This window comes from Cololabis saira, chromosome 10 (assembly GCF_033807715.1).
Source record: "Cololabis saira isolate AMF1-May2022 chromosome 10, fColSai1.1, whole genome shotgun sequence".
NCBI lineage: Eukaryota > Metazoa > Chordata > Actinopteri > Beloniformes > Belonidae > Cololabis > Cololabis saira.
In genome coordinates, this window is record NC_084596.1 from 32807326 (window position 1) to 32879414 (window position 72089).

General features: G+C 41.2%; 2 protein-coding genes across 4 annotated transcripts in view; both read left to right on the plus strand.

Moving 5' to 3' along the window:
- The first annotated feature begins 446 nt into the window (after window positions 1-446).
- On the plus strand, window positions 447-34434 carry hs2st1a (heparan sulfate 2-O-sulfotransferase 1a). Its single transcript, XM_061732611.1, has 8 exons — window positions 447-638; window positions 740-910; window positions 27426-27676; window positions 27991-28076; window positions 28361-28499; window positions 28835-28932; window positions 31997-32154; window positions 34172-34434. The coding sequence occupies exons 2-8, from the start codon at window positions 787-789 to the stop codon at window positions 34393-34395; spliced, it is 1080 nt and encodes a 359-aa protein (XP_061588595.1). The 5' UTR covers window positions 447-638; window positions 740-786; the 3' UTR covers window positions 34396-34434.
- A 12908-nt stretch (window positions 34435-47342) lies between these two features.
- Window positions 47343-72089, plus strand: part of pkn2a (protein kinase N2a) — a 48402-nt gene continuing 23655 nt past the window's right edge. For 2 of the 3 annotated variants that reach the window (XM_061732612.1, XM_061732613.1), the window contains exons 1-3: window positions 47343-47696; window positions 69321-69485; window positions 71163-71298. In XM_061732612.1, the coding sequence (XP_061588596.1) occupies window positions 47484-47696; window positions 69321-69485; window positions 71163-71298 (514 nt within the window). In that variant the 5' untranslated portion in view covers window positions 47343-47483. Of the gene's footprint in view, window positions 47697-61599; window positions 61801-69320; window positions 69486-71162; window positions 71299-72089 lie in introns of those variants that run through there. The other variant, XM_061732614.1, reaches the window with a different exon arrangement.

Here is a 72089-nt window from a genome sequence, read left to right on the forward strand (position 1 = left end):
GTTGTTTAAACTAACTGATCATGTTTTAACACAGTTATGGTGGTAAACAGTTCTAAAAAAAATAAATAAATCTGTACACCTCAAAACGCACCGTGGATGTATTATTTTTTTAGAAATATATTTTTAATAAATATCCTACATATTCAACCTTTAAGTCTGAAACTACATTTGTTCAATTTTGAATAATTTAGGGTATTTTTATTGGGGGGGACAATTCATGTTTTTCATAAATTGGGGGGGACATGTGCCCCCTGTCCCCCCCGGGATCTGCACCCATGTCTGAATTTCTCCTTCACTCAGCGTTTTTCAAGCGCTGCAAAAGCAAGTGCGACCCCTGCCGGCGGGGCGGGGAACTGTCCAATCCGGAGCGAGCATGCGGACCAATGACGCGGCTCCGCGGTGCAGCCGCTGCTGCGGCGACCAATGGTGAGGGCGGTGAGAGCAGCGGTGAGTCCGGCGGGGAGACGGGGTCCGCGGTGCGTCGCTCGGAACCGGAGAGGATAATAAGAGGGCAGCGCTAGCGAGGGTCCCACTTCCCGGAGGGGTAAAGCCGGATCTGGAGTCACCTCCCGGGCCACAGAGACCCCCTTCCGTCCTGAGCAGATGATCGATCCGAGCATGACCACACCGTCTCTGAGGTAAAGGATGATGAGGAGGATGTTGTGCACGGAGCCGGGGGTGATGAGGGCCATGCGTGCGCATCCACCGGGCGCTTTGTAACCTCCGTGTTGTGTTGCAGCTTCTCCTCCGGGCGTGGACCGAGCACATCCCGCTCCGGGTGATTTCATGGGGCTGCTCAGAGTCATGATGCCGCCCAAGTTGCAGCTGCTGGCGCTGCTGGCGTTCGCAGTGGCCATGTTCTTCCTGGAGAACCAGATCCAGAAGCTGGAGGAGTCCAGGGGGAAGCTGGGTGAGTGGACCGGGCTGCTGCTGCTCCGCTCCGGCCATCACACCCCCGTCACATGGGTGATATGATCCACAGATCTGGGAGAGGAAATATAGTTGAACTATTCAGATTGAGGTTTTGGTTAAAATCGTAGTTTCAGGTCAACTTTTTCCTAATTTGTGCAAAAATGAGCCTGGGGAGAGGCTTTAGTCCTGAACTTGATGCTTTGTGGCAGATGAGGTATGCAGCATTGTGTAAGATCATTGTTATTTCTTTGTTAATTGCAGGAAATAGTGTGTATGTGTATGTGTATAACATTATTTTAAGAAAAAACATGAGTAAATCTGGTTTTGTAGGTGTTGGAGACAGAGGCTCTGAAAATATCTGACTGCTGGTCAGAGGTGGACATTCTTGATTCAATCTGAATGATGAGCTTTTTTTTTTTTTTTTTTTTTTTTTTAACAGAAAACAGTATTTACAGGGTTCCTACGGGGGCTTGAAATCCTTGAAAGTGCTTGAATTTCAATGTTGTGTTTTCAAGGCCTGAAAAGTGCTTGAATTTTAGTCTTAAGTGTTTGAAATTATAACTCTGTGTCTTTCACAAAATTGGGATCAGGCTGTATAGTTTAGTTATTACAAGGAGAAATAAAATCAGTAAGATGAAACATAACTAGATGTTTACAGCATGATACAATGTACATAATTGTGATTAAAAAAGCGGAAAAAATAATCAGTATATATATTCCTGTAGATATTTTACCCCAGCGATAAGGTGCTTGAAGATTTTGAAAATGACCCTTGAAAGTGCTTGAAAAGTGCTTAAATTTTAGTCTTAAGTGCTTGAAATTATAACTCTGTGTCTCACAAAATTGGGATCAGACTGTATAGTTTAGTTATTACAAGGAGAAATAAAATCAGTAAGATGAAACATAAATAGATGTTTACAGCATGATACAATGTACATAATTGTGATAAAAAAGCGGAAAAAATAATCAGTATATATATTCCTGTAGATATTTTACCCCAGCGATAAGGTGCTTGAAGATTTTGAAAATGACCCTTGAAAGTGCTTGAAAAGTGCTTGAATTTGACCTTGAAAAATGTGTAGGAACCCTGTATTTACTTCCTCACCGTATTTCTCAGTACCATTTGTGCATTTGTGGGAGCTCTGTCCTGCCATAACCCTTGACCGACGTCTCCGGCTGAAGCATGGGTGCTGCTGCGCTCCACGCTCTCATTGGTGGCTCCCACAAGGGGCTCAGTCCCCAGGAAGATCTGGGACACTGCAGGATTATCTCCCCAGTGCCTCCACTCTGGGGATATTTTATTTAGTTTTCTTTTAAGGAGCAGCCGAGCTGATGCAGCCAGTGCACCTCCAGGGGTCACACCTCACATCTAGGGTGTTTCTGATGAGAGTACGAGGCTGACGATGAAGAGAAAAGCAGCCACACATTTTATTTATTTTTTTGCATTACAGAAGAAGAAGCACAGGTGTGATTAATGGGTTTCATTCAGGTAGTTTCAGGGTCCTAGTGTCGCACGAACTCGCTCATTCACCTACGTAATGGAACAATACGTTATTAATAACGCCCACGCTGTCCTTGCTGAAACATGGGGAAGTGGGAAGTGATTCCATGTAGATCTGAAATCGCCTGCTCTCCCACACAGGTGTTGTTTTAGTGCCACGTTAGGATGAAGCCTGGTTGGGACGGTGTACGAGGACACACGAGGCCGTGCTCATCACAATGATGAAGATGTTGGCCGGGCTGAGAGAGATGTCAATCAAGCGCCGTGGAAACAGACAGATGTTTAATCAGCCTAAATGAGTGACAACACGAGGGCCGGTGCTGCTCAGCTACAGGGAAGAGCTGCCGCTGCCGTTTCCAGGGCGGGCAGCTCCTCTGATTAGTTGCCCACCGCTAACTCTGTAAAATTTAAGAGCCATTCTATGATTGAACATTGGCACAGTTGTCTAGGGTCTTGATTAAATGTGTCGGGTCTTTTTTCTTTTTCCTTTCGGCTGTTCCCTTCAGGGATTGCTACAGTGAATCATCCATCTCCATCTGACCCTATCCTCTGCATATGCTTTAACTGAAATAACGGGGATAGAGGGAGTTTAAAAGCTCTCTTTTTAACCGAGTCATGAAAGAATCTCTTCAAAGCAGCAAGTAGAAGTAGTAGTGAGACATCCCACTTGAAGCCCCTCTGTCTTTTGCTCTTTTGAAATCAGTGTTACAGCTTTACAGTTCACAGGTACAGAAAATGTTGCTTTGTGTGTAGAGAAACGTATGCAAGCTTGATTTTTATTTATTTTCTTCTCTGATCTGGGTCTGTTGTGGCGTGTGATTCTTTTAGATTTGAACGGCTCACTTGTGAAAACGAACATCTTTTCAGTGTCAGACGTGGCGACGGGATTATGCTACATCGTTTTTCTAACTTTACGTTATGTTTTCCTTTTTTTTAAAGCTGCAAACATTTGTTTACGAATCATTAAGTTAATTGACAGAAAGTGAAAGTATGCCTCTCTGATTAACAGAAAGGTCATTCCCGCTGCTCAGCTGTCGGGAAGAAAATCCTTCCAAAGTCTGGCGTCTGGTTTCACACTGGTGCACGTTGCTGAACTGCGTCGCCTGCGTGTTTTTACATCACACATTAACTTTATTTAATGTTTTCAGTTTAGCATTTGCTTTAGCTCACGGCCAACAGTCAACAATCGGACTGAAATGGCTGGGAAAGTGATAAAATGAAAGTACCCGGTCGCATTTGATAGTTATAACTCTATTAGAGACTAATTTCTGCGGAGATGAGGTCAGTGTGATGACCGCCGCGTGGTTGTGTATCGCTGGGAAATGCTGCCCTGACGCTGACCTCATGCATGAAAATAGGCTCCACGCTGAAACTCTAGACCTTTCTTTCCGCTGAGTCGGTTCCAGCGCCGGTTTGGAGTAGGTGTCTAATTCAGAGCCGGTCTGTTCTGTTCTGGCCTTCCAAGCACTGGATTTCAGTGCTAAAAAGTCGAGCTTTTGATAAACAGACTCTGGGGTTGAACCGGCCCAGCACCGGCACTGGGGACACGCTGAGGGAGAGAGGTTTAAACGGCACCAAGACGTGGAGGCTCTAATGGGTTAACACGGGAGCCCAGATAAAAATCACCACGCCATGCACTTGCCACGTCGATGAAGTGAACTTGTTTTTCTAAAGTGGCCTTGAGATGGAAAACGCAGCGGCGTCCTTGCTGCCTGCATGTTGGAGGAGTCAGGAGTTGTGCATTGACAGATGGCCCTGCTGCTCTGTGACGGGGGTGAGCTCTGCCCAAAGGCCTGTACCTCATCCACAGTGGAAAATCATGCTCTCTCTGCACACACGTGCCCCCCCCCTCATTGTCGGTGCTGAAACAGAACCTGAGAGCCCCTCCCCTCCCCGTGTGCCCACCACCACAAGAATCTGTTGACTTGGCAAAAAGCGCTGTGATGGATGAACGGAGCGAACGGACGTCTGCATACGGAAACTGAGAATGCTGCATCGCCATGTCGTGGTGACGAGGTCTCTCACAGACATACTGACAGATGGTTATGTTTAAGGTACGGCTGCCGGAGATCCAACACAGCGCAAGATGTCCAAAGTTGAATCAAAATACCAAAATAACTACTGTTTTCTTATTAACAAGCATCTGATCAGGTTGGTAGGGTACCGTGATATAACAGACCCTGATCTAAGTAGAATTATCCAGCCTTCCCGTCTCCATTTCCACCCAACTTCCAATGATGCTGCATCTGCTGCGTGTCTCCAGTGGGTCGTGCACAGAGGTGTCAAAAGTATTCACATTCATTACTCAGGTAGAAGTATAGATACTAGAGTTTAAAAATACTCCTGTAGAAGTTGAAGTATCAACTCAAATTTTTTACTAAAGTAAAAGTATAAAAGTACTGGTTTCAAAACTACTTAAAGTATAAAAGTAAAAGTAATGTAAGGGGGAAAAAAGCCATTAAGGACAAAAGCCATTGAAAATGAATGCATCTTAGTATAATGCAAATATATTAAAGAACCATGTATGTGTACTATTGAGCATTAACATGTGTTTCAGAGAGCAGAAGATATGATGACTAGTTGCCTATAAGTATTGTAATGGTGCAAAAAGTCAAACTTCAGAGGCATGTTATCATTTATCCTAACCTTTATTGGAATGTACATCCAAGTTTAGTTGCAGGAATCTGAGGGAACGGATGTAAGAACAAAACTGGACAAGAACATCTGAAACAACCACAACCAAATTCACTCTATCCGGATGGAGCAATTTAACTGGATAGTTTTTATTTAAAGGCCCAAATGAAATAGAGTAACGATGCTGTTTTTAAAATGTAAGGAGTAAAAAGTACAGATAATTGCGTGAAAATGTAAGGAGTAACTAAAAAGTCATCTGAAAAATAATTACTCCAGTGAAGTATAGATAACCAAAATTTCTACTTAAGTAAGATAATGACGTATTTGTACTTCGTTAATTGACACCTCTGGTCGTGCAAAGGTTTGACACCAGTTTCAAGAAAGACCCCAACGAAAGAGTGAGGCAGAGCTGTGAGCAGAGACATGATTGAACCTGGGTAGCTGTTCCTTCCATCTTGTCTGAACCGCATCAATAAGACCTCAGGGAATCGCGTCATTATGTCGCATCATGTTTCACGGTCATTTTTGTACTTGCATTGACCAGCAGCTCTTCTCCCGGAGCGGCTAAAAACAGGTTAAATCCCCACTATACCGCTGCCACTAACTGCGTATCCCAACATGGGACTAATCCATTTTTCTGACGGTATTTTAGTCCTGCAGCTCACCAGCTGGGTCGGCAGCGAGGCAGCCTGACCGAGCAGGGGTGGGGGGGGTTGAAAAGACGGATGGAAATAACGTTTCTCTACTAAACACCCGCAGATTTGGGTTCAAAGCTTCAGCCTCCCAGTCAGGGGTGGCGTTGACCCCGTCTTCCCTGGAAGGTGATTTCAGAAGCTCACCTTTAAAGAATGTCACACCAGGTTTTGATCCGTCCAGGCTGACATTCAGGAGTTGTTTTTCCAGTGGTGTCTGACAGGAGATGCTCTGTTGAATTTGTTTCAGCAGAGATTAGATTGTCTCAGGGAGTTGAGGAAACACGAGCAGGTTGTTCAAATTAAGAGGCGTACCAGGGGAACTTTCCCACATCTTGGTCGGGCTTTTTATTTCTTCCCCTTTTTCCTTTTTTTGATAAAGGAAATGTATAAAAATTCAGACAAACTTTTTTAGGGTTAGGGAGCAGTTAAATGATTACTGTTTGCCAAAAAATGATGTTTTTTTGCCTTGTTTTGAGCAGGCGTTGACGTACATATTAAGATGAATGTTATTTTAGCTTGGGATATTATGAAGACTGCTGGATAAGAAATAAATGTTCAATTTCTGAACTCCTGAAGATCTTGCTGTTGTCCCCCATATTTTGATAATCGAATGACATCACTGCTGATCAATGCATTGCCCCCCCCCCCTTTTTACTAGTTCACAGCGTACTTCTAGCAAAAGACTATCCAAAAGCAGAGCTCTAGTACAACTCCTGAACAGCTTTTTAACAACTTTGAAGCTGTTATTGATACTTGCAGACCAGCGGTCCTGCAAGCAGGTGGCTCTAGGCGGCAGGTAAATTGAGTATATTAAGAGTTGTATCAACAGAAACATTGCCTGTACAACTGCCTCCTCATAAATCTTGGACCTGAACAAACGAAGGCCAGCTCCGTGTGAGCGCTGTGTGTCTCCCAGCAGGACAAATTCTCCGACTTGTTTTTCTTCCCGCCAACTTCAATGCCCTCTATCTGCTGACAGTTACTCAGCCGGATTAAGGAAATTCAATTTCCGTCTGTTGCATGGTGACATTTTCTCCCAGACACAAGTGTGTCTGTGATGGGCTCCGAGAGGGAAGAGCGATGCGGGCGGATGCTGAAAGAGGGGGATGCGTGCAGTTTGGCTGCAAGTGTTTGCAGCGCTGAGGCGAGACTTCATTTGTCGCCGCAGCTCGCTCCCGTCAGGCCTGAATTTAGCTTTGATTGTTATGCTCGGCACTTGCAGCCCACCCACACATGCACGTCGCTGCTCAGGGACCTGGAGATGCAGGCAGGAATTTGCTCTTGAAAGGACGCTGGTCAGGCATTACTAGTCCGCCCGCGTTCACGTACTGAGCGGACATTGATGGGGGGAACCTCGTGCCTCCGAGCTGACTTGTTGCTGTTGTGCAGATCCCCGGCCGCACGTCATTCATCTCGTTGTTTGTGCTGTGTAAGACATTTATGCATCTGTCAAGTCTGTGTGGACGCTAAACGGTCTGCTTCTTTTGCAAGATAAGTGGCAGAACTCAACTAATGCCAGGTTTATTTCTATGGGTACATTTTAATCTCACAGTTTTTCCATTTGTTTCTTTTTTCTTTTTACACGACACTCAGGTTTCCTTTGAACTCTCCCTGACACCTCACATATCTGTTTTTAGATTCCCTACGGGGTATAAAGGACGTCCGGGTCATTTGCTGCCGCCTGCACCCGGGCATCTGCTAGCAGGAGCAGCTGGTGGCGTCTGTCGCCTGGACCCGCCTGCTCCGTCACTCTCTCCAACAAGCTGTTTGAGCAGCTAATGGAGGAGAGCTCACCCAGGAGAGGGTGGTGTCGGGGATGGATTGGTTGAGGTGAGGTTGGGGAGGCATCGCGTTAACGGCCACGCCGGGCTCTCGGTGCATTGTTAGAGACGGGCTTTGATTGGGGGCCGGGGATTTATGGCCCCGTGCTCGTTCTCTGACGGAGGATGCATTCTTGCAGAGTGGTGCACTCAGCTAGACCGGCGTCGGCTCTGCCTTTTGCTGCTGTAGCAGGATGACAGACTGGCTAATCGGAGTGTTATGGACAGTTTCACACCATGTGTGTAATTTGAGACTGTTCCAGCAGAGCAGACCACCCATTACCCCACCCGCCCACCTCAGAGGATCGTGGTTTTTGGGGAGGGGAATGACATTCCCGTCTCCTATGGTATATGAGCGGGTTAACAGTCCTGGATGTGTTTGTTTTGTTGTTTTTACTTCATACTGCTTTTAGTTGGTGAACTACTCGCTAATTCTAATGCTACAGTTATTCTGTTTGCAATGAATGGAGGATTTGATTTAACACTATTGCTGAAAGATGCAAGATTTTCCCCGAGAACGAGGTAAAAATGGGAGAGTATATTGCTCTAAACCCTATTTGTACCTTTCAGCAGTGAGTTTCCTTTCCATGTGTGATGTGCAAGATGTCTATTGTATAAGCACCACTGCCCCCCATCATCAGATGTGCAGGCTTTTGAATTGATCACTGACAATAAGATGGTCTTTTCAGATTAGATTGTCCTTTATTCATCCTTCAGTGGGGAAATTCGTTGAAAAGTTGCATTTATGCTGCAAGTCTTGATGGCCAATCAAGACGTTTCACCTTCTATCCAATTATGACGAGTTGCTTAGAATCTCAAAGTTTTAACATGTTTGCAGGAGTCTATAACGGGTTTTTGGGTTGGCGGGTAATTTTGTGATGGCTGCCGTTTAACCTTGTAACATCACCATGGTGACTCAGTTTAGTCAGGAGTTCATATGGGCTGTTTTATTTAAGAACAAATGAATAAAGAATGGGTAGTCCTTTGTTGAAGAAGCAGGTAACTAACACACTTTGACTTTTGGCCGTAATGGGTGTCATCATAAAGCATCTAGTACCAGCCTTTATAAATATATATGACACATAACCAGACTCACCCACCAGACACAAGAGGGGTGTCTATTGTCTATTACTTTTCCACTAGTACCTACTCAGCGCACTTCTACTCGCCACGCCCCCGTCCTGCGCTTCTCCACTACGGGTATAGGCGTGCCGAGTAGGTACTTTTTCTGTACTTATTCTGCCGAGGTTCTGAGGGTGCTGAGTCGACCCTGTATCTGACGTCATCACCCTCCACGCTAGGGCTGGGGATCGATTCAAATGTCAAGAATCGATTCGATTCCGATTCTTAAGATTCAGAATCGATTATCAAGATTTGATTCGATTCGATTCCGATATTGATTTGGGTTAGTGTTATTAAAACTGTTTTTTGAGCTGTTGCATGAATTATATGACTGTAGTTCTGCAAAATATTACTACTAGTATAATATTGAGATTAAACAGCAAGTATTGGCAGCTAATGATGCTGTAAGGACCAATCACCTCCCAGAATGCTGATAGAACTGCTTTCAGAAACATCGTGTGGGTCAGAATTACCCCCAAGACAGTATATAAATTAATGAAATATAGACAATTTATGCAATTACAACCTAACACTTTAATGTTTTCATACCTTTAAACATATTTAAAGGCAAAAACATGGCACCAGTTATTCTCAAGTCCAACAAAACATTCCTTTTTTGGGGATAAACAAAAAAATAACTAAAAGTTGTAATGTAATGATGAAAAAAAAAATACATAAATAAATAAAAGAAAAGAAAAAAAAATCGATCTTTAGACATATGAATCGATTTTTAGGAATTGATATGAGAATCGATTTAGAATTGGGAAATCGATTTTTTTCAACACAGGCCTACTCCACGCCATCGATTGGTAGAGGGGCGGGGCTGTCAGACGTTTGAATCAGGAAGCAGGAGTCAGCGCGAGAGTGACTCGCGTCGATTTTATTCAACAGTCAATGGCCGCGCAAACGTCTGTTTGGTGATCCAACTCTGAGATACAGATGTTCATAAACCTGGTGGCTGAGGAGAGAATTAAAAAGGGATCTAGACGGACAATAAGGAACGATCAGATCTACCAGGAGCTCTGTCATTTCTCGCAGCTCTCAGCTGATTCCTCATCTGCGCCGACACAAACAAACGAAAAAAACGTGTCGCCGCTTGAAACTTCTTTCACTCTCATTTTTTAACTTGATATCGAACACAAGCCACAGACCCAGCAGCACATCTATCATCTCCTCCAGGTTCTACATCTTTAGTGTTGTTGTCTTCTTCGTTTAGATCACACAATCAAATACGTCACAGCAGCTTCACTCCAACCTCCTACTTCTCACCTGGGTGTTTAAAAACAAACGAGGACAAAGCGGGTGGAGGCGTGACGAGTCGAAGCACGCTGAGTAGGTACTAGTGGAAAAGTGCCATATGTGGTCTGAGTTCAACCGGGTTTGTTCATAAAGCTGCCAACCTGTCCACTTGTGTAACATGTGACTTATCAAGTAATCTAAGATTCAGTTCCAAGTGGAGTTTGTGAGAGTTAAAAAGGCGACAAGGAAATGCATCCTGAGAGAGAACCATCATAAAATCATGCCTTCATGAAATGAACGTTTAAGTCTTAAGAAGACCAGAGAGGTAGCCTTTTTGATCTTAAGACTGTTGACATTATAGTAGCATTACCATAAGTCACTTCATCCTCACAAAAATGATCTCAATTAACCCGTCTTCAACAGGGTGGGGTGTCTGGCGATGGATGGAGCAGAAAAATAAATCCTCTGATGGGGAGTTTGCAGGCTGCACAAGCTCCAGAGTTAATGTTTCTTTGAAGATCGTTGATTATAGCTTTATTATCAGAGAATATAGAAATCTAGCGGGTACAGAGGTGAAGTTAAGGTCTGGAGGTCCCAGGTTCAAGTCCCCGGGCTGGCAACCAAGGGCCCCTGAGCAAGGCCCTTAACCGTAATGGCTCCCCGGGTGCTGGGAGAATGGTGGCCCACTGAGTCCAACTAGTGATGGTTTAAAGCAAAGGACTCATTTCAGTGTGTTACAAAAGATAATAAAATAAACCAAATAAATAAAGATGATTACTAATATACACTAAAAATCCTGTCAATGTTTAACATTTTTTTAAAGTTGCCTTCGAATGGAAACTTTTAAAGGGGGGTTTATGTTCAGAAATATGCTAATATTTGTTTTGGTGCTGAAAATAAGGTTTGGTTAAAGTTCAGAAGGTTTCAGGGTTATCAGACGAGCGTCTTCACTCCTCCTCAGTTTCCTGCTTCTTTAATTAGTTTTTTTTTTTTTAATATTGCTCTAGTAAGTTGACTTATGGGTCAACTTTCTTCTTTTTATTTTTATGTGTGTGTTTGGTTCATTTTGTGATTTTAATTTTTTTTTTTTTTTTTTTTTTTTTTAAACTGTAGATCAATGTGAATTTCAATCCTGTCAATGTCCTTTCTCCTGGTTTGTCCAGTGTTTGTCGCTCTCTAACCCATTGCAGTTTGGTGCCCGTTGTGCGGTCCGTGGTTGATGGTTGGTGGCGTTGATGCTCCAGTTGCTCAGTGTTGAGAAACAAAGATGTTCTAACGTGAACATATTTACATCTGGAGTTCACAACCAGAGTGAAGTCTTTGACAAAACGCAAGAACTGAGAGTTGTGTTTTAATAAAACATCTTAAAGTGGGTGCAAAGACTTTGATGTAGCAACATATGTATATCAAGAAACTCAATATTCTGTTATTCTTGCAACTCCAGAGACGGTTGGTTTTTGGAGAGAAAGCCATTCATCCGAAGGTTTCTCTCTTTTATTAAAGAAGTAAACTCCTTCAAGTATTAATTGTATCTCCTTGTTGGCTTCAGATTGCATACCTAAAGGCTGTCTCTTGCATCTGTGGTAGAAACTCGTCATTGTTGCATCTGACCGTGATGGCAGCGTGGGACTCATTTGTTGGCAGCTTCACTTACAATGGAGCCATTTCTCTGAGGTTCAGATGAGGCTACACGTGTTCTGAGAGGCCCCGCTGTCCATAAGGAAGTCTTTCTCTCTTCCATCTTGGAAATTCCTGTAGTTGGGGGGGAGAAAAAAACAAAAACATAAAAAGTTCAAATGGAGTTCTAGATGGAGTTGGAACAAAGGAGGCAGCGGTCAGTTCAAAGCTGCGCTCTGACAACGGCCCATTTGTCCCCGGGCTGTGATCTGGCCCGCGGACGGCTGAGTGGACCTCTTCCTCCTGCCTCATCGTGTTTATATTATGGATGCAAATTATCGATTATTTCATTAAGGTCAGTTGATAACCTTATTGATCGATCATCGATTAGTTGATAAGCGGCGTTTTTCCCCCATCTGAGATACAAACATAATTTTTTTGCTTATATAAAATACAAAGGACATTTTAATGTATTCCTTAATCAAATATTTATTTGATACAAAAGTAACAAAAAGACATTTTTGTACCACAAGGAATATAATATAAAGTGCACTTCAAGGCTATTAGTAGTAGCAGCAGCCATAATAGTGTAATTTGTGTCAAGCAAATTTTAAGTTCTAGTTACGTTTTAAGTTAGAGTTTTGGCAGTGTTCAAAATAAAATTATGAGACCTGCTGTATTGGAGCACATTTTCTTTTAGTTAAAACTGTAGCGGGGACAGATGTTTAGAGAAACCTATGTATGTACCGGGTGAAGGCTGATTTATGGTTCCGCGTTACAACAACGCAGAGCCTACGGCGGCGGCTCTGCGTCGATTTAAGGCGGAACCATAATTCAGGCTTTAGGGGAGCATATCGGAGAACAACCAGAAGAATATAGAGTGGATTAAAAATAAAAGTTAAGCACTGAGCTACATGTGTCTCCCGTCTGGGCCATTGCAGACTCATTGCCTGAGCATGTTACTAAAACCAAACATATCCGCCGTCTCTTTCTTCTAACTTTATGTGCGCGCCGCGGCGCGTTGTGTCGCATTAAATGTGGTCCGGGCGTAATTCCAGCTGGTGAAATTAAACGAAAAAAATAAATAAATAAATAGATTAATTGTAATCGTTAATTTTAATCGGGTAATTTCATAACGGCAATTAATCGAAAATAGATTAATTATTAACATCCCTAGTTTATATGGCTGTTGACGTCTCTCGGATGGAGGATACGGAGATGGAAACTGGTTCTAGCCCAAAAAATGAGGATGGTCTTAAACACTTGGCTTTGCTTAATATCTAAGTTGGAAGATGGGTCTGATTGGTTCATTTCACTTTTCTTTTTCATACTTTTCATATTTAAATGCTGGTACTGTTTGGTCACCTTTTTATCTAGGTTTTCCTCTTTCCATGTACCTTGGAAGGAAATGAAGTCATATCAGACAGGTTTGGATGCAGACAGCTAAATCAGATAAAAATATTTCAATGTCATCAGGCAAAGCTAGCGAGTCTGTGGCGATGCCTGACATTTAAATCCAATTGAAAGCCTTTTAGTTTTGATAGAGCCGACCTAATCTACTGATTCAAACATCATGTGAGGATCTAAGTCACCTGAGACGGTGAAGATGAAATGTCGGCAGCTCGACCGAAATACAATATTGACTGAAATACTTTTTTTCCCCCCATACATTTAATCTGCTGGAAGGTTGATCCACCAACAGGGACTTTTAACCCGCCTCAAAAATCAGCCCATCTGTGCATAACTCAATAATACATTTGAGAGGAATATAGATTCTTAACTGAGAAATTAAATCATAGATGCTAACTGTTGAGTTGTAAGTTAATAAGTCAGCCTTCGAAGGCTCTGCTGTTATGAAGTGTGTTCTTCATCACGATGGATGGAAATGCAGAACGTGTGTAAAATGTTTTTATACTCCGTCTGATTTGCAGTTGATTTGTGGTTTAAACAGCAGATCTTGGAGGCAGAATATAGATTAGAAAGGTTGTTAGTGCTATTTATCAAACAGATTTTTCATGTAAATTAAAAACAAGATCCAATATTAAGGTTTTTAAAAAGCCATTTTAAAAGTAACAGGCATTCAGTTTTAAAGATGCATTTGATTTATTTGTATCAACAGTTTTCTGGCAGCATTTCTCTCTTGCCGAATGCTCAGCAGCTTTGCTGCTTTATGAACTTCTGTTCATCTTAAATGAATGAGATTGCAGGTTTTTTTTTAGTGGGGCGGAAGCATGACATGATGAATAAAACATTCATAAGAGTGGGCGTAGAAGAGATCAATAAAATCCACAACCAAAATCTGGTAGCATTAGATTCTGTCGAGCATGGTGACACAAAGAAAATCTGTCTGGCTTTTAATAAACCCTTCTGGTCTCCAGCAGTTCAGATCAGCTGGAGGAACTGAAGACTGTGTCTGCCTTCACCACAAGGGATCACGTAACGAAGGTGATTTTAAGAGCAGGCTGTATAGTAGTTTGTGACATCACAGGGTGGGTGTGATCACACTTCTCCATCAGATGAAAACAACATCCAACCTCTCATTCTCAGCCTTTTTAAATAGGTTTATTATTGGTCTTAAAGCATAGAGCAACTGGAAATGTAATTCTGAGACAGGAGAGTTAGGAGTCATTTTTATTTGAAATAGTTGTGTTTGGAGATTGGCTTCAGTCAGGACCGTATCTGTAAAACATGGTGGGGGTGGTGTCATGGTGGGGTCCAGGAGGACGTAACAGGTTACGACAATCAGAATCAGAATAAGAATCAGAAAGGGGTTTATTGCCAAGTTTGTTAAACACACACAAGGAATTTGTTGTGGTGATTGGTGCAATACAATACAAATACAAATGAGGCTTTAGTTATGCCAACATTTTCTAAAAGGAACATATGATATATGTCTGTAAACTTAATTTCTAAAGACGTTCAGTTATGCAGCAAGACTGCAAAACTAAATTAAGTCTTAAGACGAGTCAAGATGAGGAAAAGAGGTTCAAACCAGGTTTATGGTTTTTAATGAAGTCAAATTCCAGACGCCGATTTAAAAAAAAAAAAAAGCATTTAAGGAAGTGAATACACAAGGTAATGTGTTTGACCAGTAGTTAATGAAAACATTAGTTTTGCAGGTATTGCTGCACAGGGGGTAAAATTCTTCAATCACTTATATTTTTTGATTAAATGCTTGAATGAAATGTTGTTTTTTTACTTAAGCTAATAATATCTGGAGGCAGAGCAGTTGTCTGTCTGCCTGAAAGTCCGTGGTTCAATTCCTGGTCTCACGGTCCACATATGAAAGTGTCCTTGGGCAAGGCACCAGCCTCCTTAACAATCGTGTGTATGAAAGGGGAAAAAGCTCTGCATAGACTTACGGTAATAAAATAATGTGTAGATATGTATGAGACAGCTGTGTGACTGTGTAAACTAAGAGAGTGGTTAACAAGACTAGAAGAGCTCGATAAGTACAGTCTTTTATCATTTCATTTACTGGAATCAATATGTGGGTCATTTTGAAAAAATAGCACACTGAGATATTTGTTTTTCCACATTCAGTCTGTTTGAAGATCAGATGTCTCTCACGTTGCCGCAGCCACTCAAAGCCAGTGAGTTTCTGACGGATGACGGCCCCTGTTGCTGCAAGCATGTGACAGCAGTTGTCGGTTTTCCGACATTCCTCGCAGACTTTGCGGGACTTGGTTTTTCTCCCCCGACGCCCGTCGGCTCCTCCTCCGACAGCACAGGCAGCAAGTCGCTAATAAACCTCTGTCATAACTTACAAACGGTGTCGCTGTCATCCAGCTCCTTCTGGATCAGATGCTGTAAACAACGTCTTTACTGCTCACAGTCTTTTCTTTCTTTCTTTCTGACTGTGATTCAAACCCCTGTTGTGTTCCACCGTCCCTCCTGGACGTGTGCCTGGGAGGAGAACATGCAACGCTGGATTTGGAAACATGCTGGTGACGGAGGTGTGGAGGGAACAGGGAAGCCAAAGAGAAGATGATTTAATTTTCATTGTGACACAGATATATTTAAAGCCATTGCTGAGGAAAATATAATCCTCTACTAGGACGGGGGGGGAGAAGGAATGAGGAATGAGGAAAGCAAGCCTGTAGCTTTTTACAACTAATTTCATCAGCACGGAGGAATATAACGGGAAGGAAGACGTTCCCCCAGTGCGGCTCCTCTTCCTCTTCAAGTGGGCCGCTAATGGCTGCAGCGTTGCCTTTGAGCAGCCTTTATCTTGTTTACCTGCTCCGTGCCCTAAACTCCTCATCTCCTGGGAGCAGCCGTTTAATGTTTCCACATTATTTCCAATTGTCTCCTTGTTAAACCCACTTTATCTCCGTTTGTGCTTTATTTTGGTTCCTTCCTCTCTTTTCTCTTTATTTGTGCTCCCTCGTAACTGTGCTGGAAGCAGACCACCTGCCGTTCAGGTTGAAGTCTAATCGACACAATCCTAATAAGTACATGACAAACGGCTGCAGTATTGCGTGCGCCTTTGTGTGTTGCGGCATGTTAATAAAGACGTATCTGGGTTGCTGAATAATCAGCTCCCACACCGAGGCTGCCTCCTCCTGAGCGCCGAGCAGGAGATTGCTGTCGAATACCTGTTTTTTTTTTTCAAATGCTCCTCAGACAGATTGATTAATCAAGCATTTGTTTTCGTAGACAAGTGACTGGTGAAGTGGTCAGATAGAGAAGCTGCAAAGAAACAGTCCACTTCATGTGTTGCGAAGCTACCGGTTCTGACCTAGTTTGATTTAGGAGGATGTAACTGATGAATAACAGAACCGGTTTTAAATCCGCCGATGTCAAATGTATAAATCCTGTTTTTTAAAAGACTGTAGTGTTAGTGTTGCACCTTGCATTCATTAGTGAAACCGTGTTGGAGAGGTTCTGGAGGGACCTGAGGAGACCAGCTCATGTGAGGAGACGCTGCATGGAAATGGATCAAAACGCCATAATCCTGTGAGCAGACTTGTTCGCAGGTGCCTTTTTTTTTTTTTGTTCTATTTTAATCTATAATCCCCCTTCCTTTAACTCTCAATGTGTTTTATTTCCATCGTCATGATTGTCTTCAGCACTAAATCAAACGCAGCCTGGTGGTAAATACAGTGCAGCATCCTCACTGGAGGCAACATTTGAATGAGATGGAAGGAGATGCAGAGACCTAAAGCTTGTGGAGACGAAGCCGTTGTTCTGAAACGTGTCGTCGCCGACATGTTCTGTACAGCAGCGTCGTCACCGCGTGGGACAGATTCTCTGCCGTGCTTCCCACTCAGCATTAAAGTTTTCCCCAGACTCCCGTATATGCATTATTAATTACCTGTTACAGGACACAGAGACGGAAACGCTGAACATCTTGGTTGCAGACAGTTGTCGGGTTAAGCACTGTTCTGCAAGGGTTTTGTGTAATGAGTTCTTGGAGCCAAATGGAAAGCTGTATTTTGGTGCAAATCTTCCAAACACAGTCAACCATTGCAGGTTTCTTTTTCTTCCTTCATCCACATGTCAGACTGTTGGACTTCAGAGGCTTTTAGCTGTGAAGGGCGTTCCAGCCAGGGTTCATTTTCTTTTAACAAATGCATTATATTGTGGTTGTAGTATATTAGAATAACGTAATGGAGAGGAAATGAAAAAGAAAACTTTAAGTTTATGAACTCAAAAATTGTGACTTTACAAGTTCCATAAAACTGCAAACTCACTCAGAAGGTTCATCTAAATAATGTGACGAAGGTGCTCTTTGGTGGGAAAAAGGATGTCAAAAAAGAAGAAAAATCCAAGGAACTCTTCTTCAAATATAAAAAGCCTTTATTTGAAATGGCTATTTCATGTAGAAGATTTTAAAAAGTGGGTTACAGCCCACTTTTTCTTTTTGTAACACTGTAACCAGTACTTGAGTTGAGGGGGGATGAGGGGGGATGGCATCCCCCCTGAAATAAAAACGGTAAAAATCAACCCCCCTGTAAAACTGCCATCCCCCCTTTCCATCCCTTATGTCATTTCATCAATGAATGTGGTATTACTGCTATTTCAACATTTAGAGTCATCACCAGAAAAATAACACCAGAAAAATAACTTATTTGACAATTTTCACCTGTTTCAAGTAAAATTTCATTTGAAATAAGTAGAAAAATCTGCCAGTGGGACAAGATTTATCTTCTCATTACAAGCAAAAAAATCTTGTTCCACTGGCAGATTTTTCTACTTATTGAACGTGAAAATCTACTTGAAACAGGTGAAAATTGTTGTCTTTCCAGTGATGAGTCTTGTTTTAAGTGTAATGAGATTTTTTTCACTAAAATGAGACATTTCAACTAGAAATAAGACAAATATTCTTGTTAAGATTTTGAGTTTTTTGCAGTGATCCATTTTACTTATCCTGTGAAGGACAGAGTCATATTGATACATTCAGAACAGTTTTTTATTTATGTTTTGATGTATTTGATGTAAGCCCAGTGGATATTTAAAGCTTACAGAAGGCTGCATTTAACTGCTGCTATGTCATTCCTGCAGTATTTCTGCAGGTGTTTTGGTCAGTGCTATTATTTGTAATATATTATATTATTTGTAATCAGCACAAATTATCAGGCCCCATATGATAAAATCCACCATCCCCCCTGATTTTTGTTTTTACAACTCGAGTACTGGCTGTAACCCACTTTTTAAAATCTTCTACATGAAATAGCCATTTCAAATAAAGGCTTTTTATATTTGAAGAAGAGTGCCTTGGATTTTCTTCTTTTTTTTACATCACTTTGTGAGAATATCATAAAATAAACTCTAACCACAGTGATTAAGATCCCTGGTTGTCTACTTCTGTTTAAATGGGTAGCAGCATGACAGAGCTTGCACAATTAAACATTTAATCATTTAAAATCCAATAATCTAATGCTTAATTATGTAGGGGGGGGGGGGGGGGGGGGGGGTTCCCCCTCAGAACTTGTACCTCTTTATTTTTCCCCTTAAATGACCGAATAACCTGCTGTCATATTAGCCCTTTTCTCGAGAGGTTATCCACATATTATGTTCTGCCTTTGAGTCGCACCTACACACACACACACACACACACACACACACACACACACACACACACCCGTCAGATCCACCTCCAGTCAACAAGACAGGCAATGATGGGATCTGCCATCTGTGTAAATTGCTTGATCTCTTCCGGTTGTCTGTTTGTGACGGTGCAGGCTGAGTCCGGAGCCCCCCGCGCTCCTCTGTTCCACCTGACATTAATGACTCACCTGTCAGACGGCACGACGCAGGGCTTCCATTGCACAGAGGAGATATTAGCAGGTGGAGTGGCGGGTTGAGTCATGATGATTACCGGCTCCATCTATCCTGGACTGTTACCATTAGTGTCGAGACATGACTTGCATTTACACCTGGAGTTATAAACGGGCCACGTGTGGCTGGAGCTCATTGAGTCTACTGCTGAGCCTTCTCTTACTTTTAGTTTTCCCTTCTTTTTTTTACCCTGACTCAAGAATGGAAGGAATAATATCTCTTGAACTCAATGATTGATGTATTCAATTTTTATTTTATTTCCAACAAATCCAACAAATCCATTATTCCTTCAGTTAAAATTGTTGAAATTTCATGAACTAGTAGACTATAGTATTCTGCAAATTATGTTTAAAGCTCATAAAAAACTTTACCAATCAACATTCAGAAAAGATTTGAAAAAAAAGAAAGCAAGTATAACTTAAAAGGAACAGAGATTTTTAAAAAACCAAGATGCAGGACAAAATTGATGGAACGTTGTGTTTCTGTGAAAGGAATCAGTTTATGGAACAATCTGAATAAAGAAAACAAAGAATCCAAATCAAACATTACATTCAAAAGAACAATCAAAGCCTGTATGTTAAGTAAATATAATGAAATATGTTAGTTTAAGTTTGATTGACATACCCATAGACGGCGGTAATTTTATTTATTATTTTAGTTTTTTATTTCACTTAGTTGTTGTTGTTTTTTTTTATTTTTAATTTATGTTATTTGTGAAGTTATTTCTTGGAAAAAGGGGCAGATCAGATAAGATTCTTCTTTTTTCTGCTCCCTTTTCAATCACAATTTAAGAACATTTGTATTTGTTTAGAATTGTTTTATTTTAATTTTTTTTTAATGAAATAAAGAATAAAATGAAAAATGAAATATTTTCTCAACCCCTTCCCACACACACACACACAAAAACCTGGTCAATTCTGTCACTTCCTGTCTCCACATGACATTCAGTAGTGTGATTGTGGTCTCAAGCACTTAAACGGGCCTCACTGTGCTATCTATCTGCGCTGACAAGGATGTGTTTTGTGTGCTCCCCATATCTGAGGAATGCTTTGTCGCCATTCCCTGACAGAGAGGTGCTTGTTTTCACTACTTTGTGTCGCGGGCCTTGCACGATAGGTGGCCTTTACACGGGTTGTTTAGAGTCCAGGAGCCGGCAGCAGCAGCTGAAGCATCATTCCTCTGGGGTCCGCGGGACGTTGTTGATGGAACCAGGCTCCTGACCTTAACGACGCTGCACTCCCCCCCTCTATGTATTGTCTTCACCTCCCTCGCTCCGCTCTGCACCTTCTTGTTAAAACGGACCCGCCGTGAAAGACGCAGCGATGAAAACGTCTCTGGGCGTTTATGGACGCCACAAAACAGCAATTCTCACTAAGGAAATAACACGTCACTTTGATACTTGTTTTTTATTAGTGTCTGGAAACGTGGCCGCACATTTTCTTTTGAACACATCGCCTCTGTGAGTGATTAGGGGATAATGGTGCAGCCTTCCTGTGGGAGTCTGATTTCACCTCCTATTTCTAATCAAGTCTAGAGGACAGACCGAGTAAAAACTCCCGACATCCTCCACTAAGCAGTGTGTGGTAGGTTTTACTGGAGTTTTCACTACACACAGATGTTAAGTAATGATCATCATGCGTTATAGTCTGATCATGCTGTTCTGTAAAAGGTCTCTGTGGTGCAGCCTTAATGAAACGATGCGTGTAGCTCCTGTCAATAAAGAGGGCCTGCAGCAGGTACTGCGTTTTATTCTTACAAATATACAGGCTAATTGGAGAGGCTCACACACAACACTAAAAGTTAATGCTATTTGGAAGAATAAAGCGACCCTGAGCCAGTCATGTGACTAGACTAACGTTAGGTGGATGCACGAGGAAATAATCTTTGCTGTGAGTTGCTGTCATGAATCCCATCAAAGAGAACATGACGACAGAACATGTTAAAGGGGACACATTATGATAAATAACTCTTCTGTGCATATATTTCAATGTCTAAAGATAATTAATAACCAACTCAAATGCACAGGTATGATGCCCTCCTCTCTTCTTCTGGGGGTAACTTGGTCATTCAGTGAGCTGTTCAGATTTGCAGGCGTCTGTTACGTCATAGTTGCCCATCTACATTTGCTGTATCCTGGAAAACGGTAAATGCAAAGCTGTTTGAGAGTACGCTCCTTGTGTTGGTGTTCTGGATTCACCTCCTTAAACCGGCTGCTCTAAACAGAACTGCAAACACATGGTTGGAAAGGGAGCTGTTTTATTGCATCTCAGTGTTATTCTGCACAGAACATGCTGCAGAAATTCCCATGAAGCCTCAAATATCGTACAACTTGTAAAAAAAAAAAAAGGGCAGAATATGTTTCTTGATGAAAACTCATAAAGCTGTGTTGCTAAAGGAGACGGATGCAGCCAAAGGTGCAAAAAGATGTGCAAAATTACTGGGAAGAAGGGTCAGAGGAGTTTGTTTGGAGAAGTTTGACTCTTTTTAGGTCGAAGAAGCAGATGAACATGCACTGAAAATGTGATTGAGAGCTTGTTGCCACTAAGCTTCATCTGAGCCGGTGTCATCTGCAATCTGACAGTTTTTGTTAAATAAATAAACAGTTATATAACATGTTGGTAATCTGGAGTTATAGTTACCTTATTTAAGCTAAGGACCAGATGATTTTTGATGAAATATGATAAATGTAGACATCAAGTGAAGAGAAAATCCGAAGTGCTCAGGGAATTGTTCAGAAAAAATCTTGAAGGTGCTCTTTGGTGTTGGGGAAAAAAACAATATCTAGTCAAAAAAGGGAGTCCAAGGCACTCGTGCGTGTGCGTGTGCGTGTGTTTATAGGTCGTGTCACCCTGTTCCCCACTATAAATCACTGAACAAGCATTATTGATTATCTCTCTCAGTTTAGGTTGCATAAGTGCGTTGCGTGGCGGTTACTTTCTTACTCATGAAACAAACATGGAGCAACATTTCTGGTGCCACATGCAAGACCATGTGAAAAATATAATTCCCATCATCACTCCCCTTTTCGTCACTCCTCCCATGAGACCTGGCTGGTCCTGGTTCTTCCTCTTCTTCTCTCCGATGACCCCCCCTCCCCCTCCTCTCATCCTGTCTCCCCCAGCTGTGCCGAACACAGCAGTGAATGAGACCTTTATTTGAGCATCAAAGTCGCACTTGTGTGTCAAAGCCAGTGGGGAAAAAATGCCTCAGCTTTAAAATCCCCACTTTAAAAAGCTCACCAAACGCTTCAGTGCAGGTTTCATCTCTCTGACACCAGCAGAGATGCGTGCAAGCAAAGGAGTTTCCATTTGTGAATAAAAGTTTAAAGGTAATCTGACTTTATAGCTCTCTGTGGCTGCCAGCATCACTGGAAAAGCTCCACAACAGATTCCTCTCACAGTTTGCCATAACTTAAAAAAAACAATGTAGGTTTGACTTTAGTTACAATCCGTGTTTGCCCGGCTCTCGTCTTCTGGTAATCCGCCCGCCGCACAGATCGGAGGCTCAATTAGGATAATCAGAGTTTCTAAAATGCAGTTTATCCAAAATAGCATTGGCTCTGCAGTGGTGACATAACGGTGCCCCTGGAAACCTGGCACTGCAAACACACGCACCCAAGTCTATATTGGGAGAGGAGGGGAAAACCAGCAGCAGCACACTTGCTTTTTGTGCAGCAGCACGCTAGAGCTCCTTCCTCTCATCCTTCATTGATTTTTGCAATCCAGTGGCATCCAAGCAGAACCGTACGAGCGTACACCTCAGTCTGCTGCTGATGGCCAATCTCTACTTCCCACCTAGCTCAAGGCCTCGGCTCGTGGGTTTAGCTGTCTCGGGGGGAGGCGGAGAGAGAGAGGGAGAGACGACTGGCAGAGCTGAGCAATGATTGATTTATGAGCCGGTTGGTGAAAGGATCATCTTCTCTTCCTTCGCTTTTTTACTATCCCATCAGATTTGGCGCGATGGCAATAATACACGACGGTCCGTCACATTTTGGAGATGTATGTGGGAACATGAATAATGACTTTGAATGCCGTGTCTAATCAGCATGAAATTACTTCAGTAAATATGTGCAGCGACCAGCACTGGCTTCCTCCTGCCTCTTACTCTGAATGGACCTACGAGTAATAGGCTTGTAGTTGTCACAGTTTTTAAGACCCATGTTGGCTTCACGGTTGATAATTGGCTTTTAATGCACAGAGACGGCTTGAGGGGGAGAAACCGAAGGAAATGTGGAATGAAAAGAGCCCTACTGTGTGGCCATAGTAATTCATGCTTTTGTTCTTCTAATTAAATGACCTCAGAAGGGAGCCCCAAGCTTAAGTGTGTGTGTGTGTGTGTGTGTGTGTGTGCGTCTATGTGTGTGTGTGCCCTCTGATTTGGTGGTTTGGGCCAAGTGTGCTCAGTTCTGCAATGAAAAGGGCGTCTGGTACAAAGCCTAAGAAGCCCTCTCTCTCCGTGCCTGCATCGCCTTCTTGTCGGTTGTTGGAAATTTGGCACAAAACCACCACATTTAACAAGAGGCTTCAGCGCCTTTTTCACATGGGTTTGGGCTCTAAACATTTTCCTCAGGGGGCTTCAGCAGCACAAAAAATATAAAATAAGTTTGTTCATTGCAAAGCAACACGAAACCTCGCTTGAAAGGTTTCTGGCGCAGAGATGTAAGCCGGAACGTTTCAGAGACATGTTTGCTTTTATCCGTGCACTGCAGTCTTCCCAGCGAGCTGCAGGAGCAGCATCGCTGTGCAGAAAACTGCATCCTCCCTGCTCTGGGTAATGCACAGACTTGCTGTCAACAGCACTTGGACTTTTCTGTCTTTCATCAGAAAGGAGCCCCAGTGAAATATGTTGTCAGCACAATCTATAAAATTCAGAGTAGCAGGAAAGAGTCGCTATTAAATAACCGACGTGGGCTGAATGAATGATCGTGGAAGGATTCAGACGGCCAGGGGGGGGGGCTTTATGTTGGCGTCAGAAACAGGGTTTATGGCTGCAATGGTTAAAGCACAAGCTGGTCACCTGACATGGTTGTTGAAGGAACAAGAAGCTCATCAGTTAAAGCAGTCAGGTTTAAATAGCTTCTCCGCTGAGACGCATTAAGCTGCAGAAACGGGAGTGGCTTACCTATTTGCTTAATTAAACCCAAGTGGTGACTAGATTTGTTTATTTATTTCGTCCAGGCAGTTTATGTGTGGCGTATTTAAGTACGTTAATGAATGTCCCCACAAACATGTGTGTGATATTTGCTGAACTGAATAAATATTAGTCTAGAGTTGGAAATCTGGCACTGAAGTTATGTTCATGTCAAACCCAGCGTAAGGGTGATATTCATGACCTAATGTGCTGCTGCTTTTGGTCCGATCGCTCTGCTTTATTAACTGTCAAATACTCCACTAATTCATGAACTGGTCGTAAACATCGTAGTTAAGTGCTCGGTCATAAATGCCGTCTAGTAGCGTCAGCCTGTAGCTATAGTCTGAAACCGTGGACCCTGCCGTCCGTGGAGATGTTACCTGGACCTGTCGCTGTCACATCTCTCCCCTTCAGAGGACGTCACTCCCACGTGCCTCTTACAGCGGACACTTGAACATGGTTGGGTTTTGTTCTGTCTGAAATAAGTACTGACCCAAAAACAGAAAAGTCAATGTTATCATTGCTATTGAACAGAAATGTGTGTTTATTCCTTTCTTAGAGGATTAATATGTAAATTTTTGATGTGGACCGTCTGTCTTTGAGTCCATTTCTGAGTTTATGAAGGCAGAATTTATGAGGGTTTTCTTTCTTGAAATTTATAGCCCCGTGCCCCCCAACCCCCCCTGAAAGGTTCCTTTCTCAGCAAGCTTAGAAAGCCGCAGCAAATTACCCTTCAGCTTGCTTTATTATCATAGCTCCACTTGAACCTGAACCTTAGATTCACAAATCTATCTCGTTTTCTGCTTAAAGTGTAACAGATATGTAAAAGCATCACCTGAAAGGTTTTACAAAAGAAAACGGTTTCTTGTCCAAAAAGGCTACAAACAACCCTCCAACATCCTCTCCTCCCCTCAAATCCAGCTGTGGTATTTTCATGAACACCCATTGGTGTTGAATGTGTCATTAAAGGGGACCTATTATGGCATCTAATACCTATTTTAAACAGGCTTTGAAAGTCTTAAAACAAGCTTTTGATTGTTTTTAATAAATAAATGAGAAATTCAGCCTCTAAACTATGTCTTTATCATCCCAGTTTCTAACCTCATTATCTATGAGGGATTCTGAGTGGGCGGGGCTATGATAATGAGACACTGTGCTGATTGGCTGCCTGAATGACGCCATACACCGCTATGAAAGAATGGCGGAAGCTCCGGCCGGCGGAGTTAGTTGTGGGCGTGGTTTCACGCATCGCTCCTGTCGTTACGTAACAACGGGAGCAGAATCTGAACAGCTCGTAGATCCACATCACACTTGGATGGCTCATCCGGGCGGCTGTACAGACACTGCAGAATTTGGTTGCTTTCCTCCTTCTCTGAGTTGGCAGGCTGAGGGGAGACCACTTTATATATGTTAAAGCAAGAGAAAACCTGTTTTTGTCCCCTTTTAAGGTAAATTGATCACTTTTGTCTCCTTTTTAAATGCAGCTCTGCTCCCCCGGTAGACCTGCTGGGGTCTGCATATTCGCTCCTTGGTGCCATCGGCGGCACAGGAACCTCACTGGTGCTGCATGATCACAGCAGTCACTGACAGTTTTATCTGCATCAGTTTTAAAACTGATGCAGATAATCTCAGCATCAGATCTGATGGTGAGAAAGTGGTGGGATGATCAGTGAAGCTCTTATGTGCGGTGTGTTTAAAAATAGCAGCCTGCTGTCGGAAGATGACCCTGATGAGAGCCAGACTGTGAAATTAAGCCGTAAACTTCCTTTTGATTCTCACCCTCTTTGAAATGGAACCAGCAGAAACTGCTTACATTTTAAATGTCATACTTCGGCAGGAAACTGTTTCCATGTTGGACCCCAACATTCATACTGAGAAAAATGCTTTCAGGGATAAAGAAGGTTTTTCTGACACCTGCTGCTTTGTATCAGGTTTAAGGCGCCTGATGCTTGTGACTCGTATTGTCAGCGGCCGGACCGCAGCTCTATTTATTGCTGCACTCTGTCTCCTCTCTGCAGTTGATCATGAAAATAATCTTAAGATGACATTTGAGGCGACAAACGTTGCAGCTGTTAGTGCTGCTGTTGTTGGAAGCGGCTGTAAGAGCACGCTCTCGTTCCGGCTGTTGTGTGTGTGTGTTGACAGCCTCCGGCCCTTATTACGTCCACCTGGCACGCCGCCACCCCATCAGTCCAGAGCGCCAGATGCAAGTGTGCGGAAGTGGCGCAGCTTCGTCGGGAACCCGATCCAGCGCTGATGAGCGAGAGGAGCGTTAACAGCTGTGAGAGGGGAGGCCGTGAGAGTATGCATGTGCTCACGTTCACACACAATAAAATGAGACAGGGAGTCACGTGGGACACCTCCAATTGGCTTTTGGCTGTTGGATGCCGGCCTGTTAAACCCGGCGAGGCCGGTTCGGGCTGCAGTTCTCTCCCATTTGCTAACCTCGGCTTCAAGTGGGGCTCCGGGAGCCCTGCGGCTCGGCTAAGAGCTCCCACGGGTATTAGGTGATCCAGCGTTGTTGCCTCCCCGCTTCTCTCTCTCTCACACACACACACTTACACACAAGTACGCGCCCCTCTTCTCTCTACATCCTTCCTGCCGTGCTCTCTGAGGCTTTGTCAACAGCCGTCAATCTCAGGCAAATCCAGATACAGAAAAGCCGCATGGCGTCAAAGGCCAGACCTTCTTTGTGTCGAGTCTGTGCACACTGAGGCTCTGAAGTCTGCCGTCTCATGCAGGTTTTAAGAGCCTCACCCTCCTCCCCAAAACCTGCTCTCCCTTTTATTTGGAACTGAATTGGATAAAACTGAATGATACTTTACTAATCCCAAAGGAGAAAGGAGATTAAGTGGTTTCAGGAAATTTGAAGGGCATTGATGTCCTGCAAACATCGTATGATATAAGTCCGAAGGTCTCTGTAACATTTCTGACGTGTTTTGGTCAAAACAGCACACAGCTGCAGCGCTGGGGACGGGTTGAATCTGAAAGAAAATCTAAACGGAGCTTGCTGACGCTTCTCCTAACTCTCTCCTGTTAAACGAGGAGACAGAAAGTAAAATAGGGGAACTGAATTAGAATAAGAGCTGATAAGTGAGCATGAGTACTTGTGCAGCATGAAATGGGCTGCTCACAAAGTGCCTGATGTTCCTGTCTGACATTACTCTTGGTCCTCTGAGAAGTGGAACAGAGTTTCATCTTTCTTCCCACCATTAGAGATGGTGTCAAATTAAAAGAAAATCCATTTTTAATGACGTTACCTTTTAGTGTTTAGCAGAGTGGAATGATTGTTGAGTGGATTAGATTTGATGAAGTTGAGTTCATAGAGCCATTTTTGTTGTTTTGGAAAATCATTTTGCTTCTTAACTCCACACAGTCGTGTATATATATTTGCACCAACACTCTCATCTTAAACATTAGCTGTATGATCCTGAGGCCTCCACCGAACCTGAACCTTCCTGTCCCCGACAGAGCGAGCCATTGCCAGGCACGAGGTGCGAGAGATCGAGCAGCGGCACACGCAGGACGGCCTGCGGGAGCGGGACTCGGCGGCCGCGCACACCAACGCCGAGGAGGACGTGGTCATCATCTACAACCGCGTGCCCAAGACGGCCAGCACGTCCTTCACCAACATCGCCTACGACCTGTGTGGGAAGAACCACTACCACGTCCTGCACATCAACACCACCAAGAACAACCCCGTCATGTCCCTGCAGGACCAGGTCAGTGTTCCCTCCATCTCCACCCTGGTCCTGGAGCAGAGGCCGCTCTACCAAGAGCTTTTAGTCGTCGTCATAAGATAAGATAAGATAAGATAAGATATTCCTTTATTAGTCCCACAGCGGGGAAATTTGCAGTGTACAGCAGCAAAGGGGATAGTGCAAAAACAAGAGGCATCAATAGAAATAATAATAATAAATATCAGAGTATGACACACTATAAACAGTACTGGTATATACAATAATAATAATAATAAAAAATACTGGTATATAAAATAAGATAACAAATATCATATTGAGAGTTCTGGTTTGTTCAGGTGCGGTTTGTAAAGAATGTGACCGAATGGAGGGAAATGAAGCCGGCTTTCTACCACGGACACGTCTCCTTCCTGGATTTCACCAAGTAAGGATTTACTAACTGATCATCTTTGAACAAGCATGGATATTTATTTATTTATTTATTTATTTATTTATTTATTTATTTATTTATTTATTTATTTATTTATTCTCTCCTCTGGCTTTGATCAGTTGACTCCACCTTGTGGTCAAAGCTTTGCATAAGAAATTAATTGTTAAACTTCTCTAATTTCTTCTTCTTTTTTTAATCTGTTAAATTAATCTGCAAAGTCAATAATTGGATGAGATTCGTACTGAGTTTCCTGAGCCAAATGTTGTTTGTTTTCGTAGGTTTGGGGTGAAGAAGAAGCCCATATACATAAATGTAATAAGGGACCCCATCGAGAGGCTGGTGTCCTACTACTACTTCCTGCGTTTTGGAGATGACTACAGGCCTGGCTTGAGGCGCAGAAAACAGGGGGATAAGAAGGTAAACTAAAACAATATAACCTTGTTGTTTCAGGGGGTGTTTTTCTGGTGTCTAAAAAGAACATTTGTGCCGTTTATCAAGCCAGTAGTGAAACTGCTGACAAAAGGTTGTTAAAGGATTTTGGAAGTACCGGTAGTCTGCAGTCCTTGTTTGTATGTTTGTTTCTTTTCTTTTTGCAGACAAATCAACTGCTTATCCAGTTACTTTAATTTAGTGACAACTGATGTGGACATGATTTTTCAGATGTGAATGTCCCCTGTGAGCAAGAGGAAGCCTCTTAAATGGACACGCCTGCATCCCTAATCCAGTTTCTGGGTTTCTCTCGTGTCTTTCAGACATTTGATGAATGTGTGTCAGCTGGCGGCTCAGACTGCGCTCCCGAGAAGCTCTGGCTCCAGATTCCCTTCTTTTGTGGTCACTACTCTGAATGCTGGTAAGTATTTAAACTCCCCGCTGTTATTTTGCCCAGGGAAACCTTGTATGAGCTTATTTTCGTATCACTGTGATATCATCTTCTTCTTAAAACCAACAGTTTACTGATCTTGTAAACACCTCTGGTGTAGCCAAGGATGAACAGTGACTGTTCTCCCACCGCTGCTCCTAATGACACGTCTCTCATATTCTATACACATGAAGGCTCTAATATAATTTCTACATCATGCTGGTGTGACAGATGTGGACTGTGTTATTGCATTTATTACGTAGTGACGTACTGTTTTTTTGCTCATTCTTGTTGATGGTTTTCTTCATCGTTTACTGCATCACCACAGCAGTAAACTTCTGCATATTCTCTTTCACCACATCCACAAAACTCCTCTCCTTCTTCTCCTACCTGACAGCTCCATCTCCAGCATCATTCTCTCCCACTATTCATCCTCTTTGTACGTCCGGATCAATGTCTCAATGCTGTCTCTCCTACTGCATCTCCAAGTTGTTTTTTTGTCTGTAAAACCTGTCCATCCTCATCACTTCCAAACCGAATCTCCTCACCTTCAACTCTGCCTCCTCCAGCTCTGCTTCCTGTCTCTTGGTCAGGAAGCGCTGGCCTCACCACCGTCTTGTAAACGTTTCCTTGCATCCTCAGTGTTCCAGCTGCTTCCCTTTCATGTATTCTCCCCTTCTGCGAGGGACCTTCATTCCTCTTCTCTCAAGCACATACCTCCACTTCTAGTATTATTTCACATGCTTGCTACTTTTGCTGAAGATCACATTGTCATCTGCAAACATCATAGTCCATGGATCTAATCCAGGGGTTTCAAACTCATTTTGCTTGGCGGGCCGGATTTTACTAATTTTCTTTTTCGCGGGCCGTACGCTCAAAATAACAAAAACATTTTTTTTTTCTCGAATTCTTTTTTTTTACTATTGTTATCTAATCCAATATCAGTTTAGTTAATTTTAAATGAAATATGCACTTTGTTTACACTCTAATTATGTAAAATATATTTCTTCAGGATCTTTTCTTTAAATTCTTTTTCAAATTATGTAAGATACTTTTGATATCATTTTACAAAGATAAACAGAAACAAGTATGTTTTTTTTATATTTCGCTTTTTTATAAGAAATGTAATTAAAAGCAAAATCTTTCTTATTACATCCGAGAGTGTTTCTTTGTGATATGGAGATTTTTCCAGTACAGTTTTACTTTGTCACTATACTCGTATTCAAAACTGAAATTCTCAGAATAAATATCTTCTATCATCTTTTTTAGCGGTGATATTTTTCCTGCGAAAATATATTATAGTAGTCAGTTAATAAAAATAAACGACCGTCTACAAAGAAATAAAATCGGCAAATGCACTCTACAAAACTACAAAAAGAAATGTCGAAAAATGTTCTCTTTGTGGAATAACGATGGATTTGTAGAAGAAATATATTATCGGATATGCTGTGATTCATGGCAATTATTTATGCCTTCCTTTTTAGTAAATTAACATTTAGTTTTTTTTGCGTTGGAAACTTCTCGCGGGTCGCATGAAAACCTCTCGGGCCGCACATTTGACACCCCTGATCTAATCAACTCATCCGTCACCGTAGCAAACAGGAGAGGGCTCAGGGTGGATCTTTGATGCTACTGCACACCTCATTGCTGTCACACATGTTCTGAACCACTATGGCATACTTTTATGCAGTAGCACAGCTCTGTGTGACGTTACTCCAGGCTGTACGAAACCGCAGCATTTATTAAAGGAGAATAAAATATGCTGAAGTTCATTAGATTTACATTGGTTCAAAAACAAATGTACTTGAACTGAACAGGTACCAATAATATAAAATGAATAGTTCATATAAGTAGGTTTTTTTTGTTTTATTTTTTTAAAATAAATGTAGAAAAATAATTATATTCCCATTATCCAGCTGGATTAAAAGCTCTGTGTGGAGAGGTGAGCCGTCATGGCGGGGAACTTTACTCCCTGTCTCTCATTTGACTTCCCCGACACGGTTAAGTGTTCACTGGTCAGTTGTTCACTAATATGCTGCTGGACGCCTCTGTTCACCCCGTGAACGTCAAAGGTTAACAGCAGCTTAACCACGGTGACTCTTCTATGACCTGTTCGCTGTGTGAAAGAGGCCAGTGGAGCAGCTGCAGGAGTTTCCTGTTGAACGTCGTGTTTCAGGACAGTCTTTGCTGTAAGATCCAACCGCTCATTTGTTTTCTCATTCCTTTCTTTTTGTGACAGATTACAACCTTTTATCTTGTCCTCACTTCAGCTGTATCGAGTTGTACAGAACTGTAACAGTTTTGTGTCACTTTGCACGTCATTACTCCTCATTGTACTTTTCTGCCACACTTTCTTCTCACGGTCTCTGACAGCTTGTTCAGCCTCCGTCCAGTCTCTCATTCTCTCCCGCATGCATCAATCTCCACCTCACTTATCGGCCACACTCTCCTCCTCCCTCTCCAGAATTGTTAGAAAGCCCCTCAGAAACATGAGCAGCTACCTATGACAGAGTTTCTTTCTGCTCCTCAGACACACCCGTCTGACCTCACCCCTCATTGCAATACATAAACCACCAAATCTAACTGACAATTATTCCTGGCATTATCATGATATATTGTTTCATAGTGTTTTATTATATTAAGTTATGAAATCTCATGGGATGTTAAACTATAGTATTATTATATTGTTATATATTATAGTATGGTGATATAATTTGGTTATATGTTATAATATTTTATAAAAATTATGTTATATTAGGATATTACTATATTATTATGCTATATTTATATGATATCGGGCTACACCACTCTATATGATAATTATTTAATTTTTTACTCTCGAATTAATATTCTCAATTTATGTATCTACTTTCATCGTCTTATTTACACACACACACATACTGATGTCGTCTTTTGTCGTTTTTTGCACTGTATGTTAATAAATAAAAAAAGACACACCCGTCCGTCACTTATGTCAGGCCAACGTCATCCTTCACCATCATTCACCAGCCTTCTCCAAACGTTGCACATTTAAACGACACGGTCTCCTGTGTAGGAACGTGGGCAGCCAGTGGGCTCTGGAGCAGGCCAAATACAACCTGGTGAACGAGTACATGCTGGTCGGAGTAACGGAAGAGCTGGAGGACTTCGTCATGATGCTGGAGGCGGCGCTGCCACGCTTCTTCAGAGGAGCCACCGAGCTGTACAAAACAGGTGCCTGCTGAACCGTCTCACCTCAGTCACCAGAAACTCCAGACAGGCTGTTGGCATCTACATAGATATGATCACCCATGAACTGGTTCAACATTTGACATTGTTGCATTGTGTTTTATTTACACTGCACGTAAATGAACCTTTTGAATGTAGGGTTATATTTGTTCTTAAGTTCAAAGTCCTTTATTGTCAAGTGCACAACAAGCTACAAGAGCAGAGTTGCCTTTGAAACACTTGTCCCAGACTCCCTTCAACAGTGCATAAACAAGAAAAAATACAAAAGTTTCTAATGAAATAATAATAATAATAATAAAGAATCAACAACAGAATGTTAACAGAAACTAGTGCAGTGCACAGAGTCACTGTCAGCTGGTCAGTGTAAATTAAAGGGGACCTATTATGAAAAACAGGTTTTTTCTTCCTTTAACATATATAAAGTGGTCTCCCCTCAGCCTGCCAACTCAGAGAAGGAGGAAAGCAACCAAATTCTGCAGTGTCTGTACAGCCGCCCGGATGAGCCATCCAGTGTGATGTGGATCTACGAGCCGTTCAGATTTTGCGCCCGTTGTTACGTAACGTCGGGCGCGATTTACATAGGTTGGCCTCCGATGCCTGAAACCACGCTCACTCTTAACTCCGCGAGCCGGAGCTTCCGCCATTTTTTCGTAGCGGTGTTTCGCGTCATCGCGTCAGGCAGCCAATCAGCACAGAGCCTCATTATCATAGCCCCGTCCACTCAGAATCCCTCATAGATAATGAGGTTAGAGAATGGGAAGATAAAGACATGGCTCAGAGGCTGAATTTCTCATTTATTTAGCAAAAACAATCAAAAGCTTGTTTTTAAGACATTCAAGGCCTTTTTAAAATAGGTATTAGATGCCATAATAGGTCCCCTTTAAAGTGTCTGTGGGGCGGCTCAGGGCTCATGAGTTCAGGCTCATGACCCGAGGGATGAAGCTGCCCCCCCCAGCCTGGTGGGCCCGGATGCTGCAGAACCGCCGGCCAGACGGCAGCAGAACAGTTTATGGCTGATGATGATGATGATGATGATGATGATGATGATGATGATGATGATGATGATGATGATGATGATGAGGGCCACTGATGATCCTGCTGGCTTTTCTTCCTGCACCGCTGGGTGTGGAGATCCTCCGTGGACGGCATCTCCGTCCTGGTGAGCAGTTTTCCCCAGCCTCCATGGAGGGCGGTGCAACTGCCGTATCAGGCGGGGATGCAGCCCGTCAGGATACTCTGGATGATGCACCTGTAGAAGTCCCAGAGTACCCCGGGGTCCATGTTGGACCCCCTCAGCCTGCGGAGGAAGAAGAGCTGCTGTCTTCTAGTTGTGGTGATGGTGTCTTGTGTGCTGAATCCAGCTCAGGTCCTCACTGACGTGAACGCTGAGGAAGCTGAAGCTGCTGACTCTCTCCACCGTAGGCCCGCTGATGGAGGGGGGGCCTGTCCCTCTCCCTGTCACTGGCTGAACTGTTGATCAATCTCTGCACCCGTGACCGTTGCCAATGCAGTTAAAGATCAGTTGCAAGAGATGCAGCAAGGATGAATAATAGAGCACTGGAAAATTCAGTCTGCCAGGAATAAATGCTCACAATAACCCAGAATAGTGATCGTAATCTTTAACTGCATGAGTGCAATGACTTAAGTTAATGAGGTATTTATATCTGCAACACTCCACGTCACCTGTGCTGTTTAAACAAAAAGAGCAAAGCTTTTACTTGGGAGAAAAACTAGAAAATTACTTTATAGTTTTCTATCAAATGACAAACTCTAAAATAGCATTTAAAACACTAACAATATTGTTTTTATCAGCTGGTGTAATGTACTGTATTTGACTTAATTGAGACCTTAAATGTAGCAAGAAAGATTGATGTTTCAAAAGTCTTCTGTAATAAAGGTAATGAGCCAAAATCAAATTGTAATACCCTTCACATACTGTATATACGAGGGAACTCTGAACATGTCCACAGTTAAATATAAATCTTCTCTTCTTTCATGGCAGGCAAGAAATCCCACTTGAGGAAGACCAGCGAGAAGAAGCCGCCCACCAAGGAGTCCATCGCCAAGTTGCAGCAGTCGGCCATCTGGAAGATGGAGAACGAGTTCTACGAGTTTGCTCTGGAGCAGTTCCAGTTCGTCAGGGCGCACGCCGTCAGAGAAAAGGACGGCGAGCTCTACCTGCTGGCGCAGAATTTCTTCTACGAGAAAATCTACCCCAAAAACTAAAGAGGCGCGTTCCTGAGGAAGAACAGTCTTTGGGGGAAAAGACACAAGCACTTTGTTCATGTCCGGAAGAGAAGAAAAAGGCAAAGTGGGACTGACGTGAGAGGACCGTCCACGGTGTGCAGCGTTTGTGTCTGTGACGGGGGACAGAACCCGGACCAGATCTAGCAGGCGGGACACATGCTGTCTGCAGGTGACACCCCGGGTCTGAGCAGCCAGCTGGAGGAGGAGCTCGTGCTCAGACTGCACGCCGTGCTCCCAGCAGCCTCTGCGCTCCCCACCCACACCAAAGGTCCCGCAGACACGTGTCCCACACGCCACCCGTCCAACTGTTGATCAGCTGTTGACTCTTGTTTGGTTTCACTGTTATTCTCGCCCCCTCAAAAAAATAATAATAATAAAAAAAACAACTAATCATTGGCTCTGTACTGTTTGGTTGTATTTGGTTGTGTTAGCCGTACATAAAGACATTTCTCATGGTGAAACCACATCCACACGCCTCATCACCACTACTAACTTAAAGGGACTTAAACTGTATAAAGCTGGCTACTTTTCTGTATCGTCGGTCTCAAACGAAGACATTTGAGGCTTTCCCGAAATAAAAATCCCCTGATCATGGATTGTAAACTGGAGCAACTGTGTACGAATGTTTTATACTGTACTTGATGTGTAAATGTTGGCAATGATGGATGCTTTTACACGTGATGTCATTGAAGTGCGCAGGAAAAACACTGAGATGAAGATGCTGCTTCTGTAAATATTTCCTACTTTTGAAATGCATTTCATTTCCAATCCGAGGGGTTACAATCAGCCCGTGGCCTCCACCTGTTGAAGGTTTAAAAAACTCAATCTTTCAGCAGTTTTTTTTTTGTTTTTCTGATGTCCCTTCACTGTAAAACCATTGAAACATGGCTGCTCGCGAGTATTTTTATTCTGCTTGTTTTCTGGATGAGTTTGAGAAAATAGCGTCCTTTCAAAGTCTGTTTTGTTCATTCAGAGCGGAAAGAAATTAAATTCTGCTTGTCACAAAGACTTCAGATGCAGCTGGGTTTTTTTTTTTTTTTTTTTTTTTTTTTTTTTTTTTCTATTTCGCCAATTGGAGACCTTGAGAAATGCAGGTGTACAGATTTTTGTCATCTGTGAATGTAAGACTACCGGTTCCCCACTGTTTAGTTGTTTTGTCTGCCATCTGCAGCTGGCATAACTACAAAGGTTTGATAGATTGGGACATGATGGCAAATGTTTCTTTTCCAATACAAGTCCACGGTGTTGTGATTTACTTATAGCAGGGAAGAAAGAAGAAAAAAACTGAACTACATGGCTTATGAAGTGTCCCATATACATGTTCAACTACAATAACTTTGTTTTACTGTATCGCGTCACATGGTTGCTGAGAAATGTTGGCACTGTTGTTTACGTTGCCTGACCTCATCAGGTCATTTATACACGGCTCTCTGGAGGTGTGAGATCTGGACTTTGTCAAGGCCTTTTTTTTCTGGATTTTCTGGTGTGTTTTTGGATCATTGTCCTGTTGCAGGACCCTGTCTTCAGCTCTGGCTGTTGGACAGGGGGCCTATCTTTTCTCAACGGAGGCATTGATGACTGATTCAGTGACTGCAGGACACCCGGGGTCTTGTGGCTGCAAAACAAGCCCAAACCATCACCCTTCCAATCCTGTTTTAGGCGTTTTGGTGTCTCCGCTTTCTGCCTATATCTCCGTTTTAATTTCATCTATCAAAACAATTTCTTTGTTCGGACTCTGTAAATCTAAGTCATGCTGGCACATCCTCTTCAGAGACAAGATGCTCTCTTCTGCTTACCAATCTAGACCTGCGACACTCGTTCGGTCTTTCTCATCATCACCTTTGACTTTAAACATACTGGACTGAGGCTGCAGATGCAACTACTGGTCCGAACCCGAGGTGAATGTGTCAGAACCTCCGTCTCATACAGTCTACATTCAGAACCTCCTCCTATTAGAGGGTTGATGAGGAGCAACATTTGCTCCTTTTAAATTCACTGCTTCAAAGCATCACATGTCTGAATCCTTGAGAAGAGAAAACTGCCACAATCTCTTGTTTTTGAAAAGTTGTTCATACTCTGATTAGCGGTTAACCAAGTGGATTGAATTAGCAGCACCTTACCTTTCCCCTTTAGTCCCGTGGAAGCAGAAAGCATGACTATTTTCTACTTTTTTTCTTTTGGATCAGACACAGTGTAATATGTTGTTTATCTGAGGTTGTATTTACATCATGTAAAGACTTGTTTTTATTATTATGCCCTGAGATGTAGAACCTCACAGGACTAAAAATGGGAGTGTTTTCTTTTTCAGGTGGCCTTGTTTGGCAGCCTGATGAGAGAGTGGGGTCAGCATTTAGTTTTCCTGAGTGTTGGGTTTTCATTGGTTTTGTGGCCTTTTATTGATCATGTAATGTTTTTGTATCCACACGATAAAACTCTTTGAGAAAAGGAAAATCTTGCCTTCATTATTTTTGAAATACTAAATAAACACACTTTGGGTAATGAAGGGCGGAGCAGGTGGCTGAATATTACTATTCTCAGTACATGATGTATTGTTCAGATCATTTTTGTCTTGTCTCTCCAATTCTATCTGTTTTGTAGATTTGTCCAATGGACCAAAAGTCAACATATTTGTCATGTCTGTTTTTATTTTAACTGGGAAAAAAAAGACAGTTAAGCCATTTTACATTTTTCAGAGAAGGGGCCCCTCTCTTTCTGAAATCAGAGCTGGTTTCCTGCAGAGTGGGTCTGATTACTGTCTGAAATGCTCATATATTGTTTTACAGTCTTCTGCAAGATAAACATGGATAAAAGTATACCACTGAGTATTTTGTATTTTAATAGATATGGTTTTTGTTTTTTTTTGCAATTATAACTGAAAACTTTAATGTTTTTTGAATGAAGAGAAGTTTTCATTTCAACACAAAACAACACCAAAAAAACATTGTACACAGCATTAACATTTCATACAAAACCAAAAAAAAAATGTGGTAAGATACCACAAAGATAAGGTTTTCACACATTTAAGACACTCGTGATGCCCAGCACAAATCCTCTTTTGTTGTAGTTTGGAGATTCTGCAGCTGATTGTCTTAATCAGAGAGTAATCAAGTATGTTTACATGAGAGGAGTCCCGAGACCAGGGACAGGTTACACCAGTCTCAGGTTATACACCAGTCACTCATGCCTGCTCTTAGATGACCCTTGTACAGATATTGGACTTGTCCTCATAATCTCAGATGACTCAACAGTAATAGCTCTCTGCTCTTGAATTTCTGGTCCCGACAAACATGAACTTTGCCCCCACCTTATTGTCTCTTTCTTCCTTGCTTTTTAATATTCCCTTCTTAATATTTTAATATTTATGCCAAATGTATTTTTTTTATTAAATACACCAATTTTGGATTCTGTGCTGTTTCAAGGATTTCCACTGGTGATTCTGCTTCTAACCCATCTCCCCATAATGAATGAAAAACCTACCATCACACATGAAAGTCCCAGCGACTCTCACCTAGCAAACAAGCAATTTTAAGGAGCCACTGCAGTTTGTGATTATGGCGGTCAGACATCTGCTTCAACAGGCCGTTGTCACCTGGAGAAAGAAGCACTCTGAGGACCGTGTTCTTTGATAACTCCTATATAATTAACACGATTCAGTGCGCATTACATAAGAACCTCCAGAAGGATACCTCTACAATCACCTGAATTAATGACTGTCTGACATATCAGCCACCCTTGGTGAGACTGGGGAGTTGAGTGTCTGATCATGTGGTCAGCTGCAGAGGAGCGCCTCAGGGGACTGTACTCCCCCCATTACTCTTCACAACGTACACCCAAAAAAGTTCATGTTGTCTGCAGAAATATTCAGAGACTCTGAAATTGTGGGGTGTATCAGTTATGGACAAGAGATTGAACACAAATAACTGGTGGACCTCTCTGTGGCACGGTGTGGGAACAATCACCCTTGCAACAGGAGATCTTTCTTCTCCACAGCTACGATCATCTGTGATAACTCATTGTACACACTAAACATGTGGACCAATCTGTCCATGCCCTTCCATTTAAGTTGCATTTGATACGCGTATTTTGCTTAAATTAAGACTATTTTCTGATAATATTACATAAACTAGGTATTTGAGGAACAAATCCTCTCTTTTGGCACCACCTGCAGCTCACAATGCAGTCCACGAGTTTCCACCGCTCCAGTTGCAGCTCCTCCACTCACAGCCAGGGGGCGCGCTTACAGAGTGTCAATCACAGTACTGCTTAACCTCCAGGCAACCAATTTAGTATTGAAGGTGTCTTCTACAATGGAATCGCAAGAAGAGTTTTTGAACTTAATTGAATGTAATTAAACTGAATCTTTAATTTTTCTTCTTTTTTTTTAAAACTTTTGTTTTGATAATGCAGCTCATTCCACTTTCCGACACTGGGCAGCACATTTGTCACCAGAATGTCTTGAGATGTACAGATTCAAGACACCGCAGATGCAGCAAAGCAGCACAGGAACATAACCGAGCCTGCTCCATGTTATTGTTTGTTTGTTTTTGTTTTTTTTTGTTTTTTCTTAATCAATTTTTATTTATTTCAATTATCAATGTTAACAAACACATTTAAGGCGAATTCCTCAGATCTACGGATCAGGAAAGAAACTGTCAAATAGAAAATAATAATAGCAATAATGATGATACTAAAGAGGATAAAACAAATTAATTAAAAAAAACATAACCATTCAGAAAGATCGAACAGAGCCTGTACACAGCCAGTTTTTGGTAATGGCCTTCTTCCCAGCCACTAGGAGAATCTTGACCAGATATCTGTCTCCAACATATACCGATCCAACCAAATGTCCAAAGCACATATCCCAGTACATTACAGAGAACTGAGTGAACATTCCCCCAGAAGGGCTGTACATTCATACATTACCAAAATATGTGTGTGTGTGATCTGGATTCATGTGGTTACACAATCTCCAGCATGGTTGGTGAGTATCTATCTGTTTAGCTCTGATTTTAGGTGTGATAAAATATCGAATTAAGTTCTTCCAATTAGATTCTCTCCATCTCAGAGGCTGTGTAGTATTTTGGTGTGTTTTCCACAAATCATACCATATGCTCTCTGGAATCTCTTCACCCAGCTCCCTTTCCCACTTTGCTTTAACATATAATGTTGATTCTATTCTAGAGTCCATTAAGCAGCCATATAAAACAGATACCACTTTCGGGATGGCATGGCTATATGCCCTAGCCAGTAGTTTTATGATAGGATGTATTTTATCCTCATCTGGTTTTATATTTTTGATATACGCTAATAGTCCCTCATTTGCAGGTATAATTAATTCCTGATTAGTTAGATAGTGTGCATTTTTTAGTTCCTGGAAGCTTTTCATTTCACCCTTTTTAATAGTTGTGCACATGGCTGTAATTCCTTTTTCTGCCCGCTGTTTAAATCTCCCATCAAATTTTCTTGGTATAAATTTATCGTCAAATGCAATCCATTTTAGCAATCCTATTTCCTTACCAAGTTTTAATTGTTTCACTACGGAATACCATGTTTCTAAAGTGAATGAAATCACTGGGTTAAAATGATGTTCTCCTCATATGTGGCTGGGGGTCTTTATTTCCCCTATATTCGTTTGAATTTGGTTTTTGGATATGGAGATTTCAATATCTTTCCATCAAGCTACATACCCCTTATCACACCAGTTGATTAGATGACGCAGTTGAGCGGCATGAAAATACTCTTTTAGGTTTGGGAGTGCCATTCCCCCTTTGTCTTTAGACAATTGTAAAGTGGTATAGCGTATTCTGGGTCGTTTGCCTCCCCACACAAATCTTGATATGCATTTATCCAATTTGTTAAATCGTTCTTTTGATATCACAACCGGTAAAGATAAGAACATAGCAAACGTGGCAGGATATTCATTTTAACCACATTTATCCTATCAATTAATCCCAGTGGATAGGTGATCCATCTGTTAATGTCTTCCCTTATGTTTTTATCAATGTGTTCATAGTTGCTTCTATATAATTTAGAAAGGTCTTTAGTCACATGTTTGTTTGTTTTTTTAAAGCTAAAGCAAGCTAAAGACTTAGCTCTTCGAGGAGCACTTCTGCATCTAGTAAACTTCTCTCCTCATCAGAATTAGTTAGAAGATTTGTCAGGCTCTTTGCATGACTCAGCACTGACTAAGCTGCATGCACTTATTTTGGCTTTGGCTTAAGGTTTTTCTCCCACTAGGGGAGTTTTTACATGCCAGTGTTTATGTGTATGTAATAATTGCTCGGGCGTCATGTTCTGGGTCTCTGGAAATATCCTAGAGACAGCTATGTTGTAAATAAAATTGAATTTAATTGAATTATAACAAGATGATCCTATGTTGGTGTCTTTTAAGACGTAGCTTTCTTGTATAAAGTGACTGTTGTGCGGGAAGGGAACACTTACAAAAAATAAAAATCCTCTATCCCTGGCATGGCAGCACCTGCGTCCAACTGGACTCTCAGCAGTCTGACCAGCACTTATCCAGCTGGACCCTCCTATGTGATTTCTTGCTTGTGTTGTTCTCTCAGATGTAAGTCGCTTTGGATAAAAGCTAAATTACACTAGTAGTAGTAGTAGTAAATTATACACTTTTCCCTTTGCCTTTCTGATGTGAATTGATAAAAAGCTTCAGTTTTGTCTCATCTGTCTGAACAACATTGTCCAAGAAGCTTTGTAAAATTTGTATTTTGACAACGACCAAACTATCATTTTTATGATTTCCCTTCAACAGTCGTCCTCCTGAGTCGTCCCGCTTCGCTCAAACATGCTGTGATCTGATGCTGTTCACCTTCACCTTCAATTTCTTATGAAGTTGTTCTGGACTCTTTGGTTATCATTACTATTGATGACCCACTTAATTTGCCTCTTGTGACAAACTGATCGAATAATGATTAAAAACATCTGTGATGTTAATGACAGGACACAGTTTAGTTTAGCAGGTCACTTTGATCCAATTATTTCAGTTTTTTCTGTGGTTAGATAAATTGGTCAAGGCCAGTTCCCTTTGTTTTTCTAATTGTTTTTTATTTTTTTATGATTCTTTTGAACCACAACTTATAAAACAATGTCTGATTTAAATCTATTAGTTTTTCAAAAAATATTATTTATTATTACTTTTGTCACTTTCAAGTTATTTCGGTAACTATCAGTTGTCAGTGGAAGAGCACCAACAAATGTACCCATGTCTGTCTAGTTCTGACAGTTATCGCAATACATACTTTACTTTTGGGAATATATAGTATTTTTGAACTGAATTGAATCTTTAATTTTTTTAATTTTCTGTTCATTTTTATTTTAATTAGTACTTATGACAAGAAAAAGTTATGTACATGTGCGAGCAGCTAAATAAGCTTTCCAGAGAACCAGAAAGAGACGACAGAGGGCAGTAAAACCACAGGAGGAGAGACTGCAGCAGAAGTTGTGTTACTATGAAGGAGCATCTCTGCACCCCGAACATGCAAGGGTGCGCCATGCTGTCTACTAAGAGAGTCCATCTATGTTCTGCCAAAGCTGCATGTGACTTCTTCACTTCAGTTGAAACCAGATGACAAACATAACGCCCTTATCCATTGATGGTGATCCCTGGAGATTTCAACCACACCTTTCTCTGCTAATGTACATGTCACGTGTTACAACAGTTTTCAACGGATTTCAATTTTTTCTAGAGCAATTATTATTTATACTGTAACAAACACTACTAACTTCCTCCTCCATTACTAAACTCCCATTACTATTCCAATATTAACTTCCACTTTATTTTAGTAAATAATGATGATATTGTAAACTGAACATTGTTATCGGTGACATCCAGCTGAACACCAATCAAAATTCTTTAAAAATAACATTTAATTAAATTAGAATCTGATTCTTTATTGTCTTTGTAAAAGAGTGAGACAAAATCATGTGCACATCCATTAGGTTCTAAAATAATAAGAAAAAAATAGATATTTACAAGACTATATACCAAGAAAAGAAAAAAAGAAATGTACAACAGGTCTTTGTTAGTGGGAGAGCATGTGGAGCTTTTGTGCATGTGAAAGACTTGCAGAGCTGCAAAGCCCAAAGTCCAGACCAAAGGGAGTTGTCCGTCTTACTGCTTAAAGACCAACACACCTCATTTGCAGTCTAGTCTTTTACCTCTGGACTTAATGCCACAGACATGTAAAGGTTTTTCATAAAGTGTAAGAATTTTTGGCCAATCTGACTGAACAGGGCCTTTCAGGAGAGGATTTAAAACTCACCTTCACCACCTTGTTTTCAACAGGAGCTCCAGAGTACAGAACGAGAGATCATATTGTGGTATTTCAACATTATAACACGCAAATATGTTTTAGTAGATCCGCAAAATATAACAGCAATTCATAAGGGGGGGAAAATGCAGGGTTTCTTATATTTACTTTGACTTGTATTTAATTTGCTTTTTTAAATCAACTTATTTTCATTTGTCATCAATCCATTTGTTGATTTAAGGCTTGCAACACATTCCTAAATAAGTAGTTACAGGCCAATTTAGTGCTAGTGAGGAGGTAAAATAAACAAATGATGATGTTTCAAAATGATTTCATCAAGTGATGATGATTTAGCACAAACGCTGAAGCATGAAGCATGAGTTGTTGAGTCAAAGAGGACCATGGGATTTCCAAGATGAGGATCATTGGAAGGTTTAAAAACAGTCAAGAACAATTGGGATAGATTTACTTATTTGTCTTTCTACAGTGAATCACATCACTAAACAGTTTGAGGAAACTGGAGGAATTGAATTGCATGAAGGATAAGGGAGAAAGCCCCAGGTGGTCAGCTGTGGGCTCTGGTGCTGAAACAACTCTGCTTCAACAATTGTCAGTCATCAATACTTTATATAACATGCTAGCTTGAATAAAATCATATTATTATTAGCTTTTACGGCTGTAGTGGGCTTTATTGACAGAAAAACATGCAACAAAGGTTCCGCAGCTGGTGCTTCAACCTGGGCTTGCCACATGATGTGCCTGCTCAACCAGGTGAGGGAAACTTTATTCAAGCACTGCAATACATTGCAGTAGTCCCTTTCTTGAAAGACATGTGCTTTGTGTGTTCTGGACAAAAGACCAGACCGCCCATTCAGATACTTCAGTTCACTTGAATTCAGAAATACATTATTGATTCCCAAAGAGAAAATACATATAGCAGTATCTCTGTCATTAATTGTGTTATAGCTGCATGCAGGAATGATGTTTTGTAGTTGTTTGAATGACAGTGAACCTGAAGACGCCTGCTACTGCTGTTGATGCACCTGTGAAGGGGATGCACAGTGTTGTCCATTATCTCTCCGTGTTTTCTTCTCTGCACAATCAGCACCAAGGCTCTGCAGGACTTCCCAGCACAGAGCCAGCATTCTTTCTTTATCGATTCGCTCGGTTTCTTTAATTTGCTGTCTCTGATGCTGCTGCACCGTCGGATGACTGCAGATGAAATTCAACTCTCCACAGATTTGTAGAAGAGACATCTTGCTGAAAAATCAGAGCAAGAAAAATAATAATAGTTTCTTCATTTGCAGTAAAAGTCCTGAACTTTTTCTGATGTAGGGCTGAAGAAGTGTGGAACGGATCATGCCAGTAACAGGGCTATTCAAAGAAGGGCCTTACTTCTCGGGATGAAGAGCAGTTTTCTGAGTTTCTAATTAAATAAGTTAAAATAAAAGACCTTTCCTGAAAGATATGTGCTTTCTATTTTACAAAAACAAAATAGTCATCATAATTATACCCCTAATAATTATGTTTATTGTCTGATAAAACACATTTATAGATTGTAATGTTCAATTGAGCGTAAAAACAGAGCTGGAGCTATCAAAGTGGAATGCTCCTGACATGGCAAAGCTGCCTGTCGAGTCGACGATGGCTGCCTGCGAAACGTCCATGTTCCAATGTCTTTTTTTTAATTTATTTTTTTTATTTCTTACAGGCACGCTCATGACTTAGCATGCCAATGCGGCTTGTACATCTTCGGTCACAGTGACGACACTTGAATGCTCCTAGGCTCCCGTCAGCAATTAATATATACATTTATTAAACTGCTAGTAGCAAATTGTCTTTTCTATCTGACACGAAGCATCTAATAGTTAATTACTGCATATCAAACACTGATTATTCCTTACGAGTGGAAAGCAGTTTGAGATCGCACCTCATAATTCACAAGTGTCCTCAATAAGGCTCCTGTCATTTTTGTCCTGCAGACAAAGTTTGATTTATGGTTGCTGAAACCTGCATTGTGGTCCACAGCAGTAAATATTTGAAACGCCGTGGCATGAGCACAGATACTGCCCAGTCTGTGACACATAAGGCCAGAAATGCAGGGTGTCCCTGTGGGTTATGTAATGCAGCACTGAGTCTTCTCACTCAAGTGGAACATGCACGGGCCCCTGTGGGGAAGAGCCAAGTGTTTGTCCTGTGGTTTCTTCAAAGCAGCTCCCACTGACTGATCTAGCTAACCCAAAAGTAAACTCTGGCTCATATTTCTAATCCCAGTTTATGTTTGCTTTGCAGCTCTGGTTGTCACCAAGTTTGATCATTATCTGCATGATCATGCAGCATGCTCTTCTAAAGAAAACCATTTATAATAAATTGATCAGTACCCACCCAGACCACTAAGGTCATCTGGATTTGGTTTGTTGTGTGTCCCAAGAACCAGAACCAAGCAAGGTGAGGCAGCGTTCAGTTATTCTGCTCCTCACCGGTGGAACAAACTTCCTGTAGACCTGAGGTCTGCTCCAACTGTCAGCTCCTTTAAATCAGGCCTAAAACATTACTGTTTACTGGACATACTCTTAAATTAAATACCTGCTGTACTCTACTGCCCATACTTTTTAACAACTTGTGCTTTATATTATTTTACCTCTTTTCTTATAATAGTATTTCATTGTATTTGTTATTTACTGTTTAATTGTTTCTGGACACTTTTAATGTTGATGTAAAGCACTTTGAATTACTTTGTGTTGAATTGTGCTATACAAATAAACTTGCCTTGCCTTGCCTTGCCTTTGTTGTTGAGATGCTCTATCAGTGGTTGAAGTGGAATGTTTTGTTTTACAGTTTTTATAAGCCACGTCCCTAAACAGCATCCATTTTATTGGCTTATGAAATATTACATACAATCTGGAATGTAACTACCTGACTGCAACAAGAGAAAAAGAAAAACAGTTTCACAAGCTAAAACATTACATTCAGGTGATGTGTGATATCCTATATTTGGAAAACGATACAAGAGAGAAAATCTTTGATGTGAAATTTTGAAATACCATCTAACTACTCTTTCACAAGTCCTGTTATTAAATGTGCAGTTCTTAACCCTTTAAAGCCTGACAAATGAAATAATACACAACAAAAAAACACAAAGAGGGCTATATATATATATATATATATATATATATATATATATATATATATATATATATATATATATATATATATATATATATATATATATATATATATATATATATATATATATATATATAATATATAATATGTATGCTTATATATATGTTCATATATGTGTTTGTGTATGTGGTCAAATCCAAATGTAAAATGCTGATCATAAAACAAAACAGAAAAATCTTTTCCAAATTGTATATCTATTAATAAATAAAACACTTAGTTTTATGCACATTTGCTGAACTTTGAAGTACAACTTCACAGATGTTAGACTCCAAATGTAAAGATTACTACTCCCCTTCTCTAGTTATACAAGTACAGTAAAGTTTGCAGATAAGGAGATAGATTTTTCTATCAATTTTTGATGCTTAATTTACTAAGTTATTGTGTTTATTCTATGTCAAACACACACTATGGGCTTTTTTTATTTAAAAAAATATGTTCTTCCTTTTTCTTTTCTTTTCTTTTTAACTTTGTGTACTACTTTAACTGAAGTAAAATAAGTAAAAAAAAATGTAAGAGTATTTTATTTTCAGCATTTTTCAAGGTATACATGAAAACACAAACACATAACTTCAAACCCCTCCCCAACCCGCCCATCAACAAGTTGAGAGAAAGAAAGAGAGAAAAATAGGTAAAAAAAAGGGAGAGAAAACATAAATATTAACAAATAAATGAGGAAAAACGGTTGAGAGGCAAGGTAGACAACAGTAAGCACTGACAGCAAAAAAAAAACAAAGAATATAAATGTTTTTTATAAATCTACAACCCTAATTTAAATTAGCAAACTCAATAAAAGCATACAAGATATTATTCAAATCAAAGGTAATGGACACATATATAGAAGCACAATAAGCAAACAAAGAAGAATGTACACATGTATGAGATGAAATGACAACCTAAATTGGTTTTGTCGGTTTCTTTAGCATCTTTTCACTTTCTCTTTTCAGAGCTATCATTATTATTATTATCATCATTATTATTACTATTATTACAGTTATTATTATTATTATTATTATTATTATTATGTGTAACCTCATTTGTTCTTTTTGATTATGTTAAAAGGTGGGCAAGATAAGCTTTATGCTTCAAACCCAGATTTAACTAACTAACTAACTAACTAACTAACTAACTAACTAACTAAGCCGTCCATCATAGAGGCTGACAATGTGTCCATATAAGTTTGCCACATCTCTGTAAAAGTACAATAGTCTTTCCTGAGTACATATGTAATTTTTTCAAGTGGAACACAGCTATTCATTTCTGAAACCCATCTTCCTATAGAAAGTTGGGAGTCAGATTTCCATGTTTATGTGTTTTCCACGTTCATGTATTTTCCATGTTTATGTTTTCCCACATAAACATTGGAAAATACGTCGGGCTGCAGGTTATTGGCGTGGGGTGAGGCCAGTCTTTGTGAAGTTTGGGGATCACGTGTGCGGGTTTCCGGGCAGGGAGCCGTCCGGCGGCGGCGGGAGCGGCTGCTCTGGGCGGACGCTTCCACACTAACCGCCGCCTCCTCCTGCAGCAGCAGCAGCAGCCTCGTCCCAGCCTCCTCCGCGGGCCAGCGACGGCCACAGCGCGCCGCGACAACGGCATGGCAAGCCCCGCACGCCCGAGATGAGCGGAGACCTCGGTCAGAATAGTGTGGTTTTATTTTTGTCGGCCGCAGAGGGACCTTTGGGGCCCCTCGGCCCGGGCTCCGCAGCCCCAGCCCCCGCCCCCCTGCTCCCGCTCCCCCCGGCCGCTGCTCTGCTGCTCCGCTGCTCCGCTCCCCGCTCCGCAGGCTCCGATTCAAAGGCGAAAACCAAGATGGCCGCCGATTCCGTGCAGGTAGGAAAAGTTGACAACTGTTGCGAAAAAGTGCGCAAACTTTCCCCCCTCTAAATGTTCACTACTAAGCCGTGAAAAAAAGTTTTTCTTAACTTCGTTAAAGTTGGATGTGTGCGGCTCACGTTTGTGGTGTAAAAGTGCAGTTCCTGTGGTAGATTCCCAAACAGCTGTCTGGGAAGGATCCACGGATCGAGGCCTGGGAGACTCTTATATCCAAAGTTACTTATTCGTTAGATAAACATGTCAGACCGCTGTTTATCTTTGTTTTTTATGCGTGGATTTATGTCACATAAGCTGCGTGGTTCAATAATGTGCCGTAGATGATTCGGGGAGGTCAAACTAACACAACTTAGTGTGGCTTCAGTTTAAACTAAACAATAGTTGTGAAGTTCATAACTGTTTGGGGGAGTCGGCACTTGTGTTTTATCTAAATGTACTTGTGTCAAAAACACTGAAAAGGTATTTATCTTAGTCAAACTTGTAACGATCAATAAAAGTGCAATCAGGAAGGGGCAGTTTTAAGGCAGAAATGTACCTTTGGGGGGGTCTACACATGGTAAAGTGAACGTAGTTTCTTTATTGTGCATGGCTGTGATTTATGTGGTTTCACTTGAGTGACGTCAGGCCCTGCAGACATCTTTGAGTTTTGTTACAGCTCAACTTCTTATCTGATCAAGTTGTAAGTGCAGCACTGTCTTAACAATACCCTTCAAAGTTCACGTTGAACCCAAAAGCAGTCTGCTTTCTCCCTCCCTGTTATGCACGTACAATTAAAAACAAAAATAATACTGTGGGAGGTTTTGCAGGTTATTAAAGATAATACCTGTGGTAAGAGGGAATATAAGTGTTTCTCAGATTTGGGGGGAGACCGAAACTCTTCACTGAGATAAGGGATGGGGGTGATTTGTTGTCTTGTCAGCTGTGCTGCAGCTGAACTTGTTAAATCATCAGATGGATTTTAATTATCATTGTCTACTCTTTAACCAGCACAGCTGGTGGTTTTACACTTTACTGTTGGCCAAGTACGATGACCAATACGTACAACTTTGACTTTACAAATTAGTGAGGATTTAAAAAAGTCAAAGCTTTGTTAGGAATCACAAGTTATAATAATTTATTAAACTGAATTTACATGGTTATAATGCTAAATGAGAATCATTACAGTGTCACTCAAAGTGTAGTGTTTGTGTATATATACTTGTGTAAGTGTAGAAGACTTTTTTTAAATTGTGTGTATATGAATTATTAGGTACGTACTTCACAGCAATTGCTTCAAATAGTCCAGCAGACGCGGTGCTACTTGGGACTTGGTTTGATTGGGACCCGGGTTTGCTTTCATACTGCACTTTCTCAAATAACCCGAACCTTTAGAATACCATATTCCCCTCCTCGCCTGTGGTGGCGTTTCATCAAGAATTACTGAAGGAGACAGTAAAGGCTGGATTATAGTTCTGCGTTAAATTATTTTGTTTTGCACAATAGTAGGAAAAGAACGCACGCCCCTAGCGCTCGTGTGGGGGTATTGCTCCGCAGCGAAATGGAGTGACAGAGATGTCCGGAGGGTTCACGACGGCGTCACGGCAGCGGCGTATGCTCTGCGTTAGTCTAACGCAGAACCATAATCCAGGTTTAAGATGAACAAGAAACCTCCCTAATCTATTGTTTAATGCAGGGCAACATCTTTTTCTGTTGTCCACTTCCTGCATGTCGTTCACCTGGAGGAGACCGAGACCTCGTTTTTAGATGGATTAGAGTTTGTTTGTTTGTTTGATCCGCATCAGAGTTCAATTGTGCATTTACACGAGGATTACCACATTAATTATTAATCCTATATGACATTGTATTAGTGTGCTTTGCTGTTTTGTTAGTGTGTGGTCACAGAGCACAACTAGCAAGCCAAACCTAAACATGTACCTTTAATTCACGTTAACTCAACAGTGTCTTTAGAGTTAAAGTAGAGGCGGGGTGTTTAGTTCACCATTCATTCTCTGATGTAGATGTTTCAGGTTTGTGGATTTCTACTTTTTAGTATTTCCGATTAAATGATCACAGTGACACGCATAAGGTTGCTCTATATGGGGGCAAAAAAGATGTTGTTACACTGCTGCTGTTCTCCTTTGGTAGTCCACACAGACCAGACAGAGGCAGCACAGAGCCACATCCGTGTTTGAGGGCACACTGCATGCTGAGATTGAGGCGTGATCTGTGGATTCATTCACATTTAATATGTTCCCATGTCCAAATGTACAGTGGTGAATTGGATCATCTGCAGTTCTCGTTCAGTTTGTAAACACAACTGTTGCCTTCTGATGTGGATCAGCAGAATGGATAACAATGACATAGTGGCATTGATTCGCTTCACGATTTGCTCTTATTGGTCACAACATGGCCTTCACTGATTCACCAAGTCTGTATCACATGACCATTACCTGAAAATAACTCAGATGCAGCTTAACAACAGTGTAGACAACAACATGGAGATATTGCAGTGCTGCTGACTGTGTTGTCCTTGGCTTTAGCTGTTATGCATCTAAAGACCGCATGTGGTAATGCTGCACCTGCCTACACATGCAGGAGGAACCAATCATAAGCGCCGCAGCAGAGTTTTCAGTTGTTTTGTTTTACAATGAAATGTAACAATGTCGACGTATCCTGAGTGACAGAAGTTTTGCTGGTAAGAGCAGCGTGTTCTACCACGCTGGCTTACACAGCTCGTTCCCTCTTTTCGCATCTGTTACTGCCCTCCATGATACAATAGAAGTGGGGAAACAAGCCACCCTGTTTTAAGGGCACTTCATGTATAAAACAAGGTGGAAACTCTCACCTTCAGAGTGTTGTGTGTAAGGAGCAACAAGTCCTGTGCATTGTTACTTGTGATTGGATTTGTCTTTTGTTGGTGTTGCCTTTGTTAAATCTGTAGGCTGTTTCAGACTGGCAGCCCTTTCACTTTTATCTGGTTACGACTAAACGTAACATTTTGTGGCAGCAGTTTAAAAAGACATGACAGTTTTATCGCGAAACAAGTTTAAATTACTGTAGTCGCATAGATGACTGATGCATACAGCAGCAGTAGGTTAGTTTGACACATGATTAGTTTTATTGAATAAATAATGGCTGTCTCTAAACCTGGTTTTACCTACGTTAGTTAGCTGCAGCATCAAGTCCTGTTGCTTTTTTTCACCATTGGAACTAAATTGATGAGACTCGGTGGAGCTGCACCTGAAGCCTCTGCTCTCTGAATGATTCACTATTTCCAACAACTCCCATCCGAGCGCCAACCATCTTACTTTTGCATTGAGTCTCGTGCAGAACCAAGATTCGTTGCAGTTCCCCCACTGGCCGCTAGAGGCAGGCTCCAAAAGCAAATCAACATCCATTCATGTTAAAATGTCACACTTTAGTGCAGAAATAAACATATTTACTGCCTGGTTCTAAAAACTATTTTGGCTTTCACACCCATGACAACTCTGAGGAGGGTGGATGTTTTTTTGTTTTTTTGTACCGTGCCAGGAGAGTTTATATCGAGCAATAAATGTATTTATAATATGATTGGTTGGCCGTCTGCAGAGTCAACCGCTAGCTGCTGTCACTTCCTCATTAGTCAGCGTCATGCTACCGCCCTTCGTGAAGCAACCACCCGTTGGTACGAACGCGGCGTAGGCTGACTTTGATTGCCATGCAAGTGGGCATGTTCCCGTTAGCGTGCTGAGCAACTTGGCTGCGCTCCGTACGAAGAAAAACAGACTTCAAAACCAACGGGTCACATGACACAATGCTTCGTCCATTATTATATACACTCTATGCTCCCATCACAACACAGTGGAGCAAGATAGTTCACTAAATACAATTCTTTTTAAAAACATGACAGAATACTTATCAAAAGCCTGTAAATTTAGAAGTACATACAGACTTTTGTGTTTGGTTTTGCTGATATGAATTGGGGCCGTTTGGCATTATGAAGACTTGTTTGATCTCATGTGAATATTAAATATCACATGCACTCTGCAGCCCTTTCCATTATTGTCCTGGGTATGTCTAAATAAAGCTTAAGAAACATGAACGCGAAAGTGACCGTCTGACTGAGTGACCGCCATCACGTTAGCGGACTGAATAAGCCACTCGTGTTGCGTGTCTCATTCCTGAAAAGGGCTTATGTTTATTACCTTGTGTTGCTATTTTCAACCACAACAGGGCATCAGGCCGTGGCTGATGCCCTCCACCCAGTTGGGGGTTAAGATAGGCTCGGTGTTGGGTTGTGTGCTTAGAGAGGCCTCATGCAGACGTGGTAAGGGCTTGCCTTTTTCAACATGAGCTTGGATAGTGGCCTTAAGTTTTCCATTGTCCCATTGTTGTTTGACTTACAGAGCAAGTTAACCTACTTATTCTCAAGGTTCCTATGTTTGCTCTTACCTCACAGCTTCCCTTTAAGTCTCAGACACCAAACAACTGTTGAACGACATCAACGTGTAGAGGGAACAGTTGCCTTTTTTAATGCAAAAATTTTGCAAGACATTTTAATAAATTAAGTCCTAAATTGACTTTGGAGTCATAGCTATAAATGTTTTTGCTTTTACTTTGGAGAGATTGCAATTTCTGTTTTTAACAATGTAACGAATGAAGCAGCTCTGTAGTTATTAAGATAGCAAAATGTGTGGCTTTGTGGTTTATCTCGTAACCTTTTGAACATTTCACAAAGGGGCTAGCAGAGTCACGCTGACAAGTTCCCTCCATCTATCATAAACTGTGTTTTGTGCTATGATTCGTGTTTACAATTCCAGCTTCACTCGTCTTTGAACCTAATAAGTCTCAAGTTCCTGAAATGACGTTATTCCCCTCATGTAGGGCTGGGCGATATGGCAAAAAAAGTGATCACGATTTTTTTTCCCATATTGAACGATCTCGATTTTTAATCACGATTTTTTTAAATCAGAAGATCCCCCCCTCCCTTCTGGAATAAAATAGAAAGAAACCAGAGATTAGTTTTTTTTTTATTAACAAATAAAGCAAATAGCATGTTTTAACAAGAATCCAGAATGCTACCAGTGGTACCCACCGAAAAAACTAGGGATGCACCAAAATGAAAATTTGAGGCCGAAACTGAAGCGGAATAAAATTTAAAGACTTGGCTGAATACTGAGTACTGAATAGCCTACGGAATGCGGTTGTTCACAGTTTTTCATTTATTTTGCCATTTTTTTCACAATTGCATAGATAAAATTGCAATGACATTATTAAAAACAAAAACAGTAAACTAATATGAGTTGAGCCACTGTCAAGCAGCTGGCGATGCGGTTGCTAAAATTGACCAACAGGTGGCTCTCTAACATCACTGTTTGTTTACTGTGCGTGACTCTGACGCTGGTTGGTAATTAAGGAGTTAAAACTCACTCGCCACTTACAGGACTCAGTAGCCAGCAGAAACGGCAGTTTTATTACATTTATTAACTGTAGTACCGCTATTATGAGAGGTTATTTCTCACAGTATTAGCCTAAAGGGACTTAAGGCTGATTTATGGTCCCGCGTGACACCAACGCAGAGCCTACGGCGTCATCTGGTGAGCTCTGCTTGTTGCCTCCGCGCTCCGACACATTCACTCCGCTGAGCGCGCGCACACACACACACACACACACACACACACACACACACGCACGCACACACACACACCCATGTCGGGGCCGCGGAGTTTCTGAAGTCAGCGGTGATCAGAGTAATTTGTGGTACAAGCAGAGCGAATCACAACTTTAATGAGTGCGGTTCGAATACACAATACATCCATCACGAAGGGCATTTTGTGAATCCATCACACCCTCCTCCTGTACGCTCGGAAGAAGTTGTCCGGCGAAATAAATAAATAAATAACCGCTAACCGTGAGTCCCGGTCGGCTCGAAGCTAAGCTAACGCTAGCCTGCGGTTGTTGTTGTCTTGTAGTTTTATTCTCTCTGGTCACGCTTGCTCCCACCAGTGCAGGGGAGGCAGATGTGACTACTTTACTGCCTATGGTCATGCAACTTGCCGCGACATGTCATGCATGATCAATTAATGCAGACAGCGCGGTGCCAGGAAAGCGGGTTGATTGGTTGTACACTTTGCTGCAGCATGTTTTGCACGTGATCGAGAAAGTAGACCCACAGCTGATCACCGTGATCGAGCTTAATTTGATCGCGATCACAAATCGAGATCGTATAATCGCCCAGCCCTACCCTCATGAATCAATACATTGAAGCCGTTAAAAAAAGATTAACAACTGTGCAGGTAAAAGATGTTTCTGTCACTTCTATGAAACAATAAAACAAGAGATAAAGTTCGCCGTGGAAGCGTGCGTCTGCTCTTTCACTTTTGATCACGTTATTTTAGTTGACCTTAAATTAAAACGCAGACCTGAAGAGTCTTAATAAATTTCCGCCTTATCTGGGTGGCCTTTCGCTGATTTCCTTGCATTGTTGAACACTAAAACAGGACAATTTTGGTGTCCTCATGCTGTTCTCACCACAACGTTGGTCAAACACAGCTACAGTGCAAATAAGTTTTGCAGGGCAGTGAGGTGAAGAGGAGATACTCCCATCCCCTCCCCCAGTTTAGAGAGTCGTGACCTCCATTTTACCCATGAGTCATCAGGAGCTTTTGGAGGAGGATATGTGTAAACTATACCTTCCTGTGGTGTTACCACCTATAAAGAAAAGTGGGGGGTTTTCAGCTGCTTTGGGAGAGTGACTGGGATCATGGAAGTCCTTCATCCTTTCAAACATATTTTCTGCATCTAGATCCATCAATCAGAACGGGACTGTCCCAAGCCTGCATGGGCCCCTGACCTAAATGCCAATTATTATACTGATCATTAACACACCCACCGCAAGTTCAACATTTCATTTTCTTATCTTTTATTACAAATACATTTTTTGATATCTGTGGGACCTTTTTGTTGTAGTTTGATTACAATCTACAGTCATGGTCCGATGAAGGAGTGGCCACAGAAGCAGATAATAGATTTTCCAGTTTGCAGACAAATATGATGGTTGATCATGTCAGTTTGATATGTTTTTGGATTTCTATGGTTTTTCATCTTAGATAATAGCAAAAACGGTCAACCAATACTGTTCTTTTTGCATGATTTGTCGTATATATCATCTGAGATTGAAGCAGACAGAGGTGTAAACGGTAGACACAGTTCATGGATGTGGGAGATTCTTCTCTGGTGGAGAACAGAGCCAAGAGGGGAAAAAACAAACTATTAAAAACTATTAAAAATTGATAAATAAATAAGTTTAGAAAGAATGAAACTGGGGTGTTCTTTTTTTCTAATAATAAGTAATATCTGCCAGTGGTGCTGAAAAATTCTTATAAATGCTTGAATTTAGATGTATCTTTCTAAAGACGTCCTTTGCTGTATGTTATGTTTATTTATTGCAATAAATCTTAATGAGCTCATTTGGATTCATTTTGAAATATAAATGAGTTAATGGCTTTTGCCCTTACCAGCTGTATTACCATCAGCTGAACCTGAGGACTTGCTGTGCTGATTCATGAGCTGTTAATTTACAGCATCCAGAATACTTTAACAGTGCATCTCAGCATGGTTAATGGAAAATAAATACATTTATTTGACCATAGATCTTCCTTTTCTTGAGGTGATAAATGTCATTCCTTAGCAACAGAGTATATTTAAAAAGAAAGAGAAAATTTGATCAATTTAGACAATATCTTCCTGGTGTCTTCAAGCCATAGACTGTAGAAAAGATGATGAAGCATAGCTTTTCTGAAAAAGTCGTTTTAAAGCCCCTTTTACATCTACCATGCTGCCATGGAAGCTGACAGAAACACAGTCACCTTATGTCCAACAAAGTTAGCAGCAGCTACCAGCTCCTTCGTCCGATTCATGCTAAAGGAGTGGCGGAGCTGCTCTTGAACGTTTACAATGGATTGCTGTTGCAGATCGTGTTTCAGTGGCGAATTCAGAAAATGCCGATGCTGAGTTAGTATAAACTGCTGACTACTTTGCTTAGCTTCATAGCATGACGATGACTGATGAGGAAGGGATAATGGCTTGTCAATGGCTGAGCCGACTGTCATTTAGAAATAGATGTATTGCTGCCCCTCCGCCATGTTGTCATGGGTGTGAAATCAAACAATTGAGACCTAAATGGTGTTTTTGAACCAGGTTGTAAATATCAATGGCGGTTTGCTGTTTTTTAGGGACAGCCTCAAGTGGTCAGTCGAGGAACTGCAGTTTTTAGTTCTTCTCCATGGACGCTGGCTTCAAACCAAATTTATTGGTGGTAGAACTGTTGTATTAAGGTCATAAGAGAGTCATTATGGTGGGGTTATGTGCGGGGCATGTTGCTGCCAACCCAACTCCAACAATATGGCAGTCCTGTTGAATATGAACCACTTTTTGACCATATTAACTTAACACAATAGCAATGCCTGCAAGAGATGGCAGTGACTAAACATACATTTTTTTGTGGGTGTGCCCAGCATTTCTTTTCATTCTGAAAAGGAATTGCAGTGTCTCAAAAACGGATGGAAATTACTGATGTGACTAACTTGTTTTCATACATACGAGGTGTCTTCGGATGGCAAACCTATTTGCGTTCCTAGCTTGAGAGAACTTTACAAAGACAGCCTAAGCAGCTAACAAAGTTTAGCCAACATTATAACAAGCTTTTTGTATTCTCCAAAGCCGATCTACTGACACCAAACAAGTAGAGATGCACAGATCTGACCGGCCAGGGAGCGTAATTTGACCGGGAGATCACCCTCACCCTTTTTACCTATTAACACCCTGCATGTTTTACGCATGCACAGTATAATTCACTTGATGTGGACAAAATTATAATATACAGTAGTCAATAGGGATGTCCCGATCAGGTTTTTAGCTCTGATCCGATTCCGAGTCATTTGATTTTGAGTATCTGCCGATACCGAGTCCCGATCCGATACTTTCACAATACATTAAAATAATGAACAAATGAAAAATAAACACATCCAAGCTGTCCCCTATTTTTATTTTATTCACCTTATTTGATCATTTAGCATTTAAATAGTAAAGTTCTCTTTAATGTAGCTTTAACAATCAAGTCATAATAGTGGAACTATTAACTAGTAGAAATTGTGCAAATTTCAACATAAATTTGACTTAAATAAAAACAGCAGCTCAACTTGTTTGTTATTTGACTTATTTGTTTACAAGGCACATATAAGCAAATAATGTGCTTTTTAGACTGTACTCTTATTCCTTACTGTCCTTTTCTGGCTTAAAGAATAAAATGTTGGGGTTTGAAGGGACCTACAATCTTCCTCGCGGTAGCAGGGTGTCCATCACGCTGCGTTGAGAAAGTTAGCCCTCATGCACGCGAAGTCAGCAAAAATGCGCGGCACCGCCTGCACCGTGTTTCTGAACGCTCAGCTGAGGAAGACAACACAGATGCCAGCTTCATTTGGGTTTCAGTCACCTTTGTAACTTAACTTTTATTTATTTACCTGTGCCGTAACGTTGCTGTGCATGCGCAGATCCTCACAAACAAATTTTATTGAAGTCACTTTACGTGACACAGGCCGCACTCCGCACCCCCACCTCACCCATAGCAGCATCATATTAGCAGCGTTGTCGTGAATAATTACGTGGACCCGTTGCTTGCTGATAGACCAGTTGTTTAGCATTTTTCCATAATTTGTTTGATGCGCTGATGAAAATAATGAGAATAAAATACATATCCGATCCCTGATCAGGATGCAACGTCCAATTTCAATCAAGTCTGAAACAACGTGACCGGCACCGATTTCCGATCACGTGATTGGATCGGGACATCCCTAGTAGTCAAGGTTTGAATTGGATTAAAAAACCCCATGTTAGATAAGAATATTAAACAATACATTTGTTGTCTTTGGAAAAATGTGATAACATTTTTTGATAAGATTTATTTATTTTTTGCTGGGTTTTGCTTCTTGCAAACCCCAGTTTGTCATTTTTGTGGCCAGTTCAAACAATGGACCATCCTTTTCAAAATCCTTTGTGTCATACGGCGTTTTATGTAGTCAGGGGCTCCGAGGCTGAGCAGCTCGCGAATCTCCTTGACTCCCCAGTTAAGCCTGATTTATGGTTCTGCGTTAAATCAACGCAGATCCTATGCCGTAGTATGTATCGCGGCTTCTACTCTGTGCGATGTACAAAATGACTATATCGTGAATATTCAAGTATACATTGTCACGCATTTGCTTTTAGCCGCGGGCATTAAATTACAGGCTTTTCTCACTCTCTCTCGTCTCTCCTTCTCAGAGAGATAAAACAAGCACACCTAGTTACATACGTCAGTCACATACTGTCGTGCGTGCATCATCATACGCCCACGACCAGCAGAAAGGTAGTGGCAGCTGGTGTCGGCGCTGCTGTCCGGGACCGCCAGTGAGTTCCACCTAACTTTCACAAACTCGGCCCGTTTGCGCCGTGAGTTCATCCGCGCGGTTGCTACGTGCGGCGGACTCTTTTCAAACCACACTGGGATGGTTTAGTAAAGACGGGAGGGGGATGTTTTCTCCTTGCACGACGCGCACGGGTGAGTCACGCCGCCGCTGATGCAGCTCCATCTATGCCACTCAGTGTGCAGACGTGTCAGCACGCAGCGCGCCGCCCGAGCCTTTCTCTTCAAGAGCTGAGAAACGTCACCTAGTGTTGCTTAAATGTGGCCACATGAAATCAATCACTATCATCGAAACAAACGGTGCGTCCGAAATACCATACTAAACAGTATCTACTAAAAAAAGTATACTTAAGTTCGGCACACTTTTGAGTAAATATCGGTAGTATGGATTAATTGGGACGTACTACTCAGAGCCACACGGCACTTCCTGCCATTGGGGGGGGGAGTTGTTACCATGGTAACAACTCCTGTCACAGCAGCAGTAGCAGCACCGCTCCGCTCTTTCCCGTTTATCCTGGCTCAAATAAGATGACATTATATAATATTATTATATACGAATATATATATATATATATATATATATATATATATATATATATAAATATATATATATATATATATATATATATACACGAATACTTATGACATATACGTATCTGCGCAGCACTTAGCAACCAAACACCGCTGCATTGCATTGTGGAAAGTTTCTGCTTAGCTAGTGTCCATCAATCCATCCTAATAAATTTCTCTGGAATGAGTATGGATAGCGCATACTATTGTGTACGTACTAATGTTTTCGGACGCACTAAAAAATCTTACATACTGTTTTTGCATACTATGCAATTTCGGACGCAGCTAAAGTCAAACAAGACTATATGATGTCATATTTCTAAAAGTAAGTGAATGTGATGCAAAGTAATGGAGGAGAGGATGAAACATTGCAGTCCCTACACCTACAATTAGTCATATTTCATATAAAGGTGCTCTAAAGGCTCTCCTGCTCGAGAGCAGGTCATCCTAGGTAAAACCGGGACCATAAGATGTTCTAAGCAGATGTTCTTCAGACGGGGAGTCAGAGAGATGCAACGTGCACTTTCTGTTTTGAAATGCCACTTTTTATGTTTGTGCCACTCACTGCTTAGTAACTGTTTAATAAATACAGTTTTGGTAATTTTGACTTATTCCCCCTTTTTGCATGAAAGTTTAAAATTAGCATATATTAATGCAGTATGAACAAGAATGTTTTAATGTAGACATATAGAATCATCATGCTGGTGTGATTGTATGCATCAAAGTGTTAATTCAAGGCTAAGGCAAAATATCGAGATATATATCGTGTATCCTGACATGGGCTAAAAATATAGAGATATTAATAAAAGGCCATATCGCCCAGCCCTACCGTAGGGTATGCGGCTACGCGAGATGCTATCTGTAGACTATGCCGTAGCCTGACGTGCACCTCCCAAAAAATTGGTTTGCTTTGTAGCAACACATTTCCGGTTCCACACTGCGCCATACATATTTTTAAACATCTTGTTGTTGTACATGGACAGAACATTATCAATGGCCTTCCATACTATTTATTTATTTATTTATTTATTTATTTATTTATTTATTTATTTAGTAGTTTAGGGACATGTGCTTGCATTGATCATTTACAAGAAACGAGAAGATGGGCACACCAGATTTAGTAGAAAGCTAATTTCCATCTCATTGTCGCCATTGTTCACTGTGACCGGAAAAGCCGGAAGCTAAACAGCTAAACAAGCTAAACAAAGAATCAACTAGAGACAACGATAAACCATTCATGAAAAGAACGCACTCCCCTAGCGCTCTGGGGGGGTACTGCACCGCAGCGAAATGGAGTGACAGAGAAGTCTGAAGGGTTGACAACGGCGTAACGGCAACGGCGTAGGCTCTGTATTGATTTAACGCAGAACCATAAACCAGGTTTTACTCATCTTCCAAATATAGGCCCTACCTGTGTCCTCCCGCTGCTGTTACTCTCAACTATTTCCTTATTTTATTTAGAAAAGAAAAAAAAAACTCCCCTGGTGGGTTGTGCTCAGGTTACGTGATCAACAAACCCCTCCCACGACCCGCCACCCCGCGTTAGTTGTGTTTACATCAGACCTGACCCGCGGTTAAGTGTACCCACAGAGTTGAGTTATTAAACGCAGGTTATTCGCCAAAGTAAAAGAGGCTGATGATGGCAAGGAAGTTTTAAAGTCAAATTCTATAGCCTACTGTTTCTATAATAATAAAAAAAAGTTGTACATAACGGCAAATAACTATATAACTACTATTTGTATTACGAATTTTACGATAACACGTAATTTTAAAAAAAACTGCTAAATAATAAAAACTACAACGCAAAAAAAAAAAAGAATTGTGGACATTTAAGTATTAAAAAAACTCAGTATCGGCAGGTCACTCGCACTGAGAAGCCAAGAAAATTGCAATCAGTACATCTGTTTAAACAAGGAGTTACCAAGTAATGCAAACATACCTGTTTCTTGCTGTCTTTTTTTCCATGATCTTGTTCTGTTTTTTTTGTTTTTTTTTCTCCTCCTGAGAGATTTATTTTTCCATCAGAAAATGGAGAGATCGTTTCTCAATCAACTCCCGAAGCAGCCGCTGCATTTGTTTATGCTTTATGCTCTGAGTCATTTCAGGGCTCACTCCTGCTCACTGTTGCTTAATTACCTCATCGTTTTAAAATCTGATGCATCAAGTTCAGTTTTGTTTTTCAAACCATTTTCAAGATACAACACCACCATCTTTTTTAAATAACAATGATAAACACAAGATCAGTAAATATGTTTTTCAAAAGGTTTAATCCACTGGTTTCTTATCAAGCAGAGTAGTAAAGGCTTTTAATGTGCAGTTTCATGTTTTCCAGAAAACCCAAGGCATCTGAAACGTTTGTTTTGGTTCTAATAAAGCCATAGGTCGTACCAGGCTAAATCCTCATGTTTTAAATTCAGTCTAGTTTCTTGATAACTGCTATAATAGCACAAGTACTTTCCTATGTATTTTTGACCTTCCTCAGAGTAAAAGTTGACGTAGTTCTTTGTTGTGAAGTGAGTGTGGAGGCATCCGGCGTGTCCTCAGTGGTGCCTTGCAGGGACAACTCCTGACGAGGGGCATCAAACTTTGTTTACAATGGCAGTATCCTTGAGATCCACGCTATGCTTTGTTTTAATTCCTCTTAGAGGTGTTGTCATATCACTTCCGGGTATCGCCTTCATCACATAAGTTGCTTTTTAGGGTGAGGTTGCAATAGATTGCCAGTGTTGTTTTTAACTGGGGGTTAATTTTAGATGCAGTCCTTTCCCCGGAGTGAGATTAGGTCTCATTCTGGGCTGCTCTGACCTCACAGAGTGAGAAGCTAAGAGGGATTTGGCCGTCGCTGCTCAGACGGTTTATCTTCCCTGTTTATGTCAATGGTCTGTGTGAGAGGGCTGTTGAAAAGCAGATACTAGCGGAGTGAATGACTGCGCCTAGTACTGGGCCTCGGCTGGCTGTGGTGTGTTCGAACATTTGGGGCAGAAAATACGGTTACTCCCGTTGGACAACTGAACCGGATGTGATGACGGTTTAACTGGTCAGCAGAACATGCCTGGATTTAATTGCTCAACTGATCTAGATATGGACGTGGCTGAAACTGATGCTGAAGTAGTTGAGGTAAGAAAGAACAGCTGATAAAGTTGATAAAATGTGGGGTTTTTGTTTTGTTTTTCTGCTACTCTTTTTAATGGACCTCATAGTGGTAACAGCACTCATCATGTCGACATGGATCCAACAGTTTGGGATTATTTTCTGGGCAGTGACTGTCTTTTTACATTGTGCGTGCTGAGTTGGCGCTTTAATCCAAGGGGACACATTTAAGAACTTGCATATTAAACAGATTCCTTCAGAAATGGAAAAATTATGCATAACAGAGAAGAGTTTTACACCAATGAGAGTACAAACTCCCTATTTGGACTTTAGTTTGAGAATGACGTCAGCTATGTTGAATTCAAAGGTGTGTTTATAACTTTGGAAAGAGATTAATTAAAAAGCCATGTTGGCAAGTTAACGTTTGAAACTGGATGGGATAACCGTCTCAAAGAACACGTATTGATAAACTGTGTATTGTAATATTTTTCACAGCCTTAAAACTAATATGTGCACCGTATATTCATGACAACCTCTAAAGCTGTTGCATTCAGGAAGTGACTACTAATCCCTCTTAAGGTAAGGTGATGGCTTTAGGGATGCAGGTCAGTGGTGAGGAGAAGCAGTGAAAGCATATACTGAGGGGAGCGCCAGTGTGCTGGAGTGATGCCACACGACTTATGTTGACAGAATCTCTGAGCCTCTTGTTTGGACAGTAGATATTTTTAGTGCAATTAACTTTGACGTATTCATTCTATTAAAAAAAATTAAAGAAATCATTTAGCATTGACTTATAAGGATCAGATCACACGTTTTTTGCTACAGTACTATTGGAAAAAATCGTAACATGTTACCAGGTTTGAAAGCTATTAAAAACAATCTATAGTATGTCTAAAATCTCTGGTTGTTAAACCAATTCAGGCCAATATACCTCTCCTATTTTAGCCTCCTGTACAAAACACTGAAAATGAAAAAAAAATGAATGTTGGTTTTCCGATTGGTCGGCAATTCCATACATGGGTAGCTCGGGAATTTGTTTTATTTTATTTATTTTATTTTTTCCAATGGGAACATGGAAAATTTGAAAAAAATATTTTATTTCCTTCCGTAGCAATAAGTACTATTTATTTCATATAAAAATTATCAACATTGGTGTCGTTTCCCAAAGGCAGCTTATTGCTAAGTGCATGTTCTATACTTTTTTTATACTTTAATACTATGATACAGTCAAACTTTGTGAAACCAGGTGGTTGACTGTACCAGCCTACATGTAGAATATCTGCCTTTCTTAGCTTTTAGAATCCGCTGGAATTATGTCAATAGCGTACACGGTTGAAGAATTATGGTGATTTGAAAACTGCATGTATTTCTGACACCATCGCCGGCTCAAGTTGTAAAATTTATCCCAAGCCAAGAAGTCTACCTTTTTTTCAGGGCCGCTGCTGCTAAATGAATCTAGAGGAAACACCGAATGTTCCTCGCTAAGGTGACAGTAGGCTAGTCTCTTGCTAATGTTACTGAAATCGCACAAAAACACTTTTTTAGCGGAGGAAAGTGGAATTACGGTCAAGTTTCACACAAAAAAATGTAGTGAGTCTAGCTAAATAGTTAGCCATCACTCACCGTTAGTAAATACGTCCCCTGGTTGGAACGTTCATCTTGGGAAAAACCAACTCCTCGCTCCCTCAGGCTGGGAGTCAAATTGTTCCTCAACTCATTTTGAGGCTGCGGTAAATGGTTTCTTTGCTGAGCATAAAACAACAAGTCAAATGCCGACAGATGCCCAGTGTTGGAGATCCAGGGCACATGTTCTTCAGGAAGGCAGTTGAAAGAGATGTATTTAAATTGAAAAAGGGGACACGACTCCACAAACGAGCTGCTCGCCCGAAACCGCAGAGATGTCTGTTCCCTTGTCGCCCCTATCCACTCTCCCAATGGCTGAGACAAACTTGCATATGCACGTTTTTACTGCTTAAAGTACAACATTAAATGTTTTTTCGATCCAAGTTTAACAACTTTCGGAGCCTCCTTGCAAGGGCAACTCACTGAGACCACACATATGACCAGCGTTGTCGTCACTGTTTTGTAGGGTGTACACAGACTGTATAAAACTCGATGCACATGTTCAGCGCAGGCGTGCAGAATGACGTTGATTATCATCCCATGGAAATCGGAATCACATAAACCTTTAGGATAGCCTACTTCAAAAAATACAATTACTTTTCTTTTTTTTTTGTACCTAAGCTTGTAAAATAAATTTGAGTCTCACGTTATTTTATTTTATTAAGTTCAATAAAAGGATTTGGGTCACATGCAAATCAACGGGGTCGGTCGGCAACCGGAAACCTAATTTTTTTTAGACCCAAACAATGTAAAAAAGAGGATCTGCACACTTGGATCAATGCAAGTAAGTAAGATAGTAAGTAAGATACTTGCATTGATCCAAGTGTGCAGATCCTCTTTTTTACATAGTCTACACATGGTTACAAGCAGGGCTTAATTTGTGCCGGATCCTGCCGGAACAAGATCCGGTACCTATTTGACTGGATCCGGAACCTTCTTTTATCCATATTCTCTCTGTGTTTTATTTCTCATTGAAGTTACTCATAGATCGCCTGTTTGTCTATTTCGGATGCATTTAATCAGAAAAAAGAGAAGAGGGCCCTTTTCTTTCTCTGCTCTCTCTTCCCGATCTCCTGCGCGGTGCGTCCCGTCACCGTGTCCATTACCAAGCGGCTTTCCCAAATCCAACTCAGCCTGGATCATTTCTCGTGTCCTCTGCTTTTTCCCCACATCCAAGTAATTATCTGACATGCTGACATGTTTGCTGCATTTAACACCACACGCCGCTCACTCCACGCTGTTCACTGTTTGATTGCGTCATCTAAACACAACGTTATTAATTGTTCGGTTTTTTCCCCACTTATTCCACGGAACACCAAAAGTGTTTTTTTTTTGCTATTTTCACTAGCGCTTTGTTGTGTGTAGTGAGTGTATACGTGTGTGTAGTTCAGCCTACAGGTGCTGGGCGCTCCATATAGTTAGAGAACGCATCAATCAGTTTAAGTTTGCTTTTTCTGATTGTAAACAAAACTATCAGCCCTAATTCAAATTTCCCTCCATTGAAGGGAAACGACATGAGAGAGAGAGCCAAGCAGCTGATTGACGCACATTACATGTGCAGCCTATGCATTTTCATGATAATAACTGTGAATAACTGCGAGAAAAGATTACATTGTACAGTATATGGGATGTGAATATTTTAACAGATACGTAGCCCATATAAAAGGTATCCTATGTTCCGGGACCTCTTCATGGACAAATTAAGCACTGGTTATAAGTATAAAACTTCTTATGAAGCTGATTCTGATTCTGATAGTAGTACCAGGTGAACAGACTTGAATCTCTTTCCTCAGGTCTACAAGTCGGTGTTTCACATCCCCTGGCAGGTTTTTGTATTTGGGAAATTCCAAATGTTTTGTTTTCTGTATAGAAAGTAATTTAGCTGTTTTTATATTTCGAAGTACAGACCCAAATCAGAAGAAACTGGGAGGAAATGGAAAATACAAGTAAATGAATACAATTTCTATTAAAAATGGCAGTATTTTTGATGTTTTTGTATTTCTTTGCACACATTATCAGCTTAAGATATTTGATATATTTTTATTTTTTAACTCATCTTCATTTAAATTGTTAATATACGGGCATGTTTGAATTCCTGGCATCCAACGGACAAAATAAATAAATAAATTAAAAAACAGGGTTATTTAGTTGTAATAAGTAAGGGAAAGAAATAATGGTATTAAAACTGGTTGTTAACCCTGTCAAGAGGCTGTAGGCCTTTTTAGATTTGACCCCGTTACGTTCCCTGGATGAAGAACGGGTGTTTAACGTGCTGGGTAGTGGAAATGCAAGGCGTGTTATTGTCTCCCCGTTGCCTGAACCTGAGTTTAGGGGAGGGAAGACAACTCAGGAGGCGTTACCGATTGATACTGCGTGACATGACGGCCCTAGTCAGTGTTTGGTTGGTTTCTCCAACATCAGCTGATGCAGCGGAGTGACTTCTCCCCAAAATAACGTAGCACAAATCTAAATATGACAAGCCCAGTCTTGCACTGCTTCTCCTGCTGTTGTGTTCGTTGATAACATAGAACGTCTTTCTAAGGCTCTTCAACTTGTTAATAATCTAAGTAGGGATGTGTGATCCAACTTTTTCACTTGCAATCCGATACCGATACAACAGCTCTAGTACCGATCCGATACCAGTGAATATTTCTATCTCTCTGTTCTGACCAATAGGTTCACTTTTTTTAGTATTTTGTTGTGTGGAATAATAGAAAAGGTTTGATAAAGTGACATTACTCAGAATGAGGATAACATACTTCCTGAGATGAATAGCCCCTAACAGTAGGTTATTATGACAAAACTTGAGCCATTTATTAGATATTAAATTTTTTTTTAACATAAAATAGGCAGTAGCATTAAATAAAATAATCTCAACAACAACATGAAAAAGCCAATATAAAAAAATCAACCAAAATTAAAAACAAATGTACTAAAAGTAGGATTTGTTTGACATCTGTTACCATAAAAAAAAAATCATGACTTCCAAATGCAGATAAATTCTGCCAGTGGCAACCTGTGCTGCTGTGTGGTGAGAACAGAACTAGGCATGACGTAGCGACGTAGGTGTTGAATTAAGCGTTGAAATCCCAGATTACTCACTACTGGCAGGGGCTGGTCATCAAGCACAATAAACTGCGCAATCTTTTCTGTAATTGCTTTTCCCTTCTTGCTGTCTCGTTGGAGATGTTCACGCTTTTCAAATGTTTGTAACAACGTTGTATGTTTGAGAGAGCCGCTGGAGTGCTGTTGTTTGTTTGCCAACGAGCTCTGCAGGAACTCTGCATGCTCGTTCGTGTGATAATTCTTGAAGTTTTTTGAGGTTTGTTAAACCGACCTGCATCGGCAGCACCGCGTGAGACTTGTGCTTCAAGCCCCTTTCACATATAGCGCGCAAAGTGCAGACCGCCACCGATCCCATTCATTGTGTATGTGCTACGGCGGCGCAAGAGCAGACAGCTCTGCCGCCGAGCTGGGCAGGGCACGAGAGGGCGCCTGCCCTGCGCGGCGTTTGGGCCGCGCCTGCCTGCCCGAATTGAACATTTTTTATTTCACCGTGCCGCGCTGTGATGACATCTCCGCGCTTCCAATAAGAGAGAAGGGAGAAGAGAGAAGGTCGTGTCCAATAGGAGAGAAGGTGGTGTAGGCTCTGCGCCGAGTCTGCGCCTTACCCGGCGGTGGGTGCGGCGCAAACCGTGCTCTATGTGAAAGCAGCTTTATGCTATCCACACTCTCTCCCAGTTGTTGTTATCACATGATCCCCCTCCCCTCTCCTTTCTTCCTCGTGTGTGAGAAGCAAGTACTGGATGGAAAAGCTGGAGCGGACTTTTGGAATGGAGTTCTAGTATCGCAGTGCTCGTATCGCAGTTTTCCCCTGCACTGCGATCCGATCCGTGTTTTTTGGCTGGATCGCAGCATATTTTCGATCCGCAGCATCCCTAAATCTAAGTGTAGTTTTTTTCAAAGCTGTTGTCTGTCATTGTTGGCATTTGCATAATATGGGAAACTGTGATATGTCCATTTTATGGCATCCTTGGCTCTGTGGATGAGGAACCAGAGGACCTCCTTGTCTTATCATTAAATCCAACGTAGGTGCCGCCATCCCACGCCATCCTGTAACATCAGACCTGACCCGAGATTAAGTGAACCCTCGGGGGTCGGTCATTGAGGGGGCCAGCTGTGTCAGTTAATGTAAAAAGGGTTGGCGACACGCTAAATTGGAGAAATAAACACGGGGCATCCGGCGACGGAAAATTGGCTTGTCAGTGTCTCTGGGCTTTGAGCCACCAAAAATGGACCATCACACAGTGGACATGTGAATTATAGTCAGATGAATCAATATTCTGGATTCTTCTCTAGGAGAAATAAGTAGTGTGGTCCAAAATAAAACATGAAAACGGCCGCGTGCGTGCGCGTGTGTGTGTGTGTGTGTCTGTGTGTGTGTGTTTGTGTGTAAATTGGAATATATCTAAAGATATGTATCTAATGTTGCTGTTTGCTGTCCACTTGTCTCTAAAGAAATGTTGCAGATGAGCTTTAATCTCACACCTCTCTACATCTGCACCCAGTCCTCTTGATGAAATAAAACTGGGCTAAAATTCCCACAAAACAGTCAGATTTATTACTTTATATAGTCATAGTTATGAAGTACATATGCACAATGCCAATGCAATTGTGTCAAGTACTTGTGCACGTGGTACACGTGGCTGTTGATATGGGAGGAACATGGTGTAGTTTTTAATTTTAATTTGTCTGATAAATGGACTCTGATAAATTAATGACAAATAGTGAAAAATGCTTGCTGGCAGGTGGCGCCTTTCAAAGCAGCCCGTGACATCCTCATTACAAGATCAGTCTGGTTATTTTTCTCAGTGCTAACGGATAACGATGCAGCTGCTGTTTGCAAAGTGCGTTCAGGAGTGATTCATAGATGAAAGAAGACTGTCGTCACGATGAAGCTGTACAAGGATGAAGCAGCTTCTAGCAGTGCTAAGCCTAAACAATAACACTGATGTTGATGTTCCCATTCAGCAGACATTTGAAAACTGCGGAAACCATTTCAAGAAACGGCAGAAATGCTAAAATCATAAACCACCAGGTCATCCAGAATAAGTGGTGGCATCAAAGTGAAAATGAGCTAATATTTTCCATGAAATGGGAAAACGGATTTATGAGATTTGCAAATAATATAATTTTGTTTTGTTTTTTATTCATATCTTACACAGCATCCCAACTTTTTTCGGAGTGGGGTTGTAGTTTATGATAGTAGGATTAATACAGAGATGTACACTAAGGTTCTATAGCGTGATATGTTCCCTTCAAGATGATGTCTTTTCCATGGAGGGTTTTTGGTTGCTGCAGTGGAAGACATGGTTGAGAAGGAAGAGGGTACTGAACCGGCCAACCTGTAGTCCTGGCGGGTCCTAACTAGAAAACGATAGCAGAATTTTGAAAGAAATGTAAAATGTGACGACAACGCTGCACTGTTGCACAAAAATTATGGATATTAACAGACAATATGAAGGTGATGTGAAGGAAAAAAACATTAAATATCCTGGATTAATACCATCTACAAATAAATCTTAGTCAATTAATTAATCGGTGTGTTTTGCTGTTTCTGTATCATCAACTTGGCAGTATGTGGGACACATTTCATACTGCTTTCTGAAATTGGTTTATAAATGACTTAAAATACAGGAATGAGTTTGCAATAAAATATTTCATATTGATCTGATCACTTGGTATTTTTGAAAAGTGGCTGTAGTTGGCTTTGTTCATGAAAATGTAATGTTGGGTAAAACTTGGTGGTTAAAAAAAACAAACTCTGGTTGTCCGCGTCCTTCATCCATCAGGGTTTCTTCTTAATTACACTCCAAATTTCTCTCGCCTCCCATCTTTAAGATGCCTCCCATGTTTTTCTACAGGGAGATGCCAGGGGACAGCTGGTGGCAGACCGACTTGGACTGGGACAAAACCTGGACCTGTCCGACGTCATGGTCCAGCAGAAGCTGGACGAGATTAAAGAGCAGATTCGCCGTGAGATCCGCAAGGAGCTAAAAATCAAAGAAGGCGCTGAAAACCTGCGCAAGGTAATTTCACAGATTCATTTCACAGTTTCACAAAAAAATTTTATCAAATAAAATGTCAAAAAAGTACTTGAGGAATGAAATGCTTCACTGGGGGAAATAAAATAAAGTTCTTAGAACAGAAGTGAAGACTGAGGGTCTTAAATTAAAACATTTTTACATGCAACATCTCTAACTTGTCTGGTGATACATTTGTTTTTCAAGCGAATTCTTCCTCAGATTTATAGTCCTAAAAGGGACACATTAAATAAAAATACATTTTCTGTGCTTGAAAATAATTAATTTGGGTACTTTTAAGTAAAAAAACTAATTCAAAAACTCTGATATACAGTAATGTGTAAAAGTGGTATGTACCCATAGATTTTGTTGTTTAAGTGACCATACTTGTTTATTTTTCAGTCTATATTAAAATACAATTAGTAAATAGTCATATTAGAGCTAAACCAATTAATTGGTTGACACATTTTTGTCTTTTATTAATATTATCTGTATCAGCGGTAGTAAAATAAGTATTGGTTGACCTCAAGATAATATGTACACAAAAACAAACCAAAGGATGTCATTATAACTTTGATAAAGTAACAGGATGAGAGGTGCCCAAGACTTTTTTGCAGTGCTGTAAAACAACTTAGTCACTTTGTTTGGGACTTGGGTCTGAAAACTTCTCATTCAGTGAGCAGATTTCAGGGTTCTGTGACATCACAGATCAGTGTAGGATCAATCAGCCTCCCCCTCATTGCATCGATCCACCTTCATATCATGCTGCACTTGGCGGTGTTGATTTTGAAAAGGGTGCACACAGAGGAGTGTGCTGTGATGAAATCGAAAGGCCGACTCCGGCTCCGAAAAACTGGCTGCTACAAACAGAGCAGCAACCACGAGATGTTGCAGAGCATCTCTTATTTTATATACAGATACAGATGTTTCATTAAGACCTCAGGGAAATGTGTCCGCCTGTGGTAAAAAGGTCATGCCTCCTTTAAGCTCTTTTAAGCAAGAGCTGCTCTACAGCTATCCACTCCCCCCCTCTGATTTTAGCTATATGTATTAGCTGCAGCACCTCAGCATCTAATTGAAACAGCAAATGATAAGCAAACACATGTACAATAAAATAACTATACTGTACATTTCTGCAGTTTCTCATTTCTCAGAGCTCAGACTGTGGAGAAGTGGTTTTTCTAGAGTTGGTGATAACTAGCTTTTACAGTGGCGCTGCTAAATAACACTTGATTCAGTAAGTTCAGACTTGTAGACAGGTTTTTCCACCGGCCACTGCCGCCATGTCTTACTCGCTATCCACTGGCACAGTTATATAAACTGTATGGTGTTGTTTGATGATTTTGGGAGAAAATTGTGACTTTGAGGTCTTAGGTTTTGCTTGATTAAGTGCCTTATCTTCTGTAAATGGCAAATATTGCATGTGCACTGTGGCTCTATGACTGAATAAAGTGTGAGGAACACAAAAGTGATCACAGACTGATGGTCCTATTAATGTAACAACTCCCATGTTTGAAAATATTTTTAAAGCCAACAAAAACACAACAATGCTCCCCAAGTTTCTCAGAAGAGTAATTGAGATGTTAGTTTTGACTGAGTGGGCCCTTTTTCGACCTCTGTACTCGGGATCTGTGATTAAAACTACTTGAGTTCTTAAGTGTTTACTTTCTCTGCTCTCCTTAGGTTACCACAGACAAGAAGAGCCTGGCGTATGTTGACAACATGCTGAAAAAGTCCAACAAGAAGGTTGAGGAGCTTCACCAAGAACTTCAAGAACTTAATGCTCATATTGTGGTCAAAGATCCAGAAGAACTTTTAGGTAATCACACACTTGACACCAGAGCAGAGCTGCAAAAGCTTAGATAACTTGAGCAAAAGTCCCTGACCGGTTTGAATGAGGTATGACGGTAATTCAGGCACAAGCATGAGGCACATTCATATCTGGGACCGTCTCACATACGCCACACGTCTGTTTAGCGGTTTCTTGGCCGGATACTGTTTTTAATGTGAAGTATGAGTTTGTAAATCATTGAGGCAGCGTCGTGTCAGAGCGCCGATTCAAACACACAGACTGCACACAGTGTTTGGAGGTGACTCACCATCCAGAGGCTGACATTGTTGCAGTCCACATTCCAGCGACAGTTAAAATGAGCTGTCGATTGTTCTCGGAGGTTGTTGAAAGCCTGCTCCTGTGCATTTGTCAACAATGCTGGAATTTGGAGAGAGTTGACCACAACAGCTGTGCGCATTCAGTGCTTGTTGCACTAGGTGCCCTACACAGTGACTGGTGATGGCAGTGGTGGAACAGTGTTTGTCTGTCTCTCACCACCACATTCTCCTGGTTCAGTTGACATCAGGAAGTGGAGCTGGGAATGTGTGTATTGGAGGAGGGAAGGGGAGGCTGTCCTGGTAAATGGTTATCTTAAGTGGAAACAAATTTAGCCTGACTTTACGACCTCCTATTTAGTGAACAAGAGCTTTTTATTCAAGTGACGACACGTCTGTGGAATGTCGCTGGCCATCGCAGAATGATGGAGAGGAACTGAGCCTTGTCAGCTTCCTAAACATCAAACGGCTTCAAACTGAGATATGTTCAGCTCTTGGATCTGT

Excerpts from the sequence above, each read along its gene's own strand:
- hs2st1a (XM_061732611.1), top strand. The coding sequence starts at position 787 with ATGGGGCTGCTCAGAGTCATGATGCCGCCCAAGTTGCAGCTGCTGGCG. Across the intron at positions 28,077-28,360 it reads TCCTTCCTGGATTTCACCAA|GTTTGGGGTGAAGAAGAAGC; the intron begins GTAAGGATTTAC and ends TTGTTTTCGTAG. Across the intron at positions 32,155-34,171 it reads CACCGAGCTGTACAAAACAG|GCAAGAAATCCCACTTGAGG; the intron begins GTGCCTGCTGAA and ends CTTTCATGGCAG.